This window comes from Bidens hawaiensis, unplaced genomic scaffold (assembly GCF_021521415.1).
Source record: "Bidens hawaiensis isolate Kalapana, Puna unplaced genomic scaffold, B.hawaiensis_p1.1 tig00005195_1, whole genome shotgun sequence".
NCBI classification, from domain to species: domain Eukaryota; kingdom Viridiplantae; phylum Streptophyta; class Magnoliopsida; order Asterales; family Asteraceae; genus Bidens; species Bidens hawaiensis.
Window position 1 is genome coordinate 1,165,771 of NW_027491335.1, and position 72,089 is coordinate 1,237,859.

Sequence of the window (72,089 nt, forward strand, 5' to 3'; positions counted from 1 at the left end):
TTAGGAAGAAACAGGTCATGATGATTGTTGAAGGATGATAGAAATTGATTGATTGATTTGGGAATTAGGGTTTCGGTTTCGTGCAGAAAAGGTTTTCTGGTTTGAGAAAATTAGGGTTTGGAAATTGGATTGGATTTGAGGGCTCATATTATTTCTTAACCAAACACCAATGTGATGACGTGGCCAATCAAGTTATCCAAATAAGGTTTCGGGTTGAGGGCATTTAACCTCAAGTATGGGCTGTTGGGCTTGGCCTACGGTAAGTTACTGGATTTTTTTGGGCTGTTGCTGGGGTTCGTGCTGGATTGCTTCTTGGGCTGTTGGTGAGCATAACATAACTAGAGGTGCACAAATCGGGGTTTTCAAATACTCAGTTCGGAATATGTAACCGGGTTCGGGTATGACCGGATATTGGCAGTACCAGGTTGGGTTTGGTTCTGGGTATTGCCTCTAAAAAACATACCATATGCATCGGGTTTCTGTCGGGTATTGAACCGGGTACACTCTAAAACCAGGTATTTAAATACCCTATTTCTGAGTATTGAAAAAAAAACCTTATTTTTGGTGTTTTTTTCGGGTCTTCGGGGTTTTTCGGGTATAGATTGAAATTTATAGAGGGGTTGCACTTTTTAGGGGTATTTTTCGGGTTATTTTGGGTATAAATCAGGTATTTGAATTACCCGGTTTCGAATATTGGAAAAATCCGGTTCCGGATTTCAGGTATTACTGGGTACAAATCGGGTCCAGTTCGGGTACGTGTTTTGGTACTGAATGCATACCCTATTCGTATTTTAGGGTACGGTTTTGAGTATTAAAAAACCGGGTAAAAAAAAAACATGTTTCGGAGATTTTTTTGGGTCCAGTTCCGTGTTCGGGTTTTTTGTTCACCTCTAAGCATAACCGACATAACTGGTTCTGGCCCAAGACCGACCACCGAGAACCGTTTTAGCGGTTTTGGAACCCAACCCATTTATTATATAAGGTCCGGTTTGGTTCCGATCCGATTCAAAACAGTTGTAACACGTTGCACAACCATAGTTGGAATTAATATAACGGGTCAAAAGAGTAGGTTTTTTTTGGAACTTGGAAGAATTATTAAATTGACGAAAACTCATCTATATGCAGTGTGTAAAGAGTAGGACTAAGATGGATGGTCACGAGCATAGTAAACCTATTTCATCACCCAAAATCTGTATAAACATAAAATAGCGAAATATTCATCTTCTAGTGATAATACGCTTTTATATACTCTTGTCATTGAGGTGATATGAAATAGGGGTTTTTTAAGGCAGAAGCAATCACTTGACGGACCTACACACAAAGGATAAGGAGCAGCTGCCATCCATAAATTCTTTTTAATGTTAGTTATACCCGATCGAAATTGAGTGTTCACTATTTTAATAGTTTGCCTAGCTAAAAGTTTCAAATTGGCTAATAGAACTAGAAGTTTTATGTGAAACTAAGAAGTTCTAAATGTTTTGAATTTTTGACTGTTTAACATGTATACAAATATTGGTGTGCACACACACTAAGGCGTATATGAGTATAATATAGTGACATGTCACATTTACATTAATAAAAAACTAACAAAAAAACAAGTTATTATTTGTAAATTACAAATTCTAGATGGCTAGCTTTGCCTTCAATATATCTTCTGTGTTATCTTTAAAAGTACACGCTCTTCACTCATAACCGAGAAACCTTGGAAACCTGTTGTGGAGAAACAATTATACGGTTGGGCACACGTACAGTGTACAAATATACCAAAGGATGATGATACATAGGTCTAACTGAAGAAAATTAACAGGATATCGAAGACACTCGAACTTCAAGGCAACCATTGTTTCGAAAACATAGTTTTCTAATTGTATCTTCCATGTATTATTTGAAAACAATTTACATATATTTCATTTAAGGGTATTAGATTTTTATAAAAAGTTTGATGAATTAACATAACAATTTTAGAGAACGAAATAAATTCAGAAGTACAGATATGAAATTTAGAAAAAAAAATTGTCACATACTTAACTTATGTTTGAAATTGAATTGGAAAACAACCTATTGACTTATTGGTTTTTCCATAAAGCCAATTAGTTAAAAAAATGTTTGGTAATCACAAAATTCATTTTTATTTTAGCTTTTTATATGGTTAAAAAATTGTTTTTTAAAACCCAAAAGTCCTGGCCTTTTAAAAAAGTCAACAAGTAATAAGTTGTTTTCAAACTCAATATCAAACGGTCCTTAATAAAAAATTTAAAAGTATTTTGAAACATGGATAACTCAAAATTATCTCTCATTTATAGAATGCAACCAAAATATTTCGCTCTCAAAGTTCAAATTGTTTATTGTTAAAAAATACCCCATGACTAAACGTCACACACAACCCCCATACGGCTAGATGTGTCAAGGATTCTGGAATTAGAGTCATTAGACGTCACTAATCGACCTAAACATCAAATTGCCACCTTACCGGAATGTTGCCAACTTCAAGTGTCGACCCACTGGCAAAATGCCGGAATATCCTGAATAAAGGTTATTTTTTTAACTTTGACTCTATTATGTTTTGATTACACTAACATAAATAAATTTATTAAAAATAGGAAAATAGTTTAAGCGAAAAATTTTGATTAAGAATAAATCTTCAAGTGACATGTGTCTCTAGTTATTTTGTAGTGTAATCAATATTAATATTGAATGGAAGGCAACTAAGAGTATTGCATAAAATCTTTCAAGGTTATCTACACATGACAATCTTAGAAGGAAACAAATCATCCTATGAAAAAAGATAAAAGACTATATATATGAAAGATTGAAATCTAACAATATCTACTCGAATGTTCGACAAATGTCATTTTCATATAAATTGGATAAACAATCTCTCTATACTTACAAAACTAATATGACATTGCTAAAAGAAATCAAGACATCTTTTTATTTTACAGTTCAAGTTATTTTCTTTGACAAAATATTACTAGGTGTGTAGCCTAGTGCTTCGAGGTGATCCAATAATCAACGGGCTGTGAGTTCAAGTCTCAATAGAGGATATGTATTTTAAAGACGCGTGTCTTTGTTTTCATAAAATTGGAATATTGCAATCTATAGTTGAACAATGTGAAGCTGATGAAACTTCGGTGGTTCAAAAGCACATATCCAAGAGACAACAACAGCACAATGCAGCTAAACTGCACAAGTAGCACACCATGTTAACAACAATGCATTGAATAAGTACGCAATTATGCTAATTACAAAGCACACACTTATTATTAGAAGATACCTTATGTGAATTTTGACATGGTTAATTAATTTAAGGTTTTCAAATAGTTTTTGACTTGAAACATGCTTGAATATACCTTAAAGAACTGGTTCAAAGTCAGCTCATGTAATGTTCGAGCCAAGTTGGCTTGCATAAATTTCAAGCCTCCATCGATCAAATGTGAGCTCGCATAGAAGAAAGATGAACACAAGTGCAAAAAGATGTTTTGACCTGTCTTTATGATTTTATAGACCCATGCATAGGGGAAAACCCGGGGGGAAATTTGAAATTTTCTTATAATCCCGACCAATAAGTTTAAGTTCAGTCGCTGGACGCATGCATGGTCAAGTTACGACGGCTAAAGCCAAGGGCCAGCACGAACTATGAAGTCCCTATCACTATTAAGTATTAACTATTAGGTATTATAGACTACTTTGTTGGAAGTTTTAAATGTGTGAATGAAGGAAGTGGTGGAAGTGGTAAATGTTTGTCCCACATCGGGTTGGGAACAAAATAATGAATGGTTTATAAGGTAGTGACCTTACACCCATTTGAATTCTTTATGACATGTTTTACCACAAGTCCTACGCGCGCGCAAGGGGGGGGTTGCAAATTTGGGTTTCTGGACTAGAAATTCATCGAACACGTGCGTGCCCGCAGGTCCCGCGGACACGAATGCAACTCCGAAAACCCGAGCCCGCATCAGACGTTTTTTTGAATTCGGTTTTGAAATTCAAACCATTAATAATCATAATGATTATGATTATTGTGTTTCAGTTTCAATTCTTTTTGATAATGGTCATTATATGAGTATTATTATTATTTAATATTCTTTAATGGTCATAACTAAGAGTTGATTATATGGTTATAACTCTTGGTTATAAATACCATGACATTATTCATTTGTAGACACACCAACTCAAAAACACTTCATCTTCTTCCTAGTTCAAACAATGTTATTTTCGATTGCATTTCAGGCAAGTGTCCGAGTCCGGCAGAGCACTGATTCTGTTTCGAACCGGAGTACCCTGGGAACAGACCGAGAATCTGTTTAAGGGAATTGTGTTAAACACAAGCCCGGTTTACTGTGTCAATTATTTCTTATTTCTTTACTTTCTGGTTATTATTAATACAAGATTTCCAACAAACTTAAACAGATTACTTATTATATTTCTTGTATTTTTGTTTCAGAATGGAATCCCAACCCATGAGCGCTGCTGTTTCTGCCATCGTGACTACCGTTGTTGCTGTGACAACCGGTTTGGTTGCTCCGCTGCCGAGTGCAGTCACGTCTCATGCTGAGAAACCGGAGAAGTTCACCTGTGTGAATTTCAAAACAATGGCAACAAAAGATGTTCTTTTATTTGACCACTTTGAACCTCGCGAGGTTCTTGACTGAAACCGTTTCTCATGTTGATGAAGAGGCAACGGATGCGCTGTCGGTAAGCGCAGTTCAGGCTTAGAATCATTCGGATTTCTTGTGCCGGAACTATGTCTTGAATGGCATGGTTGATGCACTTTATAATGTGTATTGTATGGCCAAGACTGCCAAAGAATTATGGGAGTCATTGGACCGAAAATACAAAACCGAAGATGCCGGTACTAAGAAATTCGTGGTGGCTAAATTCTTGGACTTTAAAATGATAGACTCAAAAACTGTTATGAGTCAAGTCCAAGATTTACAAGTTGTTATTCATGATATTCATGCGGAAGGGATGTCTCTTAGTGAGACATTCCAAGTTGCTTGTATCATCGAAAAGCTACCACCAAGTTGGGTCGATTTCAAGAACTATCTCAAGCATAAGCGAAAGGAGATGACTATTGAAGATCTTGTTGTTCGTCTTCGTATTGAAGAAGACAATAAAATTGCTCTAAAAAGAATTGACGGTCCCGGAACAACAAAGGCCAATGTTGTTGAACATGGCCAATCTTCAAAGGGTAAAAATGGTGGAAAGAAAAATCATGGGAAAGGCTTCAACCTTGGTCCTAAGGGGGGAGTTGGGAAGAAAAAGAAGTTCCAAGGAACTTGCTACAATTGTGGAAAGCAAGGCCATAGGGCCAATGAATGCAAGCTTCCAAAGAAAGAAAATGCTCGACAAGTTAACATGGTTCGTGAGGTTGAGAACCTTGTTGCGGTGGTCCTCTCGATTATGGTCACCGAAGTTAACTTGATTGGACAAAATAACAAAGATTGGTGGGTCGATACGGGGGCTACCCGTCATGTGTGCTTTGACAAAAGTCTCTTTAGCACTTTCAAGGAGGTGACTAATGGAGAAAAAATGTTTATGGGAAACTCCGCTACGGCCGAAGTCAAAGGTGAGGGGAATGTGATATTGAAGATGACTTCGGGAAAGGAACTTACTTTGTCAAATGTGTTGTATGTTCCTGAAATTCGTAAGAATCTTGTGTCGGGGTGGCAGTTGAACAAGTTTGGGTTCAAAATGGTAATTGAGTGTGATAAGGTCGTGTTGACCAAAAATGGTGTGTATGTTGGTAAGGGCTATGCCCTTAATGGTATGTTCAAGTTGAATGTAACCGTGTTTAACAATATGAATGAGAATGCTACTAGTTCTGCTTATATGCTTGAGTCTTCTAATGTTTGGCATGGTAGACTAGGTCATGTTAATTTTAATTCCATTCGACGTTTGATTAAACTTAAATGCATACTAACATTCGATATCGACTCAAATAATAAATGTGAAACTTGCTTCGAAGCAAAACAAACGAGATCGTCATTCAAAAAGATTGAATGATTTACCGAACCCCTCGAGATGATTCACACCGATGTGTGTAATCTAAAAGCAATTCCTACTCGTGGTGGGAACAAGTACTTCATCACGTTCATTGATGATAGTACAAGATATTGCTATGTTTACTTACTTAAGAGTAAGGACGAGGCTATTGATAAGTTTATCTTATTTAAAGCCGAAGTTGAGAATCAACTAAATCGAAAAATTAAAAGAGTAAGGAGTGACCAAGGAGGTGAATATGTTTCACCTTTTATGAACTTGTGTGAAAAGGAAGGAATCATACATGAAGTCACACCTCCTTACTCCCCTCAATCAAATGGCATAGCGGAACGTAAGAACCGAACCTTGAAAGAAATGATGAATGCCATGATGATAAGTTCTGGGGTAAGCCCGGACATGTGTGGTGAAGCAATCTTATCGGCTAATTATGTCTTAAACATGATACCGAATAAGAAGAAATATTTAACTCCATATGAGTTATGGACAAGAATTAAACCACCATATAAATACTTGCGAGTGTGGGGGTGCCTAGCGAAGGTAATGGTGACTCCACCAAAACGCCTACTAATAGGACCCAAAACCGTTGATTGTGTGTTTATAGGATATACCCTTCTCGGTGGTGCATATCGATTTCTTGTGCATGATTCCAAGAATCCCGGAATAAACAATGGCACTATAATAGAAGCAAAGGATGCATCATGGTTTGAATATAAGTTCTCACGTTTGGATAAAGGAAAACCGAGCAATTCTAGACCGGTTGAGGAAAGTATTCAAAATGAGAGTACTGGATATGAACCTTGGGAACAATCTGAGACAGAGGAGGTTGAAATCAGAAAAAGTAACGGCAAAGGATTGAAAAATCCTTCGGCCCTGATTTCCTTACCTACATGGTAGAAGAGGAACCTCAAACGTATCAACAAGCGGTGAATTCCGCTGAAGGACCTCAGTGGAGGGAGGCCATCAAATGTGAGATAGACTCTATCTTACAAAATCATACGTGGGAACTAGTGGATCTTCCTCAAGGGTGTAAAACACTAGGATATCGATGGATCTTTAAGAAGAAGATGAAACCTGATGGCACCATTGATAAGTATAAGACAAGGTTGGTGATCAAAGGATATAAACAACGAGAAGGTTTAGATTACTTTGATACATATTCGCCGGTTACGCGAATAACATCTATACGGTTGGTGCTTGCCATTGCCGCCATTAGAAACTTGGAAGTTCACAAAATGGATGTAAAAACGGCTTTCTTGAATAGAAATCTAGAGGAAGAGATTTACATGGAACAACCCGAAGGCTTCATAGCCTTTGGGCAAGAAAAGAAAGTATGTAAACTTGTGAAATCCTTGTATGGATTGAAACAAGCTCCTAAACAATGGCACCAAAAGTTTGATCATGTCATGCTTGATTTTAGGTTCAAAATCAATGCATGTGACAAATGTGTATACGTGAAGGACACATCCGATGGATATGTCATTTTGTGTCTATACGTATATGCTCATTGCTGGTAGTGATAACAAAATCATAACGTCCACTAAGAACATGTTAAAAACAATATTTGACATGAAGGGCATGGGTCTTGCGGATGTGATTTTGGTAGTTAAAATCACACGAACCCAAATTGGACTTGTTTTAAGTCAATCCCATTACGTGAGCAAAATTCTTGAGAAGTTTAATGCGAATGACTCTAATGTAGCTAGAACTCCCATTGACACAAGTCAACATCTAGCTAAGAATAGAGGTGAACCCGTTAACCAGTTGGAATACTCAATAATTATTGGCAGTTTGATGTATCTTATGAGTTGCACTAGACCCGACTTAGCATATGCTGTGAGCAAGCTAAGTAGATACACAAGCAACCCAAGTTCAAGTCATTGGAACTATGTGATTCGGTTTCTTCGGAACCTAAGATACACTAGAGAATACGGGTTACATTATAACAGATATCCAGCAGTTGTCGAAGGACATTGTGATGCAAATTGGATATCTGACACAAATGATTCCAGAGCAACAAGTGGGTATGTATTCACACTTGGAGGTACTGCAATATCGTGGAAATCGTCTAAACAAACGGTTATAGCTAGATCCACGATGGAATCCGAATTCATCGCCCTAGATAAAGCGGGCGAAGAGGCAGAATGGTTACGTCAATTTGTTGAGGATATACCAAGATGGCCTAAGCCGGCATCGGCCATCTGTATATATTGTGATAGCCAATCGGCAATTGGCAGAGCTCATAGCACAATGTATAATGGTAAGAATAGACATATTAGACGTAGACATAATGCGGTACGAAAACTAATATCTACTGGAATTATCACTGTTGACTATGTGAAGTCAAAGGATAATATTGCGGATCCGCTAATAAAAGGCCTAAGTAGAGAGTTAGTTCAGAAGTCGTCTATGGGAATGGGACTGAAGCCCTTGAAAAATTAAAGTTCATGCGAAGGAAACCTAACTCAACAGACTGGAGATCCCAAGAGTTGAGTTCAATAGGAAAACCTAATTGTATGAATTAGTGCGGTCACTGTGGGGGGATAACCCTACAATTTTAAGAGGGAGTTTACCACGTGGCAAGGTAACCTTCCTAGTTCATTCCTAAAAGTGACAAGTGTGAGGCTAAGCATATGGCTTTTAATGATTCGACCAAGGTAGTCATACATGGTGAATCACCTATGTGAGAGAGAAGTGGGGTCGCTTCGAAGGGTATTGTTGGGCACAATACTTAATAGCTCTTGCAGAACCAGGCGCATGTTTATGACCATAACGAACATAACTATGAGGACTTGACTATGTCAGGGAGAGTCTTGTGTGAAGTGTATTGTCGTCTACACAAACGGCCTCGAGTTCAAAGACATCACCGTCTACTCAGAGCCAGTGGGCTAAGTATGCTTCATAAGCAAAGGTTCAAAGGATAACACCTACATATTGTATGCAAGATTCAGCTGTTGAAATCTAATTGGAATAATATGGTTGTTTCGACCTCCATTCATGTGGGGGATTGTTGGAAGTTTTAAGTGTGTGAATGAAGGAAGTGGTAAATGTTTGTCCCACATCGGGTTGGGAACAAAATAATGAATGGTTTATAAGGTAGTGACCTTACACCCATTTGAATTCTTTATGACATGTTTTACCACAAGTCCTACACGCGCGCAAGGGGGGATGCAAATTTGGGTTTCTGGACTAGAAATTCATCGAACTCGTGCGTGCCCGCACGTCCCGCGGACAAGAATGAAACTCCGAAAACCCGAGCCCGCGTCAAACGATTTTTTGAATTCGGTTTTGAAATTCAAAATATGGTGGTCTAGTCAATACCATTAATAATCATAATGATTATGATTATTGTGTTTCAGTTTCAATTCTTTTTGATAATGGTCATTAGATGAGTATTATTATTATTTAATATTCTTTAATGGTCATAACTAAGAGTTGATTATATGGTTATGACTCTTGGTTATAAATACCATGACATTATTCATTTGTAGACACACCAACTCAAAAACACTTCATCTTCTTCCTAGTTCAAACAGTGTTATTTTCGATTGCATTTCAGGCAAGTGTCCGAGTCCAGCAGAGCACCGATTCTGTTTCGAACCGGAGTACCCTGGGAATAGACCGAGAATTTGTTTAAGGGAATTGTGTTAAACACAAGCCCGGTTTACTGTGTCGATTATTTCTTATTTCTTTACTTTCTGGTTATTATTAATACCAGATTTCCAACATACTTTCAATCAATGGAGATCGCAAATAGTTTCTTCCAAAAATTCCATGCATCTCGATCAAAATTTGTCGTATAAAGTTTTGTGTAATTGTTATGCACTCTATAAATCACAATGCATAACACATATTCCCAACTTTCATAAATAGATTTAAGAGAGAAAAATGAATGATCAATAATACCAGCCTTCCATGAAACCGCTATCTTGCCTATGATATGGAGGAGGAATGTAGTGGATGTTGTATTGCGGTTGTGGTGGATACCCGGGATACCCTTGATGATACCCTTGGGGTGGATACCCTTGCGGTGGGTAACCATACTGAGGGTATCCATGCGGAGGGTATCCTTGTGGAGGATACCCTTGTGGTGGATATCCTGGGTATCCATGTGATGGATACCCTCCTGGTGGCGGGTATACTTCCGATGGTTGGTGGATGCCTTTAGATTGTCCTTCTGCCGGATAATCTATAACAATCAAAGATACGATTGATCATTAACACTTTTGATAACCTTACAAAATGCAATTCGAAATCGTTGATACAATTAGATCTAAAAGGGGAAAAAAGTAAATAAAAACAATTAAGAAAGGAACCTTGTGGAGGAGGAGGAGCAGTGGGAGGTTGGCTTTGGTTGGGATGACTCATGATGATGGATTTTTCAAAATTTGATTGGTGTTTTAATGTTGTGGTCTCTTTTGGAACATCTTTCCGATTTTGGGGTTGGTTCAATTCTAAAATTAACGTAAACATCGGTTTCCACGCGTGACAAACTTGTGTGCATGAAAAAGAATTTAGCATAACATTAGTTATACATACATGCATGCAGAAGTTAAATAAAAAAACTGTGAGGTTAATTTTAGATTGTATATTTTAACTAAAGAGTTGAATTCATATGGTATATAATGTGAGAGTAACAAGATTGCAAAAGAAAGCTAGAATTAATCATTGTTGGGGATGAAGACACGACATCATTTCGTTCCTTTCCATCTTGTGTTAGTTACCTTGGGATATGAGCACCGTTATGAGGTTTGGATTAATAATTGTAATAAATTATAGATGCACAAATCGATCAAACATATTATTATTGCAGGAAAAAATTGACGAAAAAAAGCTACAATAATTGTCTATTGATTTCACGTCTAAAGTTTCTAATCAAGCTCTATATCCTATATCTATAATCTAAGCCTAACTTGATCACCAATACATATTATCATATTAATCGTATTATAATTAGGAAACTAAACCAACATGGCCGACTTATCAACTTAGGTCCTTCCATATTCATTGACTTGTGAATACGGTTCGGATTTAGCAACAAATTATACTAAGCAGTTAGCGCGCACACACATATATATAGTACTTATTATGGATTAAAAAAACTCGTTTCCGTTATATGCCATCTCGGTTCGACAAAAGCTAGCATATTAGAAAAGCTCAAGACGGTAATAAAGAAAAAAAAAGTGATTATGGTGGTCTTTGACGACGATTTGGAATCTATGGAAGAGGGGGGAAAAGCGCAACTTTTAATAATATCAATCGTTCATATTTGAAAATGATGAAGCAAGTCAAGTAAGATACGAGTCTTTGCCTGAAGTCTAGGTCTAATTACGGTAGCGGCAACATTATGTAATTATTTAGTAATTCGTGTAACTATGTAAGGGGTTTCTAGGGACACTGTCCCTTTTCGCTAAAAAAAAAAACCCACCAATACGCCCCATATAGAGCTATACGGGACACCATCCCTTTTTGCTAAAAAAAACCCACCAATACGCCCGTATAGAGTTATACGAGGTGTGTAGGCCCCCCATATATGCTTCGTATAACCTTATACGAGGTGTATAGTCCCCTCCCCTCCCCTCTCCTCTCCCTCTGTATAGCCCTATACGGGGCGTATAGGAAGGGTGTGAGGTATCCCTAGTAAGACCCTTATGTAATTTCTTAGGGGACATGTTTGGGTGGAAGACCCTGGCTAATGTGTACTTTAGGGAATATTGATAGTACAACTGAATGATTTCTTAAAAGAAAGTTGAAGCCTCATCTTCTAAGACTCCTGGACCTATTGATTTGATTAATATTTCTTTGGATTCTGTCGAACAAAAACCAATTTCTTTTGTTATGAGATCTGACCAAAATCAAACTAGGAAAAAAATTAATGTTTAGCTATAGTTAATGGATTCACAAAATTTTTCGACTCCCATGAAAAAAAGGTTATAGGTCCGCTACTTTGTGACAAGAATCCCTATACCCACTCTTTGCCAAGTCACCACAACCGTGTACCTCCCATGCCACATACGTATGATCCGTAAATTACCCCATTTGGGAATCATCTAAAAACCAAATTAAATTCAAAACTTGCTTATAAATCATGAAGGATAGGCAAAAGTGCCTTAAAACTGGGATTATTATTTTTTGTTTTATACTTGGCACACAAATTATAAAACCTTAGTGATCACGACCTTTGCAATTCGTACCTAACATAAAGATAAATGTCATGAGCAGAAGTTTGATATTTTTTTAAATATTTATACTGATCACACAATTTATGAAACCTTAGTGATGTCATGAGTGAGCATATGGGTCACTGATCCAGTCGTCGCTTATCATGCATGCAGATGGTTTAGACATGTTTTTAACGGTTGTCAGACTTATAGTTGCCATTGGCGATGGAATGGGAATGCCAGTGATGTTGATCTTCACTAGCTAGCAACATCGCGAACATCATTGGAGGCACTTCTTCTACACCCTCAGACGTCTATGTGTACAAAATCAACAAGCTTAATATTAATCATATGTAATTGCTTATGGTAAAAAAAATAGTAGTGTAATCGGGATTATAATTTATTGTTTGCAGAATGTTATTAATCTTTGTTACTTGGCTGTCGGGAAATTGGTTGAATGTATTCTTGGTAGGTTTATTTGATGATAATTTATGATTATTGAATTGTAGCGTTTTATGTGTTATTTGCAAAGGGGTATTGCTGGGCACGAACAACAGAAATACAGGCGTCAAGATTAAGGTTGAACTATATGAAAGTAGTTTTTAGGCAACAAGTTGCATATTTTGACTTGAATGTTATTCAGTGGCGAAGCTTGGACTAAGACACCCGGGGGGGCTCAAAATATACACATAATTTCACAAACGGAGGGGACGAGCTCATATTTTGGGCCGAAAACGGCTAAATTTACACTACGTATATAAATTTTCTAACGAAACCTGGTAAATTTACATTACTACGCAAAAAACCGGGGGGGGGGGGGGGACCCCCGGCCCTAACTAACCTTCGCCATTGATGTTATTGGCATAGGGGATATCATCACATGTTTTCAATGATAGCTTGTTCATTCAAGATTTACTTAGTGAAAAGGTATGACCATGAGTTTTGTGGTTGTATTTGGATTTTTATATTGAATAAAAAAAGGCGGGGAATATATAGAATCACTAATCTTGTTAGCAATTGTTGGGCTGCGATTTATCTAGATTTTGGTTGTGTCCAGTTTAATATATGAAAGTTATCAAGAACGATCAAGGAGTATAGTAGGGATGATGTAGTGGCAGAGCAGACGATTTTGTTAGTACTAAAAACAATTTATTATTTTTTGTAGGTGAAAAGAAGACCATTAAAGAGTCCTCATATGCTCTGCTTGGCTAAAGGACTTGCGATTGGCAGCAATGTTGTCACTTTTGTTGTGTTGGCCTTCTTGCGTTGGTACAGTAGTAGATTGGTGATGTACCATGGATCTAGATGAGGAACATCCGGACAGTTGGAGTAGTAATCGCCTCCGGCGGGCTGTAAGTTCTTTTTTAACTTCTAACATTTTCCTCAAACTAGCTTTCTTGCTACCATCTGAGAATATCTTATGTCACTCTCGGTCTTAGGGGCTAGACGTATGACCAATAGTTGATACCCTTTTTGTCATTATATCAAAGTTTATTATGGATTGTAAACATATTTTATAACATAAGGGGATTAAATGCATCAGAACTTTTTACAAGGATATAAAATATATGAGCTATCAAATTTGTCTATCACATAAGGAGTCATCATTCCTTTTAGCAATTTATCCTTCCCATCATCTTACTTCTGGTTACTTGAAAACACCTTTTTAAACGTGTCAACACACAGTTGATGAACGTTGTCAGGCTCCAATATTTCAAATCCTTGTAACAAGCTAGTTTTGATGAATGTTTTGTAACGAGAATGAGTGTATTTAAATTTCTTATTGTATAAAATATTATTTTAATCAAACATTTTTCGACTGTGTAATGTCATTATATCAAAGTTTATTACACAATGAAAAAATGTTTTGATTAAAATAATATTTTATAACATAAGGGATTTAAATATCTTCAACACCATTACAAAACATTCATCAAAACTTGTTACAAGATTTTGAAATATTTGAGCCATTCAACGTTATTCACCAACTATTGTGTGTTGACGTACTTTCAAAAGTATTTTCAAGTAACCTAAAGTAAGATGATAGGATGGATAAATTGCTAAAGGGAATGATGACTCCTTATGTTATAGACAAATTTGATGGTTCGAATATTTTATATCCTTGTAAAAAGTTTTGATGAATGTTTTCTAAAGAAGTTGAGGGTATTTAATCCCCTTGTGTTTTAAAATTTATTATTAATGCGTAATAAACTTTGATATCATGAGAAAAAAAAAGTACCAACTGTTGATTATACGTCTAGGCCTCTGATGTCATGTGTGATATATGATATTTTCACATGGTAGTTAGAAAGCTAGTTTGATAAAACTTTAGGAGTAATAAAAGAACTTATGGCCCGCCGAAGTCGATTCCTACTCCAACTGCCTGAACGTTTCGCCTCTAGCTCCATGGCACACCACCAATCTACTACCATACCAACACAAGAAGGCCCATACCACAAAAGTGGCAACGTTTCTTCCAATCGCAAGTCCTTTAGCCAGGCTTTGTTTTAAGCCCAACTTTACAGTATCTTGCGGAGCATCGGAGTACTCTTTAATGATCTTCTTTTCACCCACAAAAGAATAAGTTACTCTTACGGAAGGAATCACTTTGATTTTTCTTGATAGCCTCATTTGAACCCTTTCATAAATCAAACCAAGCACAGCCAAACTCTAGATAAATGGTAGCCCAATTGCTAGCCTCCACAACAAGATTAGTGATACTATATATTTCCCACCAAAAGTTGCCATGTTCATCACAAACATCGGAACCTGTATTTTTTTTATTCAATATACGATTCCAAATACAACCACAAAAACTCATGGGCGTGCTTGTGAATATCCGCTATACCTTTAACATTTAAGTCAAAATAGACAACTTCTTGCCTTATAACTGCTATCATATAAGTCAACCTCAATCTTGATGCATGTCTTTCTGTTGTTCTTGTCTAGCAATACCACACTGCAAATAAACATCATACGATACAATTCAATAATAAAAAACTATGATCAAACGTACACAACCTATCAAGATAACATGCAACCAGTTTCTTGACAGCCAAGTAACAATGCTTAATAACATTCTGCAAACAATAAACTATAAACCCGATTAGATTACTATTTTTTTTTACCATAGGCAATTACTTATGATTAATATTAACTTTGTTGATTTTGTTCATGTCTGGGATATAGAAGAAATGCCTTCAATGATAAAACTAGTGCATCTGAAAACAGTGAACTAACTAGAAAAAATTCCTAGATCAGTCATTGCTTTTGCAGACGTCAAATCAAGGTACAAGTGGGAACTTTTTAAAACTAAGGTTGCAAAGTGCATGCGCTCATTTACCACATGGACGCAAAAGGTACTTATCACTTTATAAAAAGTGATTTATCTCATACGTAGAGTACATTGCCTCTTAATATAAGTATGTTCACTTCATTCTTTAAAAAAAGCATGTACTAAATTTTAGGGGTTTTATGTTTTACAAACTACAATCTAAGAGCACCCACAACGTGAGTGGTGTGGGTATGGTTGAGGTGGCACATGGACGGACGGGAGGGAGGGAGCTGCGTTTGGAGGGAAGCTCGTGGAATGGGTTTGTAATGGTACACGGACCACAAGTGGCCAAAAAAGTTTGGCTACCATCTGTCTCTCCCTCTCTCTCTCACATACGTACGTGCGTGTGAACACACAATTATAATAATCTTTTAGTGAAGTTTGCGAAAGTTGGGTGTTGTGGAAGAAAGTGGGGGGTTTTTGAGTAACGTTTGGAATCTGATATGCCGCTAATGTGTCGGTTTGTGGAGTTACAACGTTATGGATGCTCTAAATTTCCAATACACTAGGATGAGCATTTTTTGTACGTGTACCGGTACCGGTATCGAATTCGGTATCGATTGCCGAATCAGTTCCATGTTTTGAGTTTTCGGACCGGTATAGTACCGGTACCAATACGGTTTGGTACGGTACCGGTATTTCCGGAATTTTGCACGAAATACTGGTATCGAACCGAGCATTTCGGTACCGGTACCGGTACCAAATATTTTTAATTTTTTGGATCGGTACTGGTACCATTCCGAGCTCATCCCTAACTATACCACTACCATTTCCTAAGTAGACCGATTTATAAATTCAATCGATATAGAGTTTAAAAACTAATAATAAATATTAGTGATGTGTTATGGGATGTGCTTAGACCAATTTATAACACATCTCTGAATGGGTTAGAGATGTGTTATGGGATGTGCTTAGACGTGCCGGGATCTCAGCCAAGAAAGAGGCACTTATTAACTTTTTGACTGATCCGCGTGAGGGAAGATCTACCCTGCGTCCTGCTGATGTTCTTGTGTTTGGCTGGGCAGGGGGTAAGCATGCGTGTGTTGACCTCACTGGGGTGTCCCCGTTGGTGGGGCTGAGAAACAGTGGCTTCGTACCGGGACAGGCGGTTTTGAGAGCGGAGTCTAGGAAGGTTGCTAAGCATGAGACATCGTGTTTGGAGAATCAGCACGTGTTCATTTCATTTGCCTTCGACACTTTTGGATCCCTAGCTCCCGAGGCGGTTCGCTTCTAGGAGCGGGTGCAGAAGGTGGTCCACAGTAACTCGCAGAGCCCGAGGAACCAAAGATTTATATTTAGTAGAATAGGCTTTGCGATTCAAAAGGGGATAGCGGCGCAGCTTGTTGCTCGCTTACCCATTATCCAGATATAGTTCGGTTTGTGTTATATATAAAAGGATCAATATTAATATAAATTGTAATTTGTTCGTTTTTACCCAATAATAAATACTTAAATAAGAAAAATACGACCTAACTCGAATTTTTTCACGAGCATACGTATCTCACGTTTAAAGAAAGTTAAATCCACCGAGCCACTACCTATGATTGTCTTTTCGATCAATACAAAAAAAACATTTGACCAATAGATATATGACCTACGAAAAATATTAACGATACAAAGTCTTTGAATCATAACTTTACCCAAATTTCAAGTCTTGAAAATAATTATTAAAATTTGGTTTGATAACCTAATGTTTTACGTACAATGTGAAGGTCATATACTGTTGGTAAGATTAGGTTGTTTCGTAAACACAAAAATCCATCCTAACTTCAACCACACCTCACCTGATTATATATCAAATATTGTTTCCATAATACTTTCCATTCATTTCCTTCAATCATCCACCATTTTTCAACTTCTTCTCTTTCATGTCATAAGTTATAAACACACCCATTGAACATGTTTGTATAGCGTGTGCACGCTCACAAGAACACGCGTATACAAAATGACAGGACCAAAAGACGATAAATTCGCCCCACATCCGGTGAAAGATCAGTTTCCCGGAGTCGAGTTTTGTGTCAACAGTAACCCCCCTTGGGGTAAGTATTTCTTTTTTATTAGTTAGAAAGTTATGATATTTTTATTTAGTACATATAACATTATAACATATGTTTCATATTTGAACTTTATGCTATGTAGCCGAAGCCGTTATTCTTGCTTTTCAACATTATTTAGTTATGCTGGGGACCATTGTTATTATATCTTCCATCATAGTTCCACCAATGGGCGGCGGCCATGTAAGAAATTAACTAAATCCAGTTAGTTTGAAATTAAATGGTTTTCAAATAATTCATTTAATGTGCAGGTCGAGAAAGCTCATTTGATACAAACAATGTTGTTTGTGTCCGGATTTAACACATTGCTGCAAACATTGTTCGGGACACGGTTGCCTGTGGTGATAGGAGGGTCGTTTAGATTCGTCGTTCCAATGCTCTATGTTTCTTTACAAAATCGTTATAGTTTTTACCTTGATCCGGTCGACGTATGGTTCTACACTAATTACTTTTGTTATTGAAGTTTGTTAATTTTTTACGAGTTTTCATGGTACGAGTGGTTTGATTTTGTAGAGGTTTCGTCATACGATGAGGGGAATGCAAGGAGCGCTTATGATCTCTTCACTTCTTCCTATATTGCTGGGCTTTCTTGGTATCTGGAGAATTGTTGTCAGGTTTGGTTTTAAGAAATTTCAAATATATCACAAAAGTATGCAAAATCAAACATATGACAGAATGAATTGGATTACGAAATTTATGATTTTTACCTCAGGACTCGATTGTCAATCGGATAATTTAATGACAAAACAAAAACATTATGATAAAAAAAATACTTATCAGAATAAAACTAAAAACCTTTCAAAATAGGTGACGAACAAACACAACGTTAAGTTGAAACATCACAACTATTTATAAAATACTGTGTCAGTTAGCGGTTATAACTGTAGGTAGTTATCCGGTTATTACAGCGGGGAAAAAAAATCCCAGCAGTAACTTAATAGTAGTTAATGTTGATCACCTAACTTGCGACCGATGCACAAGTTGCTGGTGACCGCTGGTTATAACTGTTAGTAGAGCTTCTTATGAATAGTAACTTAGTACTAACGAACGTATGTCGTTACTAGACCAAGTTGCTACTAATTAATATAACTTACTACCGGCGATTAAGTTTTTAAATAATGATTAGCAACTTTTAGAATAATTTTTTATTTAAAAATATATTCATCTTGATATTCACCTATTTTGTTATAAATATTAGTAAATTTATTATATTTATTTAACATATATAAAATATCCAAAAAATATTTTTCTTTATGTTTACCATGTCCAAGAACTCCCCGAGTACTCCGAGTACACCAACTCCATAGTCGGCCGCATAGGGTCAGCCTAGCGACTTTTGCAACCTTGATTAAAATCGGTGATCAACGTTTGTCTAGGGCTACCTTCTCGAACTCCCAAGTTTTTTACTTCTTAAAATTATAATAATCTCGAACAGATATACGCTCCACTTGCATTAATGCACATTATAATTTAATCATCAATAGAAAATGATGTTAATCACACCTTTAAATATAAATCTAATTGTAATACAATGATTTAAAAAAGACGTTAAAATCATCTGATTGAAATTTTCACTCACAACCGGATTCAAGATTTGTTCGATGGATGCAGGTTTCTAAGCCCTTTATCCGCCGTTCCTCTAGTAACACTTGTCGGTATTGGTCTCTATGCTCAAGGATTTCCTCTGGTAATCAAAATACTTCCTTAATATACATTGTTTCAGACCTATTTGGAAGATCATGAGCCCGGTGATCAAAAACTATTAACACCCTGCAATCTAAACCGTGCATACCTTTTGTAGTTGGCTGAATGCATCGAGATTGGGCTTCCTGAGTTGATTCTACTAGTCTTATTTTCCCAGGTAAGTCAAAGATCATGACATTATTATCTTCTTGAGATGAACTTTACTTGATTATCGAAATAAATGAATTATGCAGTATGTCCCTTACTTGTCGAAATCAAAGTGGCTTGATCGGTTTGCTGTCCTGATCTCTGTATCAACGGTATGGGCTTATGCATCCCTTCTAACTGCAGCTGGCGCGTATAAAACTAGACCACCCAATACTCAGTTCAGCTGCCGTGTGGACCGCTCTGGTCTAGTAAGCGGTGCTGCCTGGTGAGACACTGGTACCATAGTGGCATAGTTGACTTTCCTCATAACTTTTGTTGACTTCTGATAAGTAACATGGTTCTGCAGGATCAAGTTTCCTTATCCATTCCAATGGGGTAAACCCGCTCTTCATGCTGGAGATGCTTTTGTAATGCTAGCAGCGGCTTTCGTGTCTCTTATTGAGGTTTGATTATATATTTATATATAAGTACACTAATTAGTGATCCCATGTTCACGTATCCCGTTTCATAAGTTTTAATCTATTATCTTGTTTACAGTCGACGGGAACTTTCATTGCAGCAGCGAGATATGGGAGTGCTACACATGTACCGTCTTCAGTTTTAAGCCGAGGCGCTGCTTGGCTGGTGAGAAGTGATGATATTAAGTTGCGTCTAAAAGAACACCACTGACGTATCATATGGGCTATATAACAAGAGTGATGGATGTGATTTTGTATGACCTTCTTTTCTCCTATCACATGGCCCGTATGATATGACACGCTCAGTGTGCAGACTTGATCTGCCTACGGCCGTATAACTTCATACGACCCCTATAACTTTATACGGCCTTTATAATTTCATGGGACCTCTACAACATCATATGGCATGTATGATGTGACACGCTAACCAGTGCACCCTTTGGGGTGGTGTTTGTATTATTGTATAGCAGACCGCTAATATTATCATTTATTTGATGTCACTTCTAAAGTTGCTCAGTTACAAATGTTTTTAATCACTTTGGATGAAATCTTACAGGGACTTGGTATCTTGATGGATGGAGTATGGGGTACAGGAATCGGCTCAACTGCATCAGTGTATAAATCAACTTAAAACGCACACATATTTTCAAAAACGGATTCTTTTATTTTTTTTCATTAATGATGTCTTTTTGCGGCGTTTTTGATAGTGAAAATGTAGGCCTTTTAGCTGTCACTAAAGTGGGAAGCAGAAGAGTGATTCAGATGTCTGCAGGATTCATGTTCTTCTTTTCTGTCTTTGGTTTGTTCTACTAGCTCCTGGTATATAATTAGCAATCAGTTATTATCACTTTTATATATCTTGATGATTTTTTAACTAGGAAAATTCGGAGCGATCATTGCTTCTATACCGTTACCGATCATTGGAGCTCTATATTGTGTCTTGTTTGCCTACATGTGTAAGTATAATTCTTACCTTTAATAACAGATAACTTGTTCATTGTTTTTATTGATTATAGTTTTGAGCAGCTTCTGCTGGTCTAGGATTACTTCAATTCTGCAACCTTAACAGTTACCGAACAAAGTTCATACTAGGTTTCTCACTCTTCATGGGACTTTCGGTCCCACAATATTTCAACGGTTACATAGTAACAACCGGAAACGGCCCTGCTCGCAGTAGATCCATTTGGGTACATACTAACTAATACTTTTTGCAACAATTTTTCATGATAAATCTTTTTTTTATATATTTGTTTTATTCTGTTTTGTATACAGTTCAATGAACTAATGATTGTGATATTTACATCTCCGCCCACCGTAGCCGCCTTTGTTAGTATGTTTCTTGACCGGACTCTCGGTTACAACCACAAAGATGTTAGAACAGATGGTGGAAGACATTGGTGGGGAAAGTTTAAGTACTTTGAAAGAGATGTTAGAAGTGCAGAATTCTATTCACTTCCTTATGGTCTTTCTAAGTATTTTCCCTCTGTTTAATTATGTTTTTTTGTTTGTCCATTTAGCCTATTTGCAGGCTTGTGTTTTTGTGAATATGATTGTAATATTTTTATATCAAGAATGTATCTTTTCCCGGTGCCAAGTATAATGGAGCACCTTAGCTTACTATTCTAAGATGGCTCTTGCTTGATCGTGTAAGTATAGTTTATGACTTTATGTTATGTGGTATGTCATGTCAATTGTCACCTATGCATTTGGTTCGCGACACGCGAACAATGCATCAGACTGGATTGTTGTTTTAAAACTCAACTGTTACCACACGAACACACATACACACACAATTGGGCGATTTCTAATATTTTTGGGTGCTTGGAAGTACTAGAGATCGTATCTAACATCTAGGAATCGGCACACGAAATTCTTAACTTTCAATTTCATGTTTTCTTTCTAGATTTGTATGATTCTTGATAAAACCCTAGCCTATCCAAATAAGAATTTAGTATGTTGTATAGATGCTATTATTATGATTGAAACTTTGTTTTGATTGCTTGTTCTTACCTTGCCATTATAGGAAACTTTTTGATACTGTGGGATTCTAGAATGATTATAATCTTGATGTGTTAACGAACGTACGTTGTTGATTAATATGGGTTAGGTGATTCTAACATGTTTGGATGACTTGAATGGTAAAATCTAGTGTGATTCTAGGGTTACTACAATTGGAAACTTTGTTAAAGATGAGATATGTAGGTGTGACATTTGTCAATTTTTATCATTATTTGTTTTTGTATTTATATTCGTTAACCCGGTTCGTTTTGTCGTTTCAATGTACTCTTATTTTTCGTTCATTGTTTATATAATATTCTCGGGTTCGATCGTTTCTATTCCTCTTGTTAAAATAACAAAACTCCGGGATTTAAAGTGACTATTAAAGTAAACAATTTGCAATCTATGCGGGTATAAATTTAAAATAGTCCAAGTATATTAACCTGTATTTCATTTATAAAACATTTCAAATTTCAAGGTTCAATTTGTAAATTTATTTTAAATTATGATTTTAAAACAAACTGAAAGTTGAGGGGCTAATATGTAAACTATTTTAAAAACATGATAATAATATATTAATAATACCCAACCCGTCACCCCCTACCCCATCGTTTTCCTGCGGCAAGCCAGAATCGGGCTACCCCGAAAACGCCTTAAATCTCGCATCTTAATTCAATTAAATATCGTAACATCTTTTGCCACTAACGACGACCTATAATCAAGTTAAATAACGCAACATAACAACCTTTAATGTCCGATTATAATCCGGAACCATCGGATTTTTAGTCAAAACGCAATTAACGATCATTAACTATTATACGCTCCAATTACTAGTATAAATAGGACCCTAATCGACTGATAAACTCGCACCAACCTTCAATCTCCTCTCTAACACTCTTTATAATCTACAAATTGTTCTTCAAAGTCTGATCCCGGCCACCCACCGTTCACTATCAACCCGAAACATTTACATGTAATTAAAATATGAAATATGATTGTTTTTAGCCATTTAACAAAACCCCTAAATCAATTTTAGCAAACATGGAACCAGTTAACATATTTGAATTCTAGTGTTTATAATGTAGAAGATGAACTTATATGTTTATATATATATATATATATATATATATATATATATTTATATTTCTGGTTCCATTCTTATAACATCAAAACAAGCTGGTCCAGTGGTTATGTCATGTGTGTATAGACAGAAGGACCTAGGTTCGAACTCGGGTTAGGCCGTTTTTGTTATATTTTTTGAAAACCATTTTTATTAATTATTGTAAACTATATATATATATATATATATATATATATATTTATAAATCATTTTAAATCAAATAATTTTTAATCACTTAAAATCAATTATAGATCTTTATTTATCATTTCATTCAAAAACCAAACTTTCAAACCTGACAAATTCGTTTTAAACTCGTTTAGCTTATATATATTTTGTTTCATCTGTTAAACTTTATAATCTGTTTTACACTTTCGTTTTCAAAATAAAACACACCGTTAACACCAAAATTCCATAACGTTATAATATTTCAAACTTAACATTTATTTTGTAATTAAAATAATATTAAAAATGTTACCAAATCATTTAAATTGCGTAAAGCTTAAAAATAATATTACGATATCAATTACCATAAAATATAATGCCTAACTTCTAAAAATCGAATTTAACTTTATAATCCCGTTAGTTAGTTAGTTATCCCGCATTTCTTATTTTTGCTTGCGAGATTCGATCGTTCGGTTTCTTTTAACGCGCTTTAGGTTTTTATTTCAAGTTTATCATCCATTCCAAATATGAGTTTCTCACACCCCCGTTTTACTCTTATATTAATTTTGGGGGTAACATATGTATCTTATAAACTCAAGTATTTACGATTTCGTTTACAAACTACAATTCATTGGACTTGTGTGTTTAGTTGATTACTTGCTCGAATTTACTTGCACGTGGTAGCCTCAATAAGTATAATCATACGACCATCTTTGCACTCGGGACCAGTTTGTTATGAGTGGAAAATAGCCTCATTATCCGAGTGTGTTGGTTGTTACCAACTGGAAAGGACCTTACTTGCGCAATTATTACACTTGTCTCATGGAAGTGTATGGTTTTTACGTATTTATATCAAACTGTGTGAACTCGCCAACTATTTAGTTAATTGACATTATTTTATACATCTGCTACATGTACCATTATTATAGGATGATGCCATGATGAAGTCACAAGACTTAGGATATTTCAAATAATGGACAAGTTGATTTCCGTTTATCCTTTTATTGAATGTATTTTTCTTTGTTGAACTTGTGTATTTGAATCTTGAATGAATTAATGATAATATTGTCATTTAATATGTCACATGTGTTTTGAGCAATCTGTACTTCACACTCAGGCGTTTCCGCTTAAGCCGGGGTGTTACAGTAGGACTTCATGTTAGACGTAAAAGATTATCATGTTTGGTTTAAACATGCTAGTTAGGATGCATGAAACTATTTGGTGTGAGTTGATCATGTGTTTGCAACATATGAATTTAGGTTTCTGTAAATAGAAACTTTAGTGACTCAAATGGTGAAACTTGAATGTTAGACTCGTATGATCGTGTAGAAGGACACTGCTAGCTCACCTTAATGATATATACTTGTTTGAGATATGAAAGGTGTTGATTATGCATGCTAAGTCATGAGTTGTCAATGTGGAAACTTTATGACTCATGATGTGTAGGATTGATGAAGTTAACGTGCATGATTATGTGAAACATTCTAGATATGTTAGATTTGATATGTTAACATGCTTAGAAATATTGGTGTGCAGAATTCTTGGGAATTAGAATTCCATGCATGGTTTACTAAAAACAAAAACTTTATTGATGATAAAGTATGATATCTGCCATATAATCACAAACATTATCTAAAACACTAATTGAATCAGCAACGGGTTGTTAGGTTAAACTTGGTCAATTGTGTGAGTCTAATGTAAAATTTAAAACAATGAGATTGTTTGAACACATGTATTTCGAGAACCTACATAGACACACACGTATAGTCATCACTTGTAATAGGTAGCGGTTAGTTGGGAACCTATTTGTATTTGCTTTTGTTTTGAATACACACACTACACAACCAAATGTGAGTCACCACTTCTTTTGCACCATGAACACTTTCTTTTAGATTTTATGCTTCCTTTATATCACTTGTGTACTAAAGGCACACATATCATGAAAGCCCTTACACAATGAGCTATTAGAACGAGATTAACACGATAACTTTGAGTAGTACTACTGGGTTTGACAACCCCCACCTAGGCTAGTCGTGCCAGCACGACTGGGAGCAGTGGCGGATCCAGGAATTTTTTTTAGGTGGTTCCCTCTTAATTTATAAGGTGGTTCCTACGCGTCTTCTATATATCCGTACACTATTATTTCGAAACTCGGGTGGTTCCGGGGAACCACCCGTTTGTATGCTGGATCCGCCCCTGACTGGGAGTCGAACAGGTTACATTGACCTAACATCTACACCATTGTTTATGATAGAAATGGTGGGAGGCACGAAACATACCTATGTCAGCTTCAGTTCAATCGTTTAATAACTTGTAAACAGGCTAGCTACCTAAATATATAATTTCATTATGCATTATCTGACAACACTTACTTTTATTAAAACTTGTGAATCACCAACCTTGTATTAACACACTTTAGTATATATTTTTCTCAGGTCTGTAAGGAAACACATTGGATCTTTCAGCACACATGCATTTGGAGCCTCATCATTTTCACAAACATTTTATTTTGCATACCCTGATAACTGTTTTGAGTTGTATTGCACATGTTTATGTTTCTTCCGCACTATATACATTAAATTGCTTTCGCAGGTTTTTAAACAATTTTTTTAATTTTCACTACTCATGTTGAATAGGAATAACAACATTTATAAATTCATATGTGGTATTTCAACATTGGATCCTTGTGTGTCACACGCCTCGCGGTAAAAACCCCCAAGTGAAAATGTGAGGGTGTGACATATGACGCAAGAATAAGTATTGGTAAAGGAAAATAACAATTAATGTTGAGATGTGTAAGTCGTTGAGAGAATTGAATGCCGTCTTAACTTCAATTAATAAACAAACTTTGGTTTAGTTAGGTTGATCGCTCACTTTGACTTTTGTTGATTTTATGGTGGTCGGCTGATCGCCTTAAATATATGTGGTTTAGGGTGAATACGCTAGAGTTGAATTTTTGTGCTATTATAGCAAGACCAAATCCTCGGTGGCATACTTGTGTGGCTTGATAGAAGGGGAAATATTTGAAACTTGATTATTGATTAAACATGAAACTTGATTAAAATTAGTTTTGGAACTTTGGTAATTTTAATTGTTCTCAATTGGAACTTTAGTAACAAAACCTGGCCAAACTCGAAAATTTTGACGTAAAGCAAACGGAAATCCAGACACTAGAAAAAAAAGTGACGACAGAAGAAAAATCATGCCCTTTGCAATAGCCTTATTGTGTATTTGCTTGTATGATCAAGCTTGTGTATATGCACTTTGGTATATGATGGGTTATTTTTAAACCATGTATTGGAACGACTTACACCATGCTACCTATCACATGTTGCGTGTCATGTTCTGGTCAAATTTCATTTTTATAAGTAACGTATGGATGTTCTGGAAACAAGTTGTTAACTTTATAAATATGCGACTTTTACAGCTGTAAATACACTTTCTTAATTTATGTTTACAGTTTGCTTTAAAGATCATTAGATTTTTTCACAAATCGAAATGCTAATTACACTGTAGGTTTATGGTACTCCATCTCCCGCTTTAACTTCTGGGGTCTAAGAACATTCATGGTCCACCCCCATCATTATCTCTATAATTACAATAAAAATCATTATATTTGCTTTCTTATTTTCCATTAAAAAATATTTTTTATACATTTATAATTACTTTTGCTATCTCATATACTCACAAACACTTTCAAAAAATATTAAAAATCAAAAAGTCAACATTGCATTGCAAAATATTAATATACAAATAAACAATAACATTTTGTTTTCTCTTTTTCACGCATAACCACATTATACAATATGCATAATTCACTCACAAATATAGTGGGATGTGAATGCTCTAAGTCAATTAACTTAGATTTAGTCATGTTTGACACTTAAAATTGACTTTTGTTAATTTATAGTCAAATTTTTACATATAACTTTTATAAAAAAATTTGTAAATTTGTTAAATAATAATCGTCACTTTCAAATAAAATTTAAAGACAGTAAGATATTACCTTAACACAACAAAATAGGTTCACATGTTTTTAGAGGCCAATATGATCAAAATAGCCTCACATGGCAGGTGCATGATGAGGATTTAACGATTGTTGAGTGACAACATATAAATCTAGGACTAACTTTTGTCAAATACAATTTTGAGAGTTTGACCTTTTTTCTGGTTAAGTCGAATCCGTGGATATAATCATACGACAACAAAAAAACTATAATATTAACTATAATAAATTCTGTTAATAGCACATTTTACTTCAAAGAAACTACTCACAAAGACCAAACTATTGTTTTTCATTGAAATCTTGATGCATTAATATGTTGGTAATTACAAGTTGTCATTATAATTTAAATTTACTGACTACACCTACTCAATGACTTAGAGGTTGTTTACAATTTTGAGTTGAATCACTATGCAGGGTTGAGTTATAATAAGAAGATTAGTTTTCCTAAGAAGGATAGGAAATAATCTTATTCATTCATTTTAAAATTGAATGGTTGAGATTAGATTAGAGAGATCATTCAAGTGTAAAACAAGGGTAAGAGCATAATAGTGATAACACATTTGTTGACTTTCTCTCTCCACATGCAAGGCACATGTCAAATACCCCAATCATTTTAAAACGTCCATAACTTTTTTATACGTCATTTTTTTTTTCAAAACAATTTCACCATAATAACGAGTGTTTTTTTATCTTTTATACGAGTACCATACTGTTATATAAAAATAAAAAAAATTCATGGGTTTTTTACAAAATGTGTTTTACCAAAATTGTGTTTTACAAAATTGTGTTATATAAGTGTGTTTTATTTTTTCATAGTGTTTTTTGCATTGTGTTTTTTACATTGTGTAATTTAATTGTGTTTTTCATTGGGTGTTTGTCATTGTGTTTTTATTTTCATAGTGTTTATTCCATTGTGTTTTTTACATTGTGTCTTTTTCATTGTGTTTTTCATAGTGTTTTATTTCCCGACGAAATTTCTGAAGACTTTTCCGGCAAAGTGGTGGCGGTGGGTGGCGGTGGGCGGTGGTGGTTGTAGGAGATAAGTGAAAATTTAAGTGGGTTTTAATTAAGTGGGTTTTTGAAATTAAATTAAATAGGTTTTCAATATTAAGGTATTAGACAAAAATACCCTCCTTCCTAGACTTCTTAGGATAATCAAACTTCTTATTTGATCTTTTCTCTCACTATACAATCTGATAATAAAGTGGTAACATTTGAATCATTTAGTACATCTTTAACTTTAACCATTAATAGGCTCTAATCACTTTATAACCGTTAAGAGATGCCTTTTAGTGAACCAAACACATTATGCCTCTAACCGATTCGAAAGTGGCTACTTAATAGATCTATCAAGAAGCTACCAAGCACGCCTTAGAGTATTCACATCTTTTCTCCTAACTTTAAATCCAAAGTAATACTAAAAATTACTATATTTTTTTTTCTTTTTCAATTAACTAATACTTTTTTATATATTTACCATTACCTTTTTTTCTTTCAGTCACACACGAAAATCTTAAAAAATATTTTAAAAATTATAAGATACGAACATAAACTTTTTAAATATACAAAAAAATCACCGCATTTTTTGTTTATTCCTTTCACAACATCCTAAATCACTCTCGACATTATAAAAGTTCCACTGACAATTTTTAATAAATAAATATGAATGCTCTACACTTCTAACTATAATTTTATTTCTTGCATAATTTTTCTACACATATATAAAATATTGTGTGGGTGTCATGAGGTAATACCTTAATTGCTCATGGGTGAATTAAATTAATATTATATTAATAATAATAATTTGAGATGAAAATGCAATAAATTGAAGAGTTGTTACAACTTACAAATGCATCCCCAATAATGTGAATGATCCAAAACACCCCAGTGGTGTAGTTGACTAGTCAAGACACACCTCCCGAGCCAAAAATTAACCAGACCATATTCCCCTACTTTGCACCACACACTTTTTACCCTACTCCAATACACACCAGCCGTTGATCCCATTTCTCATCTGTAACATATTTTTTTCACTCCACCTTAAATACTACTCACAAACAAACAACTCACAGACACAAAAAGAGTTTGATTATTATTATTATTATTATTATTATTAAAAAAAAGCATGTCGTTTCCAGAACCATAAACCATGCGTCCTTCCACCACCGTACTACCACCAGTCTCCGCCGTCAATGCCGTCACCGGAACCACCACCGTTGTTTTAAGCCTTGTTTCTTTTTATATTATTATTATTATTCACCATGTCTGATCGGTCTGAATATTGTGGTTTATTTATCTCCGATGCCGTTAACTACCACCAGCCGCCGCCGATCGAAGATGCTGTCATCGACTCACTCATCGCCGCCGAACGGAGTCATTCTCCGCCGCCGGACTATCTCCTCCGATGCCGACGTGGCTCCGTCCACGTCACCCACCGGCAAGATTCCATCAACTGGATTCTCAATGTATGTTTTGCTTGCTTTTTTGTTTTCTTAATTCTTTTGTTTTTAATAATAATTTATTATTTTTAAATATTAATTTTACTAATACAATAATTATTTATTTTTATGGAAAATAATAATTAGAATACTAAAACACATTTATTATTGAGCAAATGATAACTGTATTAATAATTATTTATTAATTTGTATAGTAAAAAGTAAATAATAGTTAGACTAATAAAACATATTTAATTTAAAGAAAAGAATTATACAATTAATGATTTATTTATTTTTATAGAAAATAATAATTATACTTAATAAAACACGTTTATTTTAAATTATTATTTGTTTTAAGAAAATTTTAAGTTTTTATTTTCCTTTTTGGGTATAATTTAAAATCTATGCAACTATCTTTATCAATGAAATATTAATGGAACTCTAATTACATTAAATGATAATGAATTAGTTTTTACATATTTTTTTATTCTTTTTAATAATCGTTTTTATATGCAATACAATTTTTTCAGCTACAACCCGTACATTAAGATTAATAATTTGTATTCTAAGATGGTATTTACATATACATGCATACTATGCATTACTTGTTTAATTTTAAGCATAATGCGATTAATCTGAATGCAGGCTCATGCTCATTACCGGTTTCATCCAACAACTGCAATACTTGCCGTTAACTATTTCGACCGGTTTATCTCCTCGATCGCCTCTATTGTGGTATATACATTACACACATATATGCATTAATATTGAAAGTAAATATGATCGTAATCATTGCCTTTGCATTAAACCAACACCTTTTAAATAGGGGAAGAAACATAATCCTATACATATTCTAAAAGGGTAAAAGATATGGATATAAATCAAACATATATTTAAACAATTCTATAATATATTCTAGAATATTTTGATATTCTAATACGCCCCCGCAGTTCGAGCCGGTGAAACGCTCAAACTGGATCTGAAACTTTCAAACAACGGATGAGGTAACCCTTTCGTAAAGATGTCAGCATATTGATAAGGTGCTGGAATATGCAAAACCCGAATGTTACCCAAGCGCACCTGCTCGCGAACAAAATGAATATCAATCTCTACATGTTTAGTTCTTTGATGTTGAACTGGATTACCCGAGAGATACACGACTGAAACATTGTCACAATACACCACTGACGCCCGATGTAGTGGTACGTGCAGCTCCAATAACAAATGACGTAGCCATGAGATTTCTGCCACAACATTTACGACGCCTCGATATTCAGCCTCGGCACTAGAACGAGAAATCGTAGCTTGTCTTTTTGAAGACCATGATATTAAATTGTTTCCCAAGAATACACAGTACCCAGAAGTGGACCGACGAGAGTTTGGGCACCCACCCCAGTCTGCGTCGGAGTACGCGGTGAGAGAAGTTACCGGAGAAACAGTTAAGCGTAAACCATGATGGATAGTACCACTAACATATCGTAGGAGACGACGCAAGAATACCATGTGTGGTTCACGCGGGGCATGCATAAACAAACAGAGCTGTTGAACCGCATATGTGATATCCGGACGAGTAAACGTAAGGTACTGAAGCGCACCAACTAAACTTCTATATTCAGTACCATTCTCTAACAATGGACCAACATCAGCATTTAGTTTAGACCCAGGTTCTACCGGTGTTCCGCATGGCTTAGAATTGGACGTATTTGCTCGTTCTAGAATGCCGGTCGCATATTGCGATTGTGATAAAAATAAACCACGTGAATCACGGGTCACTATGATTCCCAAGAAATGATGAAGAGGGCCTAAATCGGTCATAGAGAACTCAGCCGATAATGCCCGGATAATAGTATCAACTAAACGCGTAGACGAAGCAGCAAGCACAATGTCATCCACGTAAAGTAAGAGATAAGCACTGTTATTCCCGTGTTTATAAATGAATAATGAACTGTCACAAACACTGCTTTTGAATCCCTTATTAGTAATAAAAGTGTAAAAACGTGTGTACCATGCCCGAGGGGCCTGTTTAAGCCCGTAAAGAGACTGTTTTAAGCGGCATACATGATGAGGAGCCGATGGATCTACAAAGCCTGTTGGCTGATACATGAAGACTGTTTCATTAAGATCGCCATGCAAAAAAGCATTTTTAACGTCCAACTGATGCATAGGCCATCCTTTAGATAAACCAATAGATAAAACGGTCCGTATGGTAGCCGGGTTAACAACTGGGCTAAATGTTTCATTGCAATCAACCCCGACAGTTTGTGATTTCCCATTCACCACTAAACGGGCCTTATACCTCTCCAGTGAGCCGTCAGCACGAAATTTGTTTCGAAACAACCATAAACATCTAATAAGAGCATTCTCATTCCACCCCATATCCCTAAACCAAAAATTACACTAAAATTCACTATATTTTCTCTCTCCATTTTAATTAAATAATACTTTTTATACCTTTTATCATTACCTTTTCTCTTTCCTTCACTCACAATCACTTTCAAAATATATTAAAAAATTATAGGGGGTGAACAGTAACTTTTCAAATATACAGAAAAATCACTACTTTCTCTAAAATATAAAAACTATTCACTCACAACACCCTAAATCACTCACTAAATTATAAAAACACCCCTCACATAAAAAGAGGGGTGGGATGAGAATGCTCTAACAGGGTGATTAGCCGGATAAGGTACAAGCTCCCAAGTATCATTATCTTTTAAAGCTTTAAATTCGTTGGTCATGGCCTGCTTCCAATTTGGATCAGATAAGGCTTGATTGTATGAGGTGGGAATTGGAGAAATAGGAAGGTGTGAGGAAGTGTTAAGGTTGTATTTGGGATTGGGTTTAAGTATACCGACTTTGGAACGAGTGGTCATGGGGTGAATGTCAGACCGGTTAGGTGCAACAGAGGTTGGACCAAGGGGTGAATTGGAACCGGATTGGGGTTGGGATGTGGATGGAGAGGATGTAGAAGTTTTTGGGAGCTGATTTGGGCTAGTGGCATGGTGGTCCGAAGTATGAGTGGGCTGGGAAAAGGGTTCCGTAGGTGAGTTAGTTCGGGTTGAAGAAGGGAAATGAGCAGGTGGATCCATAGGAGGGGGATGGGTTGTGGATGGTGAATAAGCATGGGTCGTAGATATGGGTTGGGTTGGTGGGAAGTTAAAATTTAATGGGTTTGGGGCGTCGTCAAGGAATTGATATTGAGTAGTGTCAATTTGATCAGTGAACGGAAACGTGCTTTCGTCAAAGATCACATGACGAGATATATGAACGCGACCTGAGACAAGATCAAGACAACGATAGCCTCGAAAATTAGGAGGGTATCCCAAGAAGATACAACGTGTGGATCGAGGAAGTAATTTATTAGGTTGGGTAGCCGAGAGATTAGGATAACATGCGCATCCAAAAACGCGTAAGTGATCATAAGTGGGGTGTCGGTGAAATAGGGCAAAGGTGGGGGTGAAGAGGTTGAGACTTTTGGTTGGAAGAATATTGTGTAAATAAGCGGCGGTGTGTAAGGCTTCCACCCAAAAGGTAGGTGGTAAATTAGCTTGCATAAGGAGCGGACAGATGATATCGTTAAGGCGTCGAATCATACGCTCGGCTTTACCATTTTGGGGTGAGGTTTGTGGGCAAGCGAAACGAAAAACAAGTCCTTGAGCATTTGCAAACTTATGGAATTCATTGTTATCAAATTCACCACCAAGATCACATTGGAAGGATTTAATTTTAGTTTGAAATTGGGTTTCGATTAGTCGATGAAACTTAACAAATGTAGGAAAAGTTTCGGATTTGAATTTTAAGGGACAAACCAACACGTATTGGGTGAAGTTATCATTTAACACCATGTAATATTTGTATCCATTGTTACTTAATATCGGTGATGTCCATAAATCACAATGTATAATATCAAAGAGTGCAAGAGTAAAAGATTGCGAATCAAAAAACGGCAATCGTTTGCTATTAGAAACTTGGCATGCATGACATAAACCAGAATTAAAGTTTTGATTACATGAAATAAATAAACGACGGGAAAGTAAATGTAAAGTTTGAACTCCGGGATATCCAAGACGGTTATGCCATGTAGAAGTCGAAGATGCTACAAGGCAAGCGGCGGAAGGAAAAGTGGGCTTTGTGAAAGGAAAGAGATCCCCGATGCTGTCATGTCTAGAAATGTGCCTTCCCGTCGCGAGGTCCTTCAAAGAAAAACCATAGGGATCAAAATCAATGGATACTTGATTATCAGTAGAAAATTTATGTACAGATAATAAATCTTTAAATACTTGAGGGGCTAACAGAATATTATTAAGTTGAAAGGTGCGGTTAGGAAGGTGGTAAGAGGAATGACCCGTACCGGTGACTGGTAATTGTTGACCATTACCAACGAAAATATTACCAATAAAAGATAAATTAGCTGGGTTTTGTATCTTACCTGGGTTGGCGGTGAGATGAGACGAGGCTCCCGAGTCCATAAACCATGGATCATTATTTAAATCCACTGCTTGCAAAGCCTGACCCAATTTTGTGGGGTTCATTGGATTAAAAGTCTGTTGGGCTGAGAAACCAGGTGGGGCAAATGCAAGCTGGGCTTGGGCTTGGTGTGCTGGCGTTTGCTGAAAAGGGGGCTGAGCATTCACCGGTGGGCCGTACGCGGCAGCATATGGTCCATAACTAGTTTGCGGATTTTGCCATTGACTAGGCCACCCACCTTGGGCGGGATGTGGACAAGGAGGTGGGTTGGTCCAGGGGATTGGTGGGTAATATTGAGGCAAATAGTGTTGTCGATAAAATCGGCCACCACCCCTGCCATTACTTCGGCCTCCTCGGCGACCACGACCACGACCTCAATACCCCGGTTGGTAATTATTGCCCATATAACCAGAATTATGATACCCCGAACCATTTGAACTCGAACCATTAGAGGAGCCAAGTGTATTATTTGAACCATTAAACCCGTTGGTCGTAGTATTACCTTGAGTAGGACAAGTGTTGTTATTATTGGGTGCAACGAGCGCGGTTTGGGCCGAATCTGCTCTTGCTTCTTGTCTTTGCCTCTCGAGATCAATAGCGGTTCTCGCGTCGTCCCAACTTGTGTCGGTTTGATTGATAACTGTAGCACATGCATCATATTCCTTTGGAAGGCCGTTAACTAGCTGAATTACCAATCGAGATTCGTCAACAATATGATCAACGTCATTCAACTGTTCGGCCAAATCTCGCAACTTTTGACAATAGTCATCAAGCGAGGAGCACGCGGATAAGGTTAGGTTTGTGAATCGTTTCTCGAGAGCTGCCGCACGCGATTTTTTATTAGATAAAAAAATGTGTTTAAGCTTGTTCCAAACCGTTTGAGCTGTTGCATTAGTGTCGAGAACGCGAGCAAGATAAGGTTAGGAGATCGTTCCATATATCCATTGGAGAACGATAGCGTCAATTTCGGCCCAACTCTCGTAAGTGTCGTGAGTCTTATCTGGTGGTGGAGTCCCGTCGATGTGTTGCAAAACCTTGTAGCCCTTTGCATGAAGAGTAAAGAGTTTCACCCATGATGAGTAGGTGAAGGAGGTGCCATCAAGTATGCGAACCTTGTTCTGGATGTTACTAACAGAGTAAACGGGATGAAGGGCTTTTGATTCGGTTTAAACCGACGATGAAGGTTTGTCGCCTGACATGGTGTGGCGATGTGTGTGTAGCGGCAGCAAAAAGGAAAACAAAGAATTATTTTGTGGTGTCAATTAAATCAAAAAGCAAAACAATTAAAATAATGTTTTTCTTTTGCTTCAAGTCTCAATCGTAAAGTAACACATAAAACTAAATTATGATTGGATAAAGAAAAAAAAGAATACAATGATTCTAGGTGTAAGACGAAGGCAGGAAGGAGACGGAAAAAAATAGGTTTAGGCTTTGATACCATGAAAGTAAATATGATCGTAATCATTGCCTTTGCATTAAACCAACAAACCCTTTAAATAGGGGAAGAAACATAATCCTATACATATTCTAAAAGGGTAAAAGATATGGATATAAATCAAACATATATTTAAACAATTCTATAATATCTTCTAGAATATTTTGATATTCTAATAAATATATGTATAGTTTATTTGAACTTGTATATACCAATGACAATGAGGTTTGTGAACACAGTGTGATAGACAATGGAAACTTCAATTACTATCAGTGGCGTGTGTTTCATTAGCTGCTAAAATGGAAGAGCCTGAGGTACCTTTGCTTTTGGATCTCCAAGTTTCGGACCCTCGGTTCGTATTCGAACCCAAGTCCATTCAACGAATGGAGCTTTTGATAATGCAGAAACTCAGATGGAGGCTTCGATCAGTCACTCCGTTTGACTTTCTCCATTATTTCATTGTTAAGCTCCCGCAATCGTCGTCTACAAACCATGACCATTTACATTGGAAATGCTCGGATATTATCATTAAAACCATTCGCGGTAATTAAACCCGTTAAGCGATTCAAGTTGTTAAGAATTTTAGACAATTTTAGACACTTTGTTTTAATTTTTTTTCATTGAATTATTGGTTTTTGTTGAATGTGGGCAGTTATGGACTTTTTGAGGTTTAGGCCTTCGGTGATTGCGGCAGCAACGGTGATATCCGTCGCAGGCGAAGGTGTGGAGGTACCGGAGAGTTACTACGAGAAAGTAGACAAAGTAATTATTTATTTATTTTTATTTAACGAATAACACATTCTCTAACTATACTCACTAAATTATACTCCCTCCGTCCCAATTTAAATGTCCTAGTTTGACATTTTCGGTCTTTCCTGTTTAACTTTGACTGACAATATTTTTGTTTGTGTTACATAATACTTGATGTAAAATATATGAATGGATTGGGTTTTAAATGTATTTTACATTGATATAATTTTTATCAAGTATTATATGACACGAACAAAAATATTAACGGTCAAAGTTGCAAAAAAAGACTTGAAAAGTCAAACCAGGACATTTAAATTGGGACGGAGGGAGTATATTATTTTAATTTTATAAAAACGACACTTTTTTAAAAGACAAAAGACTATCTTTTTATACACTTAGGCCATCTGGTATGGGCTAGCTAGAAAACCCAACTTAAAGCGTCACGACAACGCCATAAAGTCACGAAGTCATTAACTAATCAACTTTTTAACTAATGCGTTATGGGCTAACTATAGATTAAATAAAAATATAAAAGAAAAACAAATGACTGGTGCGTTGGGGGTGGACCCCACTTGATTTTCTGTATTCATGGGGGCGTTAACACATTAACGGGAAGGGAACAAGGGTGAACCCCCCTCAACGCGCCGTCTGTATAAAGCGGCGCATTGTTTAGGACGTTAACATGCCTACGTGGCACTAATAACCCCCCGACACTTTGATACAAAATAATTATTTGGTGATTTAGTTTGACCTTTTAGACAAAAAGTGTGAAATTTGACCCATGAAAAGCTGCGATAAATTGAAAAAACGACTATTTTCATGATTTAATAATAACAATTATTGATTTATTTTCTTTCTACAGGAAATGGTGAGAAGCTGTCATCAACTAATGGAGGAGTATCTGGTCGACACGTGTCCCTCGGTCGATCATAAAGCCACAAGACCTGCTGATCACCCGCCGCCACCTAGTCCTGACGGTGTGCTAGATGCAGCTACTTGTGTTAGCTGTGACACCCGTTCAGATGACCGGAATTTGGTTCAGGTGCCGGAGGAAGAAAGAGAAGCTAAGCGAGCAAGGACAGACTAATGTACAGGAACAAGAGCCATAGGGAAGCAAGCAATTTCTTATATTTTATTTACTATATTATATCATGTTTAAAACAAAGTGAACTTTATCTTTTTTTTTCGTTTTTTTTTTTTTGTTTTTTTGTGTTGAAAACTTGAAATTAAAGTTTTTATATGATATATAATTAAATTTTAATTATTGGTAGCTGGATGTTGTAGTGGTCAATTAGCTGGAATAATTATGAATATATAAACATTAAACGCATTCTAAAATCATTCATTCTTTTTTACTTTTTTTTAATGATGATTTTTTTTAATTCCTTAAAGACTTTGTCTCAAAACCCAATTGGTAACTTGTAATGTGTAAACGGATTTCTCACAAAACTTTATTATTCTTTTATGTTTTTAACGACGATTTTCTTTTATTTTTATTTTTTTGTATTTGAACTCAAAATCTTTTAAAACCAAATTGTTTAAAGGCTTTGTTTTGCCCACCCATCAGTTATTATTATTTTTTGTTTAGCTGTAAAAAAGATTATATTTACACATTAAAACTTTAATAAAGGATCACTTTTTTTTATTTGCTTGTTTGGCTATGTTTGTTTTGCCAATCACTCTTTCAAGTCACATGAAATACATAACTTTAATTTTCTTATATTTATAATTTGTAAAAAAATTACATTTAGATATGATATAAAATTATTAATAAAGGATCACTTCTTTTATTTGCTTGTTTGACTATATTAGTTTTTGTCAATCACTCTGTCAAGTCACATGAAACACATTTAGGGGTGTTGGAAATTGCTAATTTAAATAATTTTGCTTTTATTGTGGTTTTAGCTTTTTTTTTAAAGTAGAAAGTATTTGAAGGACGATTATTTTCTTGAAAAATTTACCACTACCTTTTATTTTTATTTTAAATGTGAAATAAACTTTTTTTTTCAAAAAAGACCTTACTTGTCCTGCAACTCTGCTCATGTGGGGTTTTGCCACGTGTCTTGACAATTGTACCTTACTTGTCTTAACTGTTCAATCTTGGAACTTTGTGTTGTTTTCTATTAACACCTCGAACTTTTGAATTATGACATATATGTCAGGTTTTTGAGTTTTAATATTTTTGTGTGCCAAACAAAAGTAATCAAATTTCAATCGTAATTTGTCACAGGGAACCAAATTGGAATTCATAATTTGGGACGTGTATAGTTTTTGATTCAAACAAACAAAAGTTTAAATTTGGGTCCGTGTTTGTTACTTATCGAGAATGTTGAATTTGGTATGAATGCATGATATATTGTGAAATTTGCTTTTAGATAGAGAGAACATAATTATATAATTCCGGGTAAATATTCCTACCCTTCATGAGTAAAGGTTTAGGTAGAGATCTTGTGCACAAGAGTAACAATATCCCAAGTATGTGGTGCAAGTTGAGGAATTTGATGTTTAGCTTCTTGTAATTCTTATGTGCATGTGCATGTGCATGTGCATGTGCATGTGCATGTGCATGTGCATGTGCATGTGCATCTACCTATATCCTATATAAGTATGAAGTTTAGCCTCTTAAGTAGTTGGGAAATGGTTTTAAAGAAGCGTGGATCGACTTACTTGTATACGATCAACGTTCCTCGGGTACGAGTGTGCTATATCACCGATGGTTTTCCGAGATACGAGTTCTTCCACCTACAAAACGAACAGCACCGTGAGCTTACCCCTCAGAAAGGGACAGAGGGGTCCTCTTTGGGGTAACCCTCCGGTGTGAGAATCAGATATTGTAGGAGAGGATAATCAGGATGTGAAAATGAGTAAAGGACTTAAAATATATTTTCTTGCCTGGCTCTAACTGTGGAGGTGGTGTGGTATTTATAGTATTAGGGTTTCCAATGATTGGGCTCAGACCCAATTAGGGCCTTTTTGGTCTCCTCCTATTGCTTCGCGCCACGTGTACTTAGGACACCTGGTGCTTTTTCATTGATTATTCTCTGATCAAGGTATTTCACCTGACCCATGTGCCATCACGTGGTGGCACATGGGCTTTGCTGAGTTGTCCACCCTTCATTGGCAGCTGTCAACATCAGCACATTCTTTATTCCTTAAAAGATACATTCTGGAAGGTTGTCTGATGAGTACAATCATGGTTGTCCTTATCCTGATTTGGATTAGACTATTGTCTCATTTGTTGTGTGTCGCTTACGCGCGGCCTTTATGCGCCTATCCCGGGGATGCGCAAGGTCTTCTCTTTATCCTCACACTAAATGTGTGTGTTGTGTGCTTGCGCATAAGTTTTGGCTTTGTGTCATGCACAGATGTTTCATGCGCTTGCGCATAGGCTTTGTGTCATGCGCCACGCGCAGATGTTTCATGCACTTGCGCATAGGTTTTGGCTTTGTGTCTTCATGACATCCTGATTTCAAGCCTCTTGTCTATATCTTGTGGGTTGACCCGCCCCGCTCGATGTTAAGGCGGGTGCATACCCCTTCAAGCCCCCCCCAGTCTAATGTGTGTCTTGTCTCGCGCGAGCGAGGTAAGATAGATATTAGACTTAATAGTTTGCTTTTTTAATAGGGCTTGTTTTTTCTTTTTCTTTTCTTGTATGCACGTGGTTGGTTGGTGTTGACATGCATCAGAGATGGAGACGTTATGTGTCAGACCTTTCGTGTGCTCGAGGTGCTACAGTGGCTTTTCACGTCTCCTCATACAGTGTCAGGAACACGTGTCGCGCTTATGTTGACCTACGCCTGCGAGTGGGGGCGCGTGAGCGTAGATCTGATTATTACTTGTTTCTCTCTCTCTCTCTCTCCTGGGCCTATAAAACCAAACCTTTTGAACGGTTTTTTCTTCATCTCCACTGTCATTTTCAAAGCTTTTGCCTATTATTTACATTCCGATTAAGAGTTTTCGTCTTTGTCCCTGAATTCCGTGCTTAAAGTAATCATATTGTTCGATTCGCAATTGTATGTCTGATAACCCAGACACCACAATTTCCCCTAGTAAAGGCCGTGTAAAATCAATGGTTATGTCTACTTTGAAGAAAACCGGCAAGGGTACTCGGGTTGCCGAGGCCTCGTCGGAGGAGGGAGGGAAGAACAAGGCGGTGAAGAGATGGGATGAGATTCCCTGCAAGTTGAAACAGCCTGAGCTTGATAGTCTCATTGCTTCTCAGGGTTTTCTCCCTGAGTATAGTTGTCTGCTCCCGGTGACCGGGCAAACAGCGGCGGATCCTCCCGCCGGTTATATCTCTTTATATTCTCACTTTTTCACCCGCTGTAACCTTCGTCTTCCGATGACGAGGTTTATAGGTGCGCTCCTCCAATTTTACGGGATTCATATATCTCAAGTCCATCCCTGTGGATTAGTGCGCATGACTCATTTTGAGTTCATGTGCAAAGCTCAGCGCGAGGAGCCCACCCCGCAGTCAGAAGGTTAAGTGCTGCACTGTTACCTTCAAAAGCCTTCATGACTGGGCTGAAAAATTCTTTTATATCAAGGCTGGTGTTATTCCCATTCGTATGACCATGCGCGCGATTACTTCCGCGCCCGCGGATGATGACGTTCTTAAGAATCCATCTGGCGCGTGGGTTAAAAAATTAACTGCTGAACCATCCCCCGCCAAGAATATTTGCGAGGAAGCGTTGGTAGGGGTTGGTATGAGCAAGAGGTGGACTGACAGCGAGACTGAGCCTGTCATCCATGTTGATGGCTCAGGTGGGTTGTTTGTTCATTGCATTAATTTTGCGCGAGTATAATTCGTTTTGCTGATATCACTTGTCTTGTTTTATGCAGAAAGCAAGGAATACATCCACGCCGTCTATGACGAGCATAAGGAGGGTGGATCTGCTGCGCTGAACCCTGGGGAAACCGCCTTTCCTGATCGTTTTGACGATATGTTTATTCCTGTTGACTTAGAGTTTTGCTTTGACAGCGATGCGCCTGGTAAGCCCTTGTATTTGTGTTTAGGCCCTTAGAATACCAAATTTGGTTTTAACATTTCTGTTGCGCGTATTGTAGATGCGCTTGCTAATTATGAGTTGGAGCCTGTGGAAGAGGAAGGGGAGGAGGCAGAAGCTGAAGCGCAAAAACTCAAGCGCAAGGCTAAAGGCAAAACTGGCGCAGGGGCCAGTAAAAAACAGAAAAAAGATGATGCCTCTGTTGCCCAGAATCTTCCTCCTACTCAAGTGAAGGGACTTGAGAAAACCAAGGGTTTTACTTCCAAGTTTTCCTCGTCTTCTTTGCCTTACGGTGTGGGCAATCCTCCAGTCCACACGAGGTATGGTGCTGCTACCTCATCTCTGCACGCGGCGGACAAGGGAAGCGGTGCTGCGCTTGCTGTTTCGTCTGTTCCAACAGGTATGCTTTGTTTATATTTTGTGGTTTTGTGAGCGTGATTCCGATAGAGTTATTAATGAAGCTTTGTTCACTCAAATGTTTGTAGAGCCAGCAACGTTGGTAGCTCAACCTCAGGCGCAGCAAGGTGCCAAGGCTATGCCGAAGGTTGTTTTGAAGTCATCTGTTTTGCCCTCAAAAAGGGGGAAAATGGACTTCATGGCGATGCTTAATTCGCGGACTGCGGTGCGCCAAGGTATTTATTACGCTTTGATTGTCTGATTTTTTCCTTTAGTTCAAGTCATGAATCATTTCTCCTTGTTGGTTTTTTCATAGGAATTATAGCTGGCGCACAAGCTGCTGGTGGCACTGCTAGCGCTGGCGCCGTTAGTTCTGCTCCTGCTCCAACAAGTACTGAATCTCCCCTCATTGGGATCACTAAGGAGCAGGAGACTATTTTTCGCGCTGCTCTAACAGCGTCAAGACCTCCCTCACCTCCTCCTGCGTGCAGCCCTCCTCGTGAGACTATTTTTGATTCTTCCAAGTCGCAGGAGAAGAGACCTGTTATAGAGGATGATGAGGAGGTTAATTTTAAAGATTCTGATGGTGGCCGCGTAAGCCCTATAGCGCCACGAGATTTCGTGGCGCAGCCTTTTTCTCATGGGGCAGGCAGGAGCTCATCAGCTGGCGCTAATCTTTCTGCCGGTTCTCCTCAGGTATAAGTTTATTTTGCTCCGATGTGCAGACTTCCAAATTAGTGTTTAGATAACTAAAACGTTTCTTTGCGTTGCTTTGTGTTTGTAGGGAGCCGATCACATATACCGACCGAGCTGGAGTATCACTGAAGAGAGCTCATTCCAATCCTTGGGCGTATGTGAAGACTTTTGGGCTCACTCTGTTCCTCCAGCTGAAAGGAGGTTTCAAGAGGACCGCGCTCGCGTGGATTTGCTTAATGACCACCTTTTTGCTGCCTCCCAAGAGCTTCGCAATGATTATATAATGGTACGTGATGCCCTTGCGGAGGCCAAGCAAGAGGCTAAGATTTCTGCTTGGAATATTTCTGATGCCCGAGGCCAACCACGTGGTCGTGGGTTCGAGTCCCACGGATGGCGCCAATGAAGAAGCGTGGATCGACTTACTTGTATACGATCAACGTTACTCGGGTACGAGTGTGCTATATCACCGATGGTTTTCCGAGATACGAGTTCTTCCACCTACAAAACGAACAGCACCGTGAGCTTACCCCTCAGAAAGGGACAGAGGGGTCCTCTTTGGGGTAACCCTCCGGTGTGAGAATCAGATATTGTAGGAGAGGATAATCAAGATGTGAAAATGAGTAAAGGACTTAGAATATATTTTCTTGCCTGGCTCCAACTGTGGAGGTGGTGTGGTATTTATAGTATTAGGGTTTTCAATGATTGGGCTCAGACCCAATTAGGGCCTTTTTGGTCTCCTCCTATTGCTTCGCGCCACGTGTACTTAGGACACCTGGTGCTTTTTCATTGATTATTCTCTGACCAAGGTATTTCACCTGACCCATGTGCCATCACGTGGTGGCACATGGGCTTTGCTGAGTTGTCCACCCTTCATTGGCAGCTGTCAACATTAGCACATTCTTTATTCCTTAAAAGATACATTCTGGAAGGTTGTCTGATGAGTACAATCATGGTTGTCCTTATCTTGATTTGGATTAGACAATTGTCTCATTTGTTGTGTGTCGCTTACGCGCGGCCTTTATGCGCCTATCCCGGGGATGCGCAAGGTCTTCTCTTTATCCTCACACTAAATGTGTTTGTTGTGTGCTTGCGCATAGGTTTTGGCTTGCGCATAGGTTTTGCTTTGTGTCATGCGCAGATGTTTCATGCGCTTGCGCATAGGCTTTGTGTCATGCGCCACGCGCAGATGTTTCATGCGCTTGCGCATAGGTTTTGGCTTTGTGTCTTCATGACATCCTGATTTCAAGCCTCTTGTCTATATCTTGTGGGTTGACCCGCCCCGCTCGATGTTAAGGCGGGTGCATACCCCTTCACTACTCATGTTTGGGAATGCAATTCCTCAATCAGCATAAACATGTATTCAAAGGGTGTGTTTGTGTGCAAGTGTGAGGCTCGAAGCCTCGAACTACCTCCACATCATTTGTATTCTGGAGATGACATTGGTCATGTTCTCATATTATGATTAGTTGATAGTGTTTGACCATCGAGAGTGGTATGAATCGGCACCTCCTCATTCGATTGTTGTACTAATCATGGACCCGACCGTTTTCTTTCATGTTCCATGAACAGTCGTGTTAAACCCTTATAATAAGTTGAAAATGTTACGTAACAACATTTTGCCAAAGACCTTAAATGTATATGGAATTATGGATCACCATCTAAGATAGAATACAACCGATACAATGATACATAACGACGGCCTATCTCTCCATGGATTAACTTCGTGCCATAAACATACAACTATGCGAAGAAGATATGATCTTACAAGAAGTCAAGAACCATACTCGAGTTAAAACTAACATAGTTTTTAGTTGATGTTTTATGTACGAAATAAAGGGAGATACATGATTTATAATGAATTCGGGACTTGATTATGTTATGATCACTGTTATGTGTAAGACTTTAAGTACATCATAAAGATGCATGTATAATTTGAAAGGATACTTGGATGATTTTTGTCCAATAATTATATCTGGAAACTCAATTGACATCATTACTATTTATATCAACTGACTAGACATCTCATCTGTGTTCAGTCTGCTCTGCATCATGTGTACTGTACTCGAGTATCAAATGATCTGCGAGTGGAACCCTCATTTGAATTTGCAATCTCATTGATTTTGTTAAAACATTTTAATACAATAATACCCTCAATATAATTTTTATACCATTATGCATTAACATATAAAAAGAAGCCTCATTATAGACTAAGAAAAACAGCATATCATAAACAAACTATATTAAAGACCTGTCTCATTCACTCTAAAAGGCGTTTACTCTTGCACCAAACGATAGCAACAATATATAACACAATCGTGCCAGCAGTACCGCCACCCACGGTCCATAAAAATTTACCGTTACCAACTTCCTTCTGTTCTTTTGTATCATCTTGAAACAACTCGATATGAATATTCATTCCGAACACTCCAGCAACCACCACGAACGCACTCACCACCAAAGTTGCGGTCGTTAACATAACACCCATTTGAAGTAGATGATTCTGCTTGTCATCCAACATTATATTAATGTAATCTTCCGTGTCATCCACATACTCCCTCAACTGCACACAAACACGGGAATTATTGAATTAAGTCACACTTTCTTTTAAATTTTGAAACAATATTTTGTAACATACCGTTGATAGTTTATTCAGAGTACCATCAATCTGAACAAAGTAAGCCTCCAAGAGCATTTCAAGTTCCTCAATGTCGAGGTGCTTGCTGTGACCGCTCCGTGTTGTACTAGTGTGGGTCCCACGGCTTTCGGTTCGTTGAATGGCGTGTTCATGTGTGTCATCAGTTTCTGTTTGGAGAATCTCTTCGTTCATGGTATCTTCTTCGTTCACAAACGAAGAAGATGATGATGATGAGTTATCAATTTGTTGCTCCAGCTTGTCGGTTAGATACATTTCCGCCATGTCACCGTCATCATCTAGTAATTGCTCTAATTCGTCCCGAACCTAAATAAACATAAATCTATCATCGTACAATTTATACATTTGCTGAAACCTGAAAATAAACCTGATCCATTTTTAAACTAATATGTAGCCAGACTCGTGTGCATGAAACCGAAAATACTGATCTGTAGCCGAAATAACAGACATAAACTGAGCCCAACCCAAAAGAGACGGCTTGGTTTTATGTTTTTCAAAAATCAAACCCGGAAAAACCGACTTTTGTTATTGAATTTATGAATTACAAATAATGTAGGGCCAAACTTTTAGGCTCAAATGAGTAATAACCAAGTAATCATTAATTAACAAGATTTCGGCCCAAATTTCATTATTTTGGGTCTCCCGTTCAGTCCAAATGGCAAACCGAAGAAAAAAACCCACTTTTGTTATTAAATTTATGGATCATAAATTATGTAGGCCAAAATTTTAGGCCCAATTGCGTAATAATCAATTAATCATTACTTAACAAAAAAATATTTAGGCCCAGAGTTTCAGGCCCAAACTCATTGTTTTGGGTATCTCTTTTCGAAACAAAAATTTCAAGTCCAGATGGCATAACAACAAAAATCAAAACTGAACGGTTTTCAAAAACCGAATTTTGGTTTTTGGTTGGTTTGAGCCCAAACCGACCCATGCACACCTGTAAGCCAAACATCCAAATAACAAATAATTATCTGAATTATGGAGTTTATGCTTTTTAAACACAAACCTTTTGAACACGTCCAGTAATAGCAACCAACCGACTTTTTATTTGGCGAACACGTTCCAAATTTAAAGTACTAATCTTTGAAGTCAACTTATCCAGTGCTGGATGAGCTTCTTGCTCCAATGTCCTTGCCTAGTTTATAAAAAATATAACAAGACGCAAACGTTTAAAAAAAATTAAACAAATATATATATGATTAATAAGTAACAACTCGCACCTCACTATCCAAAGAACTGCAAGCTGCCTCTAAGCACGCCTCGAGTGCAATGAACTCAAATGGAAGAATCTTCGGGCCATCTCGTTTATCAAAAGAATGTTTCCCATCAGCTTTAACCGCCTGACCACCGTCTGGGATATTATTGGTGTCTACTCGTGGCGGGCTAACTTCTCTTGACCGTGGCTCGCCCAAATCATACAAATGGGCCCAGTCAGTATCACCATCGACCATTTCCTTCTAAACAAGTTACAAGAACATCAATGTCAGCAAGTAAGCAATCCACATAACTGAGTAAATATGACACTAATTACAATATAATTAGTGTCGTATATATGAAACTAATTACAACACGATTAACGATGTAATTTCAGCAATTGGTCAAAGCTGGTCCAAATCGTCACAAATCGTTCAAATTTGGTCAAATTACAGTCAAATTTCGTCAAAATCTATCAAATTTGTCAAAGAATTTGAAACTTTTACTTATTAATCCAATCCAATTAATAAGTCTGGAAAATTATATATAAAAATTTGAAAAAATGAACCACAAAGTTGCAAATGCAGAACATCAACAGAAAACAAATTAAAGAATATTTAGTGTCGTAAAAGTTATTAGGCGCCGATTAATCAGCGATTAATCAAAAATCGATAATTAACCGATGTGATTTCAGAAATTGAACCTAAAAAGCTGTCATCAGTCAAAGCCAGTCCAAATCGTTTAAAATCGGTCAAACTGTGGTCAAATTTTGTCAAAATCTATCAAATTCGTTGAAGAATTTGAAAAAATATACTTATTAATCCAACCCAATTAATAAATTTGGAAAATTATATACAAAATTCTGAAACTTTTTATATAAATGTATACAATTTTATAAAAATAAACCACAAATTGTACATGCAGAACAATAAAACAACAAATTAATCAGCTTGCATTCAAATTAGACCATAATTCAATAAAAATTAAAAAACCCACCAAAAATATGCAATAACAATCCCTAATTTCCAAAAAAAAAAAACTAAAATGAATAACCTGAGAAGTAGCGTGATGATGACGCAATATCCTTCGTTGAAGCTCATCAACAAACGGAGCAACAGAGGGGTCTTTGGAATTAAGCAACAACACCTCTTGTGCAGTAATAATGGCTTTAACGTGTTCAAGATTAATAACAATGGCTCGTTCTCTGCCGAGAACAGTTGACGGGTACGATAGAATCGGGTCAAGGATCCGGAGATCGCGTGCGGGTAACCCGGTGCGGCGCATGGTGGCGTGTTTGCCGGCCTGGATGATTTGAGCCTGGCCGGTGGAGTCTAAGAGGAGCCATGGTCTGACTCCGCTTTGCTTTTTACGGAGAGGTGGTGTCACGAGGTTGGTTTGTACGGAGTTGAACATGTCTTGGTGTGGCGGTGGAGTGAATTGTAGACTCATGACTTGAATATTGATAAAGGTCAACAAAAAGTATGTTTTATTGTAGACTTATTGACTTATTGTAGTCATTGTGTGTTGACATTTTGATAGTTTATGTGTTTTTATATTAATTAATTTATAATAAACTAATGCTTAAATAAAACATATTTAAAACTTATTAAAACTTAAAAGACTAATTTATTAATTTTTTTATTAAAAAGTTTATAGTATGATTATTATGTTTTTATGCACTTCAAACTCTCATATATAACATAATATAAGATTGAGATTGTTGAAGGAAAATATGTTGAAAGTTGGACGGTCAGAAAATATTTCCTAAGTCGGGCTTCAAGTCGGCCAATGGGTTAATGTTGGGATTATAAAATCCAATAAACCTATAATTATTATGTTTTTATATTCTTTTTGGTTTATTACTTACAATCACACCATTTACTTGTTTTAATTACTTTTTTTTAATCAAAATCATCAAAGTGTGTTTAAGGCCAAAGTGATATCTATTTTGGATTGATTGATTATAGACCTTTTACTTCAATTATTTTTATGCGTCGTTATTTTAATACACTATCTTTCGTTTTTTGATTTGACTTAACAATTCTAATGTTGTCTACTGATTCAATACTTTGTTTCTACCGATACTATATATACTATTCAAATGATATGTACACTTGCTTATTGTGTATAGTTGAGTTGACGTATTAATCATTTTTATAAGTTTAAAACTAGCATTTGTGTAAATATATTTATTAAAAATACAGACACATTTACTCACATCAATACACACATTCAGACAAATAAACAAGTTCAAGCCTTTGGATTATCCGATGAAAACTAAAGAACCGAATGTATACTTTTGTTAAATCATTGCTGAAAATATCAAATAACGGAGAATCTTAGGGTACAAAATCATAACTAAATTGAAGAAACACTAAGTGACCCGGTACAGATTATAGATAATCTGGGGGTTAAGTAATGTTTCCCACGAATGAGGTCTAGCTGAGAAGGCTGTTCTTCAGGAGACCTGCAAAACAAACACCGTAAGCTCGTCACTGAGAAGGGGGGGGTTCCTCCTTGTGACCACCCTCCGGCGTGAGAATCAGACTAGGTTGCTCTGAATATAAGTGTATATTAAGAGATTGCTAGATAACTGGATAGCAGATGATCTTACCATTCCAAGATGTTGGAGTATTTATAGCCGAAGGTAGGTTTTCTAGAAGGTACAGCCGGCTGAATAGTATTCCTGTTCAACCAACAGCGGATTGCGCACAGGCCATACTGGTTGGTGGGTAGGTTACGGCCAACAGTAACAAAGTCGGCTGCACTATTCCACCAACTGTAGACTATGCACGTCCCACTTACTGTGGATTGTACGCAGGCCATGCTGGTTGGTGAATAGGTTACGGCCAACAGTAACACTATTCCACCAACTGTAGGCTGCGCATGCTCCACAGTAAGGGTTGGTGAGTAGGCAGCGGCTAATAGTGAAACAGTACTAGAGGGTGCTCCTCCTCGCACTGTTGTCGGTGAGCTGTCACCCTGTGATTGGCTCATGGGCTGTTCTGGTCAGATCGTCTGTCCTATCCATACCTTGGTAGGTATGGTACAAAAGATCTTTCAGAATCAGACTGGCTCATTTGGGCGGGATTGTTCCCGCCTTGCTCATTCCTTCACGTGACTGCTGAAGTAGCTAGTGTCTTGTGCGTGTAGCCCTGCTGTCTGCGGGTAGCCTTCCCTGATGGCTTGTATCCGCAACTGCGGGAACAGGCGGGGTACTTCACCATTGGGAGGCTTTCCCTGCGTGTACAGCTTGCGTACTGCGCGTAAGATTCTATGAGCATGGTGGGTCCTGCGGGAGCAGATGGCCTTTGCGCAGACGTCCCTGTTCAAGGTGAGTCTTGCGGGACCAACTGGTCTCTGCTGGGACCTACCTCTTCAAGTCCCCCCAGTCCAATGTTCTTCTCACGAATGTTTAATAAAGTGAGGTGAACTTTTGGACTTTAAGCAAGGGGTTTTGAAAAGGGTTTAGTTTTAAGGTTCTCCGTGGGGATTCTTCCCGCGGGTTTCCTAATGTCACTTGCAAAAATTCCCGATTTTTTTTTTTGCTTGATCTTTGGGTATGATGCGGGTAGGTATGTAACCTTCTCGCAAGTCAGGAGCGTTGAGTCTCACTTGTGTGGATTCTCCTTGAGGTTTTAGTGGTTTTGAACATAGTGATCAATTATGTTTAAACCACCAATTCCATCCTGGAGCCTCAAACAATGTAGTTCTCGACGTTCCCGCTATGCGGGGATGTTATTTCCGTTTCCGCAAGCATTGCCCAGATCCTTCTTGGTTTCAATTCCCTGCGGAGCGCTAGGTACGTGAAGGGTTTTGCCTGAACACTGTACCCGCGCTCGTCTTACGGTTACTTTACTTTCAAGGTGCCCCTGGCATCAATTCCCTGCGGGTGCTAGGTATGTGAAGGGTTTTGCCTTAACACTGCACCCGCACCCGTCTTATAGTTACTTTGTTGCCGGGGTATTCTTGGCTTCAATTCCCTGCGGGTGCAAGGTATGTGAAGGGTTTTGCCTTAACACTGTACCCGCGTCCGTCTTATGGTTACTTGGTTGCCAAGGTAAGGGGTGTTTTCCCGCTTACTTTTGAATCTTTTTGAATTTTGAAATTCAAAAGGTTGGTAAGGATAAGAACAATCCAAACATCTGAAACGTCGTGCGACAGTTTCTTCTGACTGTGTCAGGACGTGCAGGAAGTTATGGTGACGTGACAGAACATGGTCATTCCAGTCGCTTTTTCAGGCGCGTGGGCGTGTTTTTTCGGGCGCGTGGCCGCGAAGTTACTGGCACGTCCTTTCAACAGCTGTTGCCAGCTTGCTTTTTGCCACGTGTCATAGTTTCATTGCACTGTCGATTTCTCTCTCCTCCGCATTAAATTCACCGCATTAATTGCGATTACTATATAAAGGGGGAGAGGGTTATTTGCAATTCACACTTTCACCTCTCTTCTTCTTCTTCTTAGTGATTTCCGGCAAATACTCCCCTTTTTCAGGCAAGCATTTTCCCGAAATCACTTCTTTTTGCAAAAATGTCTTCTCATGATGCTGAAGCTGTAGCCGACGATAGGAGTACTGCTGGCGAGTGCCAGTGTGCTCTACCTGTCGATCAGTACCAGTACATCGTCAGGAAGTTCATGCTCGAGTCTCTCGAGCCTGAGTTTCCTGAATCTCACCAGACTGTGTACGATGCCCCCAGTGGCAAGATCGGGGTATATGCTGCATTCTTTGTTTATGGAAACCTTAGGTTCCCATTGACAAAGTTTATGTACCGTGTCCTGGAGAGGCACGGGGTGCACCTGACCGAGGTGCATCCGATGGCGATTGCCAAGGTCCGGCACTTCGAGTGGGTGTGCCGGATTCTGGGTATTGAGCCCTACGTGGACCGCCTGATGACCTTCTATACTTGGAGGTGCGTCCAAGGGTGGTACACCCTGACAACCCGTATTAAGGGTTTAAAGATCTGCGTGACCGAGCGCAGTCTCCGATCGTGGAAGCGGGAGTTCTTCTACATCTCTGCCCGTGCCATCCCCATTGCTATGAAGTTCAAGAAGGGTCAAGCGCTTCCGAGCCTTCACGCTTCCAGCTACCAGGAGGCGGAATGGTTCGCGAAGATATCCCGGGTCCAATCTCCGGTTTACCGGTTTGCGGAGTCCGGGATGGTGCTGCTGGGGATGAGCCGGGTATGGAAGGATGCGTCTCGGTTTCCTATCCTTCTCGAATACGGTTTGAACTCTATTCCTTATGGTATGTCTTGTCTTTCTTGCTGATATTAGTTTATTTTCTAACTGTTTCTTTTCTTTCAGAGGGGAATAATTTGGAGTCGCTCCTGTTCCCGCGGGAAGCTGACAGTCCCGTGCGGGTGGGCAGTCGTGCTCTGGACGACAATGAGTTGCCCATCCTGGAGCAAACGGCGGATAGGTTTGTGGAGGTCTATCCGCCGGGCCAAGAGATCCTGAGCCACCGGCGGCCAGGTAAGGAGATATTTTATCCCGAACCCCTCAATGCTGTACCCGCTGTTGGAAATCCTTACATCCTATCTTCTTCTGAGGAATCCGCAGATGGTCCTCCCCTTGTGCGGAAGAAGAAGACTGCTGCCGGCGTGAAGGGGAAGGAGAAGGCCTCCACAGCTGATCCAGTGGTTCTATCTGACACGGAGTCAGATAGTGAAGAGGTGGCGGGGAAGCCCGGTGGTGAGAAGACCACTGCTCCGGAGGCTACGACCGTTACCTCCGGAGAATCAACGAAGACGACGGTGACCGGTACCAAGAGGCCGGCTCCATCGGGTTCCTCCCCGCCCGTCCGTACGTTCAGGGTCAAGAAAACCCGTAAGTATAATCATAATGCCTTTGTAGATTTGTCACTTCATAATTTTCTTTTAACACTTTCTTCTTTGTGCAGGCGTGGATGTTGACGCAATCCGGGGTGAAACGCAGGGGAGTACCTCCTCGCCAATGACGGTAGGCTCGGTCAGCCTTCCTGAGGCGTCGACCCAGTCGCCTGCGCCTGCATCCGCTGGTCCAGTTGCTCGTTCCGTCGAGCCAACTGTTCCGGCCGAGATGACGTCACCGCCGGCCGTGAGTGCGATTTTTACAGCATCCTTCACGGAACCGGCGGTTACTGCTGCTTTTAAGGAGGCGGAGACCACGACGGCGACCACGGCGGCTGCCACCATGCCCGCGCCACCGGCACCGACAGCCGGACCATCAGGTACGCGCAGGGCTTCCCGCCGATCTTTGCCACCTTCCCATCTGCCTGACCTGTTGGATGGATTTCCTTTAGGTTCAGGTGATGGGTTTGGCGGATATCGGCCTGTCATTGACCCTACAGGTGCGTAGGGTTCCTTTGTTTTTCCCCTTTTTTTTTTTTATCATCCTTTCCTTACTGTCTTTGTTTCTTTTGCAGTTTCGGATTCCAATGAAGTGTATGTTCCACGATGGAACATACGCCGAGGAACAACCCTTCGTACCCCTGTGGAGTGCGTGGACTGGGCTCGCCACGCTGCTCCTCATGGTGCGTTGGGGGAAGCCATGGCTAGCTACCAGGAGGGTAGGCTAACCAATGAGCTTCGGGTTCTCCAGGCCCGGATGCAGCCGCGCATCGAGCTGCTTTGTCGTGAAAACGACAAGTTGAAAGCAGCTCGCGCCAAAGACGTATCTGAAGCGCGTGCTCTCCGGGAGGAGAACCAACAGCTGGCGGCAGCTGCCGCCGCCAAGGAGAAGGCCTTCAAGGCCCTCGAGGTTGAAGTTCAGGCGCGACTCGAGGCCCGTTCCAAGGCTGCCCAAGCTGTGAATGAACAGCTTCGGCTGGCCAGGGAAACTGCGCGAAACGCAACCGAGAGGGCTGCCCAGGCTGAAGCCGTTGCTGAGCCTCTGCGTTTGGAGAATGAGGAGCTGAAAGGCAAATTAGAGGCTCTCCAACGCGCTCATGATGCCTTGGCAATGGAAGATGCCAAGAAACTCCAGGAAATCCTGGACCAGAGGGGGGTGCTTGACCAAACCGAGCGGAAGCTTAAGGGCGTCGAAGAGGCTGCCGCTAAGGAAGTTTTACTTGCCAACCTTAACAAGAGCGAAGCCGAACGCGCCCATACCGAAGCTCAAGCTGCCCTCCAATGGCTTCTTCGAGAAGCGTTGCCTCAGGTATGTTTAGATTTATCTTCACGCACTTCTTTTGTAAGAAAAGGTTCTAATACTTGTATTTTTTTCTTTGTAGGTTGTGCGTCGGGTCTTTTCAGAGACCTCCTACGATGATGCTATGACCGCAGCCCTCAACGCTTCTCATGATGATGGGGAAAAGGCCGGCTTCATGCTTGGTCTAGGGTTTGTTGAGAAAGGCGTCCCGCCTTCCAACTTCCCTTTGTTCGATGTGGATACCGAAGCCATTTACGACCAAGCATTGAACCAATACGCCGCCTTCCCGCATCCAGTGGTGGAAAAGGTGGATGAAGTAGCTGTTGCTGATGTGTTGGAATATCGTATGCCCGAGACACATAATTAAGTTAATGTGGCTAGTTATGTTTGATCCAAGTCGGGTCATACCCAATAACGAGTTAGACACACACCAATTATGTATTTGTTAAGATAAGATCTATAAGACAAATACAGAACACGACACTTTCAGAAAAATGGGTTTCTGAATAATTACTTGAAAGTATTAAATAATTAATTGGTTAATTTATTTATTTAAATAATTATTATTGGAATGATTATTTAACTATGTATTCTTTTATAAAATGGTTTATAAAAGATGGGGTGTTTATATATTTTATAAAGTATAGAATATATAAAATAAATAAAATAAAAAAAAAAAAAAAAAAAAAAAAAAAAATAATAATAATGTTGGGGCCGGTTTTGGGTGGGCCCCACACCCCACCAACTTGGTCATATTGTCAACATGCAAAAAGAGATTGAGTGTGGACTTGTATATAACTAAATCTTATGTATGCATGTGAGTAATCAAGTTCTTACAACTTTCAAGTAACCATTTTGAAAAACAACACCCATTCTCTCTTTCTCTCTAGCTCACGGCCAAAGAAGAAAGATTTCGGGTCTCGGGTTTTTCGTGTTCAAGCTCCCTAGCATAGCTCGGTGCGTGTTGGAGGCTCGGGGTATATTCCGTTTGAGGGTTTTTCTTTGAAAATCTAGCATTCACATCATCATCTTCTTCAACATCCACTAAACTCTTAAAGGGTTAAGATTGTAAGTGTTTATATGCTTTGATAGTTTAGTTGTTCCCGTATCATTTGATCCTAGCTTCGGGTTTCTAGTAAATAGATTATTGGTAATCTTGAAATGAATAAACTAGGTTGTTCATATGTTTAGTTTGTCTATCACGTTTCCGCATATATTATAACTAGTTAATCGGTTAACTAAGTTTGTTAAATCCTATAGAAACCCAACAAATGGCATCAAGAGCCGGGATACGGGAAACTAAGCTACGGGTTCTCGGTTTTTTATTTTCCCCTTGAAAGATTTATACAAAAATTAACATGCATGATATTTTTGTATTTAATCTTGTTATTGTTTTTGGCTTAGTTCAAAATTCAAAAAAAAAAAAAAAAAAAAAAAAAACCGAGCAAATGGGCCGAAGCCCAATTCGGGTGAATTTGGGCCGAAGCCCACTTGAAAAAGGGTTATTGGGCTAACCGGTTTTATAAAAATTTTTGGGCCGAGCCCATAAGGATTTTGGGCCGAGCCCATGGGTTTTTATATTGGGCCGGGCCCATAAGTTTTGTTTGGGCCGAGCCCATGCAGTTTTGATTGGGCCGAAGCCCATAATCTTGGTATTGGGTCAAGCCCAAATGGGTTGGGCTAGGCCCGATAAAGGCAAGGGGTTTTGGAACGGGTTCCTATGACATAACGGGTTATGTTTGATAATACTAGACCGAGCCGTAGACCAATGTGGATGTTTGTTTGTGGTTGATGTTGTGATTGTAGTTAATTATTCAAGTTTCGGTTTGTAATAATTAATTATGGGCAATTTTGTAATTTTGTAATTATTTATTCATATGGGTATGTAATAAATAGGTTATTTGTAATTTCTTTATTTTATAGAAAAAATGTATTAGGACATTTGATTTTGTAAAATTAAAGAAGATTGCAAAATTGGAAGTTTGGGCCTAATTGGGCCGGGTATGGTGATAATGGGTTTCACAAGCCCATTAAGGGATTCAAGCCCAAAAGGCACTAAGCCCACCAATTGAGCCCAAGTGGAAGCTTATGGAAGCTAAGGCCCAAGTTCAAGCCCAATGGATCACAACAAGGTTGAAGAAGATGCTCGAAGCATTTGGATGCGGGATCGAGTGGGAGTTACAACATCCATGTGTCATGTGTCCCTTAGGATCGGACCTAAGACACACACTTGTTTCGGCTAACAAGTGTGGTCTAACTTAGTGGCTCGTGTCTAGTATAATTGTGTATGCTTGTTAATTGATTGTTTGATTGTGTGGTTGTTAGATATTAGGATATCAACTTCGTCACATAGAATTAATTAACAAAGCATAAAACGGGTTCTAATAATTATCGGTAATTACGTGACACATAGTTTAATAAAATGGATTTATTAACTAGCCGTCTCACGCCCATAATAAAATGGCTTTATTATAAATTAGAATTTTGAAAATGGTTTCAAAATATCATGTTACTAAATGCATGTTAGAACATGATTTAAAGTTTTACAACTAGAATTATTAAAACTAAAAATCCCTTTTTTAAATTTAAGGATAATAAGTTAAACACCATCCTTTTGTATAACACTTAACATATTAATAAGCTCTTAGTGGGAAAAAGGTCACCTAACCGCATAGAGTAAATTAACATGTTGAGGTAATATTGGCATAAAATGGGAAAAAGGTCACCTAACCGTTTGTATGTTAATATTACAAGTTGATACAAGTAGGACGACTTAAATTAGAACCATGTGAAGAGGGTCACCCAAGCATGGGGTCTAATAGGTGTTGATGGGATAAACATGCCAACACGAAATATGATTTCGAACCGGTCCCATAAATTCTAGAAGTTGCAAAAGGGTTTGCAATTGTTATGAATAACTACCTTGATAAACCGACAATGGGAAAAAGGTCACCTAACCGGAGTCGGGTTTATCGTTGGATTCTAGATTTTAATTATTAATTATATTTGCATATATAAAAAGGGTATTAATAATTAAAAGGTAAAACACTAAAATGAACTTAATTAAAATTCTGCAGATGGCCGCACACGTCGACGACAACATAATCCCTAACGTCCAAAACGTATCTCTCCGATCTATTCTCGCTAAAGACCGTCTTAACCACAATAACTTTTCGGATTGGTTCCGAAATTTAAGGATTGTTCTAAAACAAGAAAAATTATATCATGTTTTGGAAACACCTATCCCCGAAGAACCGGAAGAGGGAACTGAGGTCGAATACATGAATTGGGTCAAACTCACGGAAGATTCCATTCAAGTATCATGCCTCATGTTGGCGACTATGGTTCCCGAAATCCAAAAGGATTTCGAAAACCATAATGCGTACGACATGATTACTCAACTTAAGGAAATGTTCCTTAAGCAATCGAGAGTGGAAAGGTTCGAAACGGTTCGAGCCTTGCATGCATGTAGAATGGATGATAATCAACCAGTTTCAACTTATGTACTTAAGATGAAAAGTTACATTGATCGCCTCGCCAAGCTCAATTGTCCCATCTCAAAAGAGCTAGCAACGGATTTGATCCTTAACTCTTTGTCGAAAAGGTTCGACACTTTCGTGTTAAATTATAACATGAACGGGTGGGACAAAACCATTGGAGAACTTCACTCAATGCTTAAAACAGCCGAGGCGAGCATGGGCAAAAGGGTTTTACCCGTGTTTGCGATCAATGAAGGTAGATCCAAGAATCGATCTCAACCCAATCTTAAGGCTAAGGTAGCAAAAAGAAAGGGTCCCCCTATGCATCTTAAGGGTAAGGGCAAATCACCGGTTATGGCAAAGAAACAAAAGGTTATGGAACCGAGGGGTCATAAGGATGATCCTTGTTTTGGTTGTGGGGAGACCGGACACTGGAAACGCAATTGCCCGGTCTACCTAAAAGAGCTAAAAGACAAGAGGAATGCGGCGCATACCTCGGGTAATGTCTTTATGATTAATGTTGAGCTAAATCTTATTTCTTCTAACACATGGGTATTGGATACTGGATGTGGAACTCATATTTGCAATTGGTTGCAGGGGTTCAAAAAGAATGAAGACTTAAAGAAGGGCGAAGTGAATCTTTTCATGGGCAACGGTGCAAGAGTACACGTGGTCGCTAGAGGAGACTTCACTTTATCACTTCCAAGTGGTTTGGAAGTTGTTTTAAAAAATGTTTTGTATGCTCCTAGTTTGACTAGGAACATTATTTCTGTGCACCTTCTTAGACAATGTAACTTTGACTTTAAATTTGTAAGATCGGAAATGCATGTGTCATCTAATGGTATCTTTTATTTTAAAGCTGTACCAAACAACGGTATTTATGAATTGGCTCATGATAATACCTCAAATAGCTCATTATATCAAACTTCTACTAAAAGACTCAAAAAGGGTTTGAGTGATTCCTACATTTGGCATTGTCGCCTTGGACACATAAACAAGAATCGTATAAATACTCTCCAAAAGAAAGGTCTTTTGAAAACAAACGAGTTAGGTTCGTTTGATGAGTGTGAATCTTGTATTCAAGGCAAGATGACCAAAGAGCCTTTCAAAGGTACAAATGAAAGGGCTAAGGATTTGTTAGGTATCATACATACGGATGTATGCGGACCTTTCAAGCCAACTAGTAGGAATAGTGAAAGGTACTTCATTACCTTTACCGACGATTTTAGTCGATATGGGTATGTTTATCTAATGAAACACAAACATGAAGCCTTTGAAATGTTCAAAGAATTTCAAAATGAAGTGCAAAATCAGCTCAACCGAACAATCAAGGTACTCCGCTCCGATAGAGGAGGCGAATACCTAAGTGATACCTTTCAAAGTCATCTTAGAGATTGTGGAATTATTTCACAGCTCACTCCTCCTGGAACTCCTCAACATAACGGAGTATCCGAGAGGAGGAATCGAACACTGTTGGACATGGTTCGATCAATGATGGCACGAAGCTCACTACCGCCATCATTTTGGGGATATGCGCTACTCACAGCGGCTCGTATTTTGAATATGGCCCCGACCAAAAAGGTGGATCGAATACCCTATGAAGTGTGGCATGGAAAGGTTCCATCCTTTTCATATTTAAGGGTATGGGGATGCATAGTTTATGTTAAACGTGACACCCCAAATAAGCTTGAGGCTCGATCCATCAGGTGTGTCTTCATAGGATACCCAAAGGATGATATAGGATATATATTCTATGATCCTAGTGAACAAAGAGTGTTTGTTTCACGCAAAGGATACTTCTTAGAAACTAGGTTCCTTATGGAAGGACCTAGTGAAAAGAGAGTGGAACTTGAAGAGGTTCAAGAATCACTGGATGATACACAGTTGGTCGATACTAGCTTTCAACACGAGGATGTTGAAGATGATCAAATGGTTGATCATACACACGTTGCTCGCAGATCTAGTAGGGTTAGTCAACCTCCCAAGAGATATGGATTTCTTGTGGATGATTGCTACTTGGTCGATTCGGATGAACCGATCTCCTACAAAGATGCTATGTCACAACCTGATTGTGACAAGTGGCTTGAAGCCATGAGCGCCGAGATGCAATCCATGCACGATAATCAAGTTTGGGAATTGGTTGATCGTCCACTTAACTCCAAACTGGTTGGATGTAAGTGGGTCTTCAAAAAGAAGACCGATATGCATGGAAATTTAGATACTTACAAAGCTCGACTTGTCGCAAAAGGTTTCACGCAAACTCAAGGGATTGATTATGATGAAACCTTCTCGCCAGTCGCGATGCTTAAGTCGATCAGGATATTGTTTGCCATTGCAGCTCATTTTGATTATGAGATATGGCAAATGGATGTCAAGACCGCTTTTCTAAATGGATATCTTGAGGAAGATGTCCATATGGTTCAGCCTGAAGGTTTTGTCGATCCATCTAATCCTGATAAAGTTTGTAAGTTAAAGAAATCAATCTACGGGTTGAAACAAGCATCACGGATGTGGAATCATCGTTTTAATGAAGAAATCAAAGCGTTTGGTTTCGTCCAAAACGGTGATGAGGCGTGTGTGTATAAATGGGCTAGTGGGAGTATAATCATGTTCCTTATTTTGTATGTCGATGATATACTTTTATTTGGAAATGATATACCAAGTATGGAAAACGTTAAAGCGTGGTTAAGTAGTCGTTTCTCAATTAAGGATCTTGGAGAAGCGACATATATCTTGGGAATAAAGGTCTATAGGGATAGACAAAGGAAATTGATCGGACTCAATCAAAGTGCGTACATTGATAAAATCCTAAAGAGGTTTAGGATGGAAAACTCTAAGAAAGGTTTGGTGCCTATTCCTAGAGGAACCGTATTAAGCTCATCCCAAAGTCCTAGCTCTAAGGAAGAGCAGGATAGGATGAAGCATGTTCCTTATGCTTCGGCAATAGGATCTATCATGTATGCAATGATGTGCACTAGACCGGATGTCTCGTATGCTTTAAGCATAACAAGTAGATACCAGCACAACCCAGGTGACAGTCATTGGATGGCTGTCAAGAATATATTAAAATACCTTAGAAGGACTAAGGATATGTTTTTAATATATGGGTCTGGTGAGGAGGAACTCGTCGTAAAGGGTTACGTGGATGCGAGTTTCCAAACTGACCGAGATGATTCTCGGTCACAGTCGGGATATGTTTTCATCTTAAATGGAGGCGCTGTCTCTTGGAAGAGTTCGAAGCAGGATGTTGTCGCGTTATCCACTACAGAATCTGAGTACATCGCCGCTTCAATGGCAGCCCAAGAGGCTGCATGGATGAAAAAGTTCATCATGGATCTAGGGATTATCTCTTCCATTCAGGAGCCCCTAGAGATATTCTGTGACAATGAGGGTGCTATTGCACAGATCAAGGAACCTCGTGCTCATCAGAAAACGAGGCACATTGAGCGCAGATTCAACTACATAAGGGATGAAGTTGAAAAGAGAAAAATATGTATTCATAAAGTTCATACCGATCAAAATATTGCGGACCCACTCACGAAGCTCCTCGATAGGCCAAAGCATGAGGGTCATGTTTGTGCATTAGGACTTCGGTATTCTAGTGAGTGGATTTAAATCCGTGTTTAGTGTTTGTATAAGAACGAATGTAATGGGTATCTCATGAAATTAATTAAGTTTTAATTATTAAATGAGTTATGTTCTAATTTTGCATGTTTAATCCATGAATGACTTATGTTATTCTAAACGTCCGTAGTCGATCATGCTTGTGGGAACAAGTATGAAGGTAAGACTATTATGAACCCGGATTGGTTGATATTCATGTGATGAATATAAGGCATAGGTTTGCCACCAAGGTTCATAGATATTTGTGGGATACAAATATTGGACATGATCCGCTCTCAAGGATCACTGCATGGAGTTAGTGCAACTGATCATAAGTAATCCTTGAGTAAAGGCGAGTATCATTGTGTCCTTTGACCTGAGATGCATATTGGATCTGGCTTTTCATCAAGTCTGATAACTTGACTCTCTTCTTTGTTTTTCGGTAACACGATGACATAAAAGAAAGAGCTCAGATATCATACGAGATGTCAACAAGGATGTATGCAGTCAAGATGGAATTTGTTCCTCTTATGTGTTGAGAGTTTAGATGTCTAAGGCCTGTTAAGTTAAATCAATGAGAGAATGATCAATCTGTGTCTCTCCGATTTGACAGGACATCTAGAAACAAAGGGATGTAGTGATAAGACTTACCTATATCATATCAAGTATGGACTTGAAGGGGATGATGTTATTGAATGGCACTTAGTCAAACATACTAGGGGTGGTGACCTGTTGTTAGGCGGTATTCACCATTAGCATTAACTTCCTATGAGTCTCGTGCAAGTGGGAGATTGTTGGAATATCGTATGCCCGAGACACATAATTAAGTTAATGTGGCTAGTTATGTTTGATCCAAGTCGGGTCATACCCAATAACGAGTTAGACACACACCAATTATGTATTTGTTAAGATAAGATCTATAAGACAAATACAGAACACGACACTTTCAGAAAAATGGGTTTCTGAATAATTACTTGAAAGTATTAAATAATTAATTGGTTAATTTATTTATTTAAATAATTATTATTGGAATGATTATTTAACTATGTATTCTTTTATAAAATGGTTTATAAAAGATGGGGTGTTTATATATTTTATAAAGTATAGAATATATAAAATAAATAAAATAAAAAAAAAAAATAAAAAAAAAAAAAAAAAAAAATAATAATAATAATGTTGGGGCCGGTTTTGGGTGGGCCCCACACCCCACCAACTTGGTCATATTGTCAACATGCAAAAAGAGATTGAGTGTGGACTTGTATATAACTAAATCTTATGTATGCATGTGAGTAATCAAGTTCTTACAACTTTCAAGTAACCATTTTGAAAAACAACACCCATTCTCTCTTTCTCTCTAGCTCACGGCCAAAGAAGAAAGATTTCGGGTCTCGGGTTTTTCGTGTTCAAGCTCCCTAGCATAGCTCGGTGCGTGTTGGAGGCTCGGGGTATATTCCGTTTGAGGGTTTTTCTTTGAAAATCTAGCATTCACATCATCATCTTCTTCAACATCCACTAAACTCTTAAAGGGTTAAGATTGTAAGTGTTTATATGCTTTGATAGTTTAGTTGTTCCCGTATCATTTGATCCTAGCTTCGGGTTTCTAGTAAATAGATTATTGGTAATCTTGAAATGAATAAACTAGGTTGTTCATATGTTTAGTTTGTCTATCACGTTTCCGCATATATTATAACTAGTTAATCGGTTAACTAAGTTTGTTAAATCCTATAGAAACCCAACATGATGATGGGTTAGCTGTCCTCAAAGCTTTCCTCGAACCACCCCGTTCTTCTGACGGAGCGGGTCCTAGTGGAGGCGGCCCTGAAGCTTGACCCCGAAGATCCCTTTCCATTGCTTAGACTTGTATAGATTCTCTTCTAGGCGGGTAGTAACCCGGCCATTCTTGTAATATATTATTGAAATATAAATCTTTTTGCGTATAAGATTGTTATTTCCTTCTTTGGATTCCTTGCTTTATAAACTCATGACTTGCATACTTAGTTTAAGTTAGCAATTTTCCAAGTGTTCTAGAATAAGTTAACCTCTTGAACGTGGTTGATGATGGGTTAAAGTTTCGCTTCCTCTTTCGTGATTGTGCGGGTAGAACCGTCACTTGCACTTGGTAGGATGGCAAAACTTTAACCTTTATCTGACCTGCGTGCAGGTTTTCCTCATTTCTAAGTATTTAGGATAAGTTAACCTTTGAACGTGGTTGATAGTGGGTTAAAGTTTCGCTTCCTCCTTCGTGATTGTGCGGATAGAACCGTCACTTGCACTTGGTAGGATGGCTAAACTTTACCCATACCTGACCTGCGTGTGGGGTTTCCTTTTTTCCTTGTATTTTTTTTTTTTTTTTTTTTTTTTTTAGGATAACCTTTGAACGTGGTAAATGATAGTTTAAAGTTTTGCTTCCTTATTTGTGATTGTGCGGATAAGACCGTCACTTGCACTTACAAGGATGGCTAAACTTTACTTACATCATACCTGCGTGTAGGTTTCCCTTATTTTTAACGTTGTGTTTATGCGGGTTTTGCCGCCTTCCACACGTAACGACTTCTCCCCCTTTATGTGGTAAACACCGGCACCAGTGGGGAGTTCATAAGAATAAAGGTAAACACATTATGAAAGGAGAATCATTTCCATTAGAAGTGGCTCTTGGCCTTTACAAGTTTTGGAATTGATCTACATATAACATTTGCGTAATTGAGCTCCATTCCATGTTCTTGGGATGGGAGTGCCATCGAGCCTTTCGAGCCGGTATGCGCCCTTTCCCAGAACTTGTTTGATAACATATGGCCCTTCCCAGACTGGGGCCAACTTTCCTGGGCGTTCTTGGTTCGAAGCCTCGTTGTTACGCAGTATGTAGTCTCATTCCTTGAAGTTGCAGAGTTTTACCCGCGTGTTGTAGTACTTTTGCATTTGTCGTTTGTAATTCTCTTCACGCACTGCGGCTAAGTCTCTGCGTTCCTCGGTTAGCATAAGATCCAACCGTCTTTCCGCATCATTGTCTTCTGGCTGACTCAAGACCCTTGGTGAGGGTAGACCAATTTCGACCGGGACCATGGCTTCCGTGCCATAAGTGAGGCTGAACGGGGTTTCCCCCGTACTGGCCTTCTTCAGCGTTCTGTTTGCCCAAAGGACGTGCGGAAGCTCGTCCACCCAGCCGGATCTGTGTTTCAAAAGTCTTTTCTTGATGCCTTCGACGATGCTCTTGTTTGCTCTTTCCACCTCACCATTACCTTGCGGGTGTGCCACTGAGGTAAAGGTGTGGGTGATTTGAAGTTCTTTCAGCCACTGTTGTAGCTTCTTGTCAGCAAAGTTGGTGCCGTTATCGCTCACCAAATTCTGTGGAAGTCCAAAACGACAAATTATAAATTCCCAAATAAATTTTTTGATATGCTTTGCGGTTGTTTGGGCTAAAGGTTTTGCTTCTATCCACTTGGTGAAGTAGTCGATGGCTACCACTAGGAACTGAACATTTCCTGCTGCTGTAGGAAATGGGCCTGTCACATCGATGGCCCACTTCTGAAATGGCCACGAAGAAGTGACTGGAACCAGTTCGTTTTTTGGGCGATGCGTGTTAGGTGCGTAAAGCTGGCAAGACCTGCATTTTCTGATGTATGCCAGTGCATCCGTATGCATCCCCGGCCAAAAGTATCCCGCGTTGTTTAGCTTGGCTACAACAGCGCGGGGGCCTGCGTGTACCCCACAGATGCCTTCGTGTACTTCCCTTAGGAGGTAGTCGGCATCTTGGTTGTCCACGCATCTCAAGAGTGGGCCAAGAAAGTTACGTCTGTAAAGGATGTCATTGACGAGTTGATAATTCAGTGCTTTACAGCGTAGTTTTCTTGCCTGTGTTTTTGACTCTGGTAGTATTCCTGCTGCAAGGTAATTTATTATTGGTGTCATCCATGTTTCTGTATTGTTCTGGATGACACAAATTTCCTTGTGCGGGACTGATGGTGCTTCGAGGAGTTCAATGCGGATGTCCTTTCCCAAGTGGGTGAAGGCTAGTGATGCAAGCTTGCTTAACGCATCCGCAGATTTGTTTTCGCTGCGCTTGACGTGTATGACTTTACAATCACTAAAATCACGCATAAGGGTTTTTGCCTGGGCGAGGTACAGGGCCATGGTGTCATTCACAGCCGTGCATGTTCCATTTATTTGGTTGGCCACCAGCATGGAATCCACGTGGGCTTCTAAGTTTTTCACTCCCATCTTACGCGCAATTCTCAAACCGGCCAAGAATGCTTCATATTCGGCTTCGTTATTCGTACTTGGAAAGTCCAGCCGAATAGCGTAAGTATATTCTTGGCCTGCTGGGTTGGTTAATTTTAACCCTGCGCCTGAACCCTCGTTACTGGCAGCTCCATCAGTGTAGAGTCGCCAGACATCATTGACGTCCTGTGCTGGGGAGGGTTGAGCCTCCTCCTGGCACTCTTTTTCCCGCGAAACGGGGACTTCTGCAATAAAATCGGCCAAGACCTGGCCTTTTATGGCTGGTCTTGGCTTGTACTTAATTGCATATTCTCCCAATTCAATTGCCCATTTGGCTAGACGTCCCGATAATTCGGGTTTGCCTAGAACATTTGAGAGTTTGAAGTTGGTGAGAATGGTGATTGGGTGGCCCTGGAAATATCGTCTTAACCTGCGTGAAGCGTGTATAAGTGCTAAGACCAATTTTTCGAGGGTAGAGTACCGGGTTTCTACGTCTGTTAGTACACGGCTAACATAATAGATTGGCATCTGGATGCCCTTTCGTTCTACTAGCAAGACTGCCCCGGTTGCTCTATCTGTTGCGGAAAGGTATAGGATTAACTCCTCTCCCGCTTGTGGTGCTGTAAGCGTTGGGAGTTCGATCAGGCGTGACCGAATCTCCTGAAAAGCTGCTTCCGCTTCTGGTGTCCAGCGGAAGTGCGTTTTCTTCAAGCAGTTTCTCAGTGTTGACACGAAAGGAAACGACTTATCCGCATGGTTTGCCAAGAAGCGATTAAGTGCGACTAGTCGCCCATTCAGTGTCTGAGCCTGTTTGATGGTGGTAGGTGATTCCATTTTAACAATGGCTTCGACCTTTTCAGGGTTCGCTCTAAAGCCATCTTTAGTAACAATGACTCCCAAGAACTTCCCTTCTTCCATCCCAAATGAACACTTGCTCGGGTTGAGCTTCATGTTTATCTTTCGGAGCATGTTGAAAGTTTCTTCAATGTCTTTCAACATCGCCTCAGGCTCGAGGCTTTTGATGACCAAATCATCCATATAGACTTCCAAGTTTCTCCCGATTTGGGCATGAAACTCTTTGTCCATTAGTCGTTGGTACGTGGACCCTGCATTCTTAAGTCCGAATGGCATCATTTTATAACAAAATGTACCATCGGGCGTCCGAAATGCGGTTTTGTCCTGGTCATCAATGGCCATGTGGATTTGGTGGTACCCCTTATACGCATCCAAGAAGCATTTAAGGCGAAATGGCGCCAACGAATCCACTTTGAGATCAATTTCTGGTAACGGATAACAATCTTTGGGGCATGCTTTGTTCAAATCTTTGAAATCTATGCACATGCGCCATTGTTTGTCATTCTTCGGTACCATTACGGGATTTGCAACCCATGTTTGATATCTACTAACACGTACGATGCCTGCGTCAAGGAGTTCCTTGACTTGGGTTCTACACGCGTTAGTTTGTTCAGGCCCCATTACCCTGCGCTTTTGTACGATTGGCGTAACAGCCGGATCGCATTTGAGCTTATGCTCCGCCTTACTTCGGGGTACACCAGTCATGTCAGCTGGTGTCCACGCAAAGATGTCAGCGTTTTTCTGCAGTAAGCGCTTGAGTAAGGTGCGGGTGGGATCAACAATTGTTGGTCCAATGGTAACGGCCTGGTCGGGGTATTTGCCATTGAAGGCCCATTTTTCCGGTTCAGTGACGGTTGGTTTAGCCTTCTTCGGTTTGGGTTTAGATGAGACAGATGCAATGCATACCTGGGGAATGCCAGAGATCATTGCTACACCCTCAGCTGTTGGCCATCCCATCATGCCGTGGACTGAAGATACCACGGCGTTGAATCTTGCCATCCCATCTCTTCCGAATAGGATGTCGTATGTGTGGTGTGGCTTTTTCATCACGACAAAATCCACGTCTTCTGTGCGTGAATGATTCCCATCAGTAAGAGTAACGGGGAAAGATAGGATACCCAGGGGTGTTTCTGTACTGCCATCAAACCCTTCCATTGAAGCGTAGACCGTTTCCAAGCGTTCCTTGTCTTCATCATCCAGCTTATCAAAGAACTACCTGTACATCACTGTCGACGAAGCGCCGTTGTCAGCAAGAGTGCGGGAGGTGATGTAGTGCCCCAGCTGGCTTCTGATGACGATGGGGCCTTCTTTGCTGGGGCCTCCTGGCACTCGCGGGAAGCGCACCTCAGCTTCCTTCCACGCGCATGGCTCTATCACCCGTCTTTTTCTTCCTCTGACCTTGCCATGAACCATGTTGATGCTGATGTCGACGGGCTTTCGTCCGTTACCTCTGTACCGGTTGTCATTCCTTCCTCCCTTCCTGATCGATGCCACGAGATGTGCAAGCCTTCCATCCTTAACAAATGTTTCAATAATATCCTTCAAGGATGTGCACTCTTCAGTACCATGACCCTTTGTCCCGTGGAAATCACAGGATTTGCTTTGATCCGCATTAGGTTTCTGCCGGATCGATGGGGCTTTGGGCCATGGCAATTTTTCCGTGGCAAATATCTCCGTGACGCTCTTTGTGAGTGGCGTCCACCGGTGTTTTCGATTTGAAGGGTGTGTGTTGTCCCTTCCGCCAACAAGAGGGCGAGAGCTGGATGAGGTGTCAAAGTTTACCCTTGACTGCCAAATACCTAGCCTCCTCTTTTTGTTCTGCCGGGCGATCCGGACATTGTTCTCTCTTGTCCTCTGCGTGTAGAGGTGCGTACTCTGGGGAAGGTCCCTTCCCAGTTGCTTTTCCGTCTCGGCAAAGCGCTTTGCCGCCGTCATGATGGCATCCCATGTGGATGGCATGCCATCCTTACCCGTCAACGTGCGGATAAGTTCTGGGTATTCGGCGCCTTGGATGAAGGCGGCGCGAACCAGATCCTCACTTATGTTGCCGAGACTAAGCTTTTTGGAGTTGAAGCGAGTGATGAAGTCTAGTAAAGATTCATCCTCCTCTCTCACGCAGTTGAGGATCGTCCACTGCTCTTCAGTGTACTTCCTCTGTTGGCTGAAGTGCTGGCTGAACTTGTTCTGAAAGTCCGCCCAGTCATATATGTGGTGGATCGGTAAACGATCGAACCATGCCCTGGCTGCTCCGACCAGAGTCATCTGGAACATGTAGCACCACGTGGGTTCCGTCCAGTTGCTGACGGTAGCCCCCGCAATGAACCTGTTCAGATGGTCGTCTGGGTCGGATAGACCATCATAAGTGCCAATGTTTGACATTTGTTTGGCACTTCTCGGGGCGATTGCCTCCGCAATGTCTCTTGCGAATTTTGACCTTCCTGCATTTGTAACAGTTGGTCTAAAGGTTTTGGAGAAGTCACGCGGGTTTCTCTCCGCGATTGGTTTAAAAGCTTCCCCAAAATTCCTTTTTGGTTGGACGTCCGTGTCCTTACGCTTCCCTTTCGCCTTATGGCGAGGGTTCGCGTCGGTATCAGACTCCAACTCGTCTTCTGAGTACTCGCAGTCACTGCTCATATTGAGGTGTTGGCGAGTACTGGTGAATTCGTCAGCCTGTTGAGCTGAACGCAAGCGTTCATCCAATTCGGCTTGGAATTCTCTTTGCCGTGCTTCGGCCCACGCCTTCACTTGATCTAGTGTTTGGCGAGGGACCTTCGTTCGTTTTTCCAGTTGGGTATCGGTGAACCCCAATGGAATATTTACTCCACTTGCCCCGGCTTGGGTAGTCGGGGTAGTGTTCGTAAGGATTGTATAACCGCCGGTGTTCCCCCCAGTTGCTGGGGTGGTTACCGGGGTTTCTTGGTCAGTTACAGGCCTTTGGACCGGAGTAACGTTAACCATTTCTTCAGAAATTGTGAAAACTAAAATAGTTCTAGCTTTTATGCACGGATGGCGCCAATGAAGAAACACTAGAGGGTGCTCCTCCTCGCACTGTTGTCGGTGAGCTGTCACCCTGTGATTGGCTCATGGGCTGTTCTGGTCAGATCGTCTGTCCTATCCATACCTTGGTAGGTATGGTACAAAAGATCTTTCAGAATCAGACTGGCTCATTTGGGCGGGATTGTTCCCGCCTTGCTCATTCCTTCACGTGACTGCTGAAGTAGCTAGTGTCTTGTGCGTGTAGCCCTGCTGTCTGCGGGTAGCCTTCCCTGATGGCTTGTATCCGCAACTGCGGGAACAGGCGGGGTACTTCACCATTGGGAGGCTTTCCCTGCGTGTACAGCTTGCGTACTGCGCGTAAGATTCTATGAGCATGGTGGGTCCTGCGGGAGCAGATGGCCTTTGCGCAGACGTCCCTGTTCAAGGTGAGTCTTGCGGGACCAACTGGTCTCTGCTGGGACCTACCTCTTCAAGTCCCCCCCAGGTATATATAGGTGATACTATACATACTATTCAAATGATATGTACACTTGCTTATTGTGTATAGTTGAGTTGACGTATTAATCATTTTTATAAGTTTAAAACTAGCATTTGTGTAAATATATTTACTAAAAATACAGACACATTTACTCACATCAATACACACATTCAGACAAATAAACAAGTTCAAGCCTTTGGATTATCCGATGAAAACTAAAGAACCGAATGTATACTTTTGTTAAATCATTGCTGAAAATATCAAATAACGGAGAATCTTAGGGTACAAAATCATAACTAAATACTACTAACAAGCAAGTCTTCTTCTGACTTCTTGAATATCATCTCATTGTAGACATGATTAATAGTATCGTAATTATCATTGGCAATCCACATCTTAAGCATGCTTAGGCTTTCTTTCCGTTTATATTCCGGAGCTGTGTGTCCTCCTCCCTTTATAAAAACAAAAAGATATATAAGCCATCATAAAATCATAACAAGATCTTATGATTTAAGTTACTACTCTCAAATATTTGGGGCGTGCCGAGTCAGCGTGTGGCTCGGTGAGTTAACTCTTTATAACAAATTAATAACAATCTTAAGTTAAGTTACTACTCTCAAATACAATACAAGGAAAATAAATTCATAGGTTTAAGTGAGCCAACTAGAAAGTTACTCTAATTAGCTCAAGCTCGGTTTGAATGTTTATAAGAGCCAAATCATCTAGAGCAAATAAAAAATATATATATTTTTCTAATAATAAGAAAAAGGATCCAGTTACAACAGAGAGGCAGGTAAGCGGGCAACAAGCTGCGCCGCCACCCTCTTTTGAATGGCAAACCCGATCCTACTGAAAACATAGTTATCGTTCTTCAGCGTCGCTGAGTTACTGTGCACGACCCGCTGAACTCTTTTTAAAAACGAAGCAGCATCGGGGGGCGAGAGACCCAAATGTATCAAATGCAAAGGCGATGAAGGCATGTTGATTCTCAACACATGCCTTATCGTGCTTAGTATTTTTCCTGCTTCAGCCTTTAGCAACGCTTGCCTAGCAACAACCCGATGTCCCTAAGTCCGACGAGAGGGGACACTCCAGTAAGGTCCACACAAGCATGCTCCCCTCCCCCCACCCCACCCATCCAAACACAAGAAAACGTCATGTAACACAAGCATGCTTCCCCTCACCCATCCATCTAGAGCTGGATTAGTGAATTACGAATGGGTTTTTACTGGGTGTGATCATGTCAGGTTGAGATGAACACAATACATGTTTGTGTCAAATGCATCAACTCTAATCCCAAAACAACAAAACGTCATGTAACTCGAACATTTATTAAATATATATACCAATGAATAAAGCTGGTGTTTTTCATTATAAGTAGCTCTATGGGGAGTATTTATAAGTACCATTATATATTTCCTGAACAATCATCAGCACCATGATGCCACTGTAGGAATCACCACCAAGATACAATGGATTGTTGAGAAATTTAGGATGGTCGACAAGCCACTGATCGAGAGCAGGCATTCATCTTAGTAACTTGTAAGCTGCAATATGCTCTTGAAGCTTTAATGACATGAAATGCATCAAAGAATTAATGGAGGGCTGTAATTCCTTTCATCAGGAAAAACAATGAATAATGAGCGTACCTTCTTCATAAAATCGTGCGCGTGTTTTGCTGATAATGTATCATTCATTATGTAAGCTTCAGGGGTTTTCCCATAAGAGAATCCAGATCCAGCAGGTTGATCAAGAAATATTATGTTGGCAGCCTTATTTTTAAGACAATGGTCTTAACATCTAGATAAAGAGATGTTTTTCAACCACTGAATTCGTAGGAAATTTGTTGAAAAATCCAGTTTCTAACAGTTTTCCGACAAAAAGTTACGTTGGAAAAACACATGCTTGAAAATAGTTAGATTATTTACTCTTTATTTGTTCTTTCAATTCATCACCAAAAAACATTGGCATCTTGATAACCAACAAGAAATTCGATCCATTAAGAACAAACAAAAACCAAATACAAACAATTATGAAATCTGAAGTCGAAAGCGAGATCATGTGTGATCTCAGGCAATTATGAAATCTAAGCATAAGTGATGACCGACTTCTTTATAAAGATGAGAGAATATTAAGCAAACAACAAGCGAAGAAAGTTCATGAAGGCAAAGCAAGAACAAAAACCAGAAACATCAGAGTGTTACTATTATGAGAGGCCAGTGAAAATAAAAAAGGTTGAACATATTGATCTCATGTTATATTATTTTGTAGTAAATTGGACATTTTTTATATGAATGCCTACAAAACGACACCATTCAATTTAAACTTTGAACTCACACAAACTATAGAACCAATTTTTGATAAAACTGTCAAAACTAGTTATTGCCAATAACCGGATATATTTCCCAACCGATTTTTGAGTGGGAAAACACTAACCTATGTAACCGGTTAGGTTAATAACCAACTGGCTAACCGGTAATAGGTTAAAAAAACCGTTTTCAAAATAAATAAACCCTAAATTAACTACTAAAATACTAAATAAACTCAATTTATTAAATAAAAACGAAATTAAACAACAATGCCATAACAATCTTTAAAAACCGATAATACATTATATTTGGTGATATATGATCAACATCATCTTTGTCTTCGATTACTTTTTAATTGCGAGTTGCGATGGCTTCGATTGACCTTTTTATTTCATTTTGAGCCTCCATTTTATTGCAGTGTTTTGCCAAATAAGCTCTTAAAGTGGAGTTGTGTTGAAATCGAGGACCACGTTAAAGTTCTTGTAACATGCCATTTCAGTATTTTGTGACATTAGACATAAATCGAACTTCGTAAAATTTCGCTCTTTGTTTCTAGTATCAACAGCACATTTGCTTCATTTACCATTAGGACGTTTCGAGAATCGAGACTTTAGCGTTTGCGACGTTTTGCATTCTTAAGATTTTTTTAGATCTAGATAGGCGGTGTATGTAATCTAACCAATACACTTGATACCTATTTACTTAACTTATGGGGTCAAAATGGGCAAATAGCGGTTTCTAAGACTAGAAAATGGCTATATAGCCGTTAGAAAACAGTCATAAACAGTCAAACAAAATAACCGACGGCAATAATGGATAACCAATTACTAACCTATTGAAATTAAC

General features: G+C 38.9%; 4 protein-coding genes across 4 annotated transcripts in view; 2 read left to right on the top strand and 2 right to left on the bottom strand.

The window, feature by feature from the left end:
• Positions 1-172, bottom strand: part of LOC143629485 (telomere repeat-binding factor 1-like) — a 3,413-nt gene extending 3,241 nt beyond the window's left edge. The window contains exon 1 of the mRNA XM_077098753.1: positions 1-172. This exon is cut by the window's left edge and continues 33 nt beyond it. The gene's annotated coding sequence lies outside the window, so the exon portion shown is untranslated.
• Positions 173-17,362: 17,190 nt separating this feature from the next.
• LOC143629421 (nucleobase-ascorbate transporter 4-like) lies at positions 17,363-21,561 on the top strand. Its single transcript, XM_077098700.1, has 14 exons — positions 17,363-17,534; positions 17,635-17,732; positions 17,801-17,977; positions 18,063-18,163; positions 19,161-19,236; positions 19,351-19,410; positions 19,487-19,665; positions 19,747-19,843; positions 19,938-20,024; positions 20,415-20,473; positions 20,566-20,657; positions 20,737-20,814; positions 20,885-21,045; positions 21,131-21,561. Exons 1-14 carry the CDS (start codon positions 17,441-17,443, stop codon positions 21,347-21,349), a joined length of 1,578 nt encoding a protein of 525 aa, XP_076954815.1. The 5' UTR covers positions 17,363-17,440; the 3' UTR covers positions 21,350-21,561.
• Positions 21,562-29,004: 7,443 nt separating this feature from the next.
• On the top strand, positions 29,005-37,350 carry LOC143629422 (cyclin-D4-1-like). Its single transcript, XM_077098701.1, has 5 exons — positions 29,005-29,609; positions 30,228-30,317; positions 35,724-36,027; positions 36,137-36,246; positions 37,097-37,350. Exons 1-5 carry the CDS (start codon positions 29,406-29,408, stop codon positions 37,319-37,321), a joined length of 933 nt encoding a protein of 310 aa, XP_076954816.1. The 5' UTR covers positions 29,005-29,405; the 3' UTR covers positions 37,322-37,350.
• A 6,864-nt stretch (positions 37,351-44,214) lies between these two features.
• On the bottom strand, positions 44,215-47,612 carry LOC143629423 (magnesium transporter MRS2-3-like). The gene is made up of 5 exons (XM_077098702.1): positions 47,236-47,612; positions 46,209-46,445; positions 45,995-46,123; positions 44,968-45,291; positions 44,215-44,892 (listed from the first exon to the last, which is right to left on the bottom strand). The coding sequence occupies exons 1-5, from the start codon at positions 47,593-47,595 to the stop codon at positions 44,590-44,592; spliced, it is 1,353 nt and encodes a 450-aa protein (XP_076954817.1). The 5' UTR covers positions 47,596-47,612; the 3' UTR covers positions 44,215-44,589.
• Between the last annotated feature and the right edge of the window lie 24,477 nt (positions 47,613-72,089).

Excerpts from the sequence above, each read along its gene's own strand:
- LOC143629422 (XM_077098701.1), top strand. The coding sequence starts at position 29,406 with ATGTCTGATCGGTCTGAATATTGTGGTTTATTTATCTCCGATGCCGTT. Across the intron at positions 29,610-30,227 it reads CCATCAACTGGATTCTCAAT|GCTCATGCTCATTACCGGTT; the intron begins GTATGTTTTGCT and ends ATCTGAATGCAG. Across the intron at positions 36,247-37,096 it reads ACTACGAGAAAGTAGACAAA|GAAATGGTGAGAAGCTGTCA; the intron begins GTAATTATTTAT and ends TTCTTTCTACAG.
- LOC143629421 (XM_077098700.1), top strand. The coding sequence starts at position 17,441 with ATGACAGGACCAAAAGACGATAAATTCGCCCCACATCCGGTGAAAGAT. Across the intron at positions 19,411-19,486 it reads TACTAGTCTTATTTTCCCAG|TATGTCCCTTACTTGTCGAA; the intron begins GTAAGTCAAAGA and ends TGAATTATGCAG. Across the intron at positions 19,844-19,937 it reads CTTTCGTGTCTCTTATTGAG|TCGACGGGAACTTTCATTGC; the intron begins GTTTGATTATAT and ends TCTTGTTTACAG.
- LOC143629423 (XM_077098702.1), bottom strand. The coding sequence starts at position 47,595 with ATGTTCAACTCCGTACAAACCAACCTCGTGACACCACCTCTCCGTAAA. Across the intron at positions 46,446-47,235 it reads ATCATCACGCTACTTCTCAG|AAGGAAATGGTCGATGGTGA; the intron begins GTTATTCATTTT and ends TAACTTGTTTAG. Across the intron at positions 44,893-44,967 it reads CTCTGAATAAACTATCAACG|TTGAGGGAGTATGTGGATGA; the intron begins GTATGTTACAAA and ends GTTTGTGTGCAG.